General features: G+C 36.8%; 1 long non-coding RNA gene across 1 annotated transcript; it reads left to right on the top strand.

The window, feature by feature from the left end:
- Window positions 1–35555: 35555 nt before the first annotated feature.
- Window positions 35556–48171, top strand: LOC134739554 (uncharacterized). Its single transcript, XR_010126326.1, has 3 exons — window positions 35556–35676; window positions 46140–46458; window positions 48027–48171. It is a non-coding gene; the product is annotated as an uncharacterized LOC134739554 (long non-coding RNA).
- The last annotated feature ends 23918 nt before the right edge of the window (window positions 48172–72089 follow it).

Here is a 72089-nt window from a genome sequence, read left to right as displayed (position 1 = left end):
CAAGTGTCTACTCTCAATGTTTTGTGCTTGCCACACCCCATAGTCTATACACATACGTACCTACAAAGAGGATTGTTCACCTGTGGGCTTGTTTAACATATATTTATTTTATAATGTATCATATATATCTTTTCATAATTTTTTAAAAATTATCTCTTCACTATAATTACTGCATGTGTTTGCATTCTGGGGTGTTAAGCAATTTAATTTAATTAGCAAATCATTTATCAATGCATATTTACTGTGACTATGATTGTTTATATTTTAACTAATGTTGTGATGACATTCTTGTGTATATTTTGTTGCAATACATTTCCCAAAGGACAATTTTTCAGCCTTAGGTTTTTCACATTTCATATCTCTGAGACTGTGCTCCATAAAGCTATATGGATTTGGATCCCCATTAGAGACGTGTCTACACTCATTTCTGATAAATGCACACAGGTATCTCCAGGACTTATGCCCTGCCCAGAATACACTGGCTTTCCATAAATACTGTTGAATGAATAAATGTATCTTTAACATTACCATGGTGTTTTTTAACCTCTGTCAACATGAGAAGCAAAACCTACCTCCTTGTTTTAATTTACATTTGTTTAATAGCCTGTGAGGCCCAACATCTTTTCATAAATGCCTGGCTAATTTGTGTATTTATTTTTCGTCTTGTGAACTGCCTACTCATTTTCTTTTGATGTTATTGATGTGTAGGATTCTCCTTGTTGACTTGTAAGAATAATTTAGAAACTAGTGAGTAAATCTTTGTTTTGTGTGTCAATTTTTTTTCAATTATTTGCTTGTCTTTTATTGTTTGGTTGCTTTTACCTTAGGTAAAAAGGTAAGTGTTATGTCTTTCTCCAGGTTTAATTTATTTATTTTTTTGGAGGAGGGATATTCTGGGTCTTTACTACATAACCCACCTCTACTCCAAAAGCATAATTTTTCACTATTTTTATAAACATTATTATATGTCCCAAACATGATTTTTGTCCTCATTTTTTTAGAACACAGAACAACATACAGTTTTAGAACATAAAGCATAAAATTTATGAGTGTATTAGTCTGTTCTCATGCTGCTTATAAAGACATACCCAAGACTGGGTAATTTATAAAGAAAAGAGGTTTAATGGACTCACAGTTCCACATGGCTGGGGAGGCCTCACAATCATGGCAGAAGGAGAATGAGGAGCAAAGTCACATCTTACATGGCTGCAGGTAATAGAGATTGTGTAGGGGAACTGCCCTTTATAAAACCATCAGATCTCCTGAGACTTATTCACTATCATGAGAACAGCAGGGAAAAGACCTGCCCCATGATTCAATTACCTCCCACTGGGTCCCTTCCACAACATGTGGGGATTATGGGAGCTACAATTCAAGATGAAGTTTTGGGGGGGACACAGCCAAACTATATCAAAGGGTCTTCATTAGAATTTTTTTCCACATGAGGACGAGAAGATTTCTATTTTTTTAATTTAAATACTAGTCAGCTGAGTGAGCATCATTTACTGAAAATCTAACTTTTCCCCAGAGTTTAAAGGACATCTCTGTTAAATATGAGATTTGCATATAAAACTGGATAAAGCTTAAACTCTGAATTCTCTTCTTCTCATCCCCCCATCTATTGCTAGGCCTGTAACATACCCTACCATTTGAATTATTTACCTTTCAAGTGTATTTTATGTTTTATTAATTTATATGGTCCTCTTTATGCTTCCTTTCATAATTCCCACTCCCATTTTCGTATATTTATTTTCTGGATAGGCTTTAGAATAATTGCTGTTGTGTTCTAAAATATTGGTGGAACTTTATTAAGATGCTATTGAATATATGAATTAGATTGGGAAGACTTGTTATCTTAATGAAATAGAATCTTCCCATCTAAGAAGCAGGTATGATTTTCAATATTTCATCATATGTTTATATATACAACATGGCTCTTAAATTTCATTTCAGGAAAGTATAGAAATATGGGCTGACTTGCTATCAATTTTTTTTTTTTTGAGATGGAGTTTCATTCTTATTGCCCAAGCTGGAGTGCAATGGTGTGACCTTGGCTCACTGCAACCTTGGCCTCCCAGGTTCAAGTGATTCTCCTGCTTCAGCCTTCTGAGTAGCTAGGATTACAGGCATGCGCCACCACAGCTGACTAATTTTGTATTTTTAGTAGAGACAGGGTTTCTCCATGTTGGTCAGGCTGGTCTCGAACTCCCAACTTCAGGTGATCCACCCGCCTCGGCCTCCCAAAATGCTGGGATTATAGCCATGAGCCACCGCGCCCAGCCCGAGAGTTGCTATCTTAATGAAATATAACCTTCCCATCTAAGAAGCAGGTATGATTTTCAGTATTTCATCATATGTTTGTATATACAATGTGACTTTTAAATTTCATTTCAATAAAGTGTAGAAATATTAAAAATGATATATAAATATTATGCTTTCAATCAATAGCAATTGAAGGTCATTCAGCTCTCCAGGCATTCTGCTCAGTAAACAGCCTCTATGTACCTTCTGAAACATTGCATTGCAATGTTGAATGAAGGGCTCAGATAATTTCAACATTTGTCTCCAAAATATTTCTTTTTAAATCTGTCATGCATGGATTTATGGAATGAATCACTCACTGCCTTTGCTGGTCCTGAGGGTCTGGAGCCCTCACCACGTCTTGGGGAGAACGGAGTTTCACCTCCCCACTGCCTGCTGTCATGGGGGAGCTGCTCCTCATTTAGTGGAAAACAGGTCTTTCCCACCTCCAGGGCTGCCTTTGCCTTCACCATTCCTTTATTCTTTTATTTCTTGGCTTGGTCATTGTGTAAGCTTTGATTATATCATTGTTCAGTATTTAAATTTAATAGGAAAGTTTTCTAGTATCTTTAGCCTGGCCTCAGACATAGCCTCAACTTTCTGATTCTCCGGTGGAACCGCAGTTTTATGAGCCAGGTACTCCCACTGTCTCCCATTCACAGCGGAAGGCTTGAGGCTGAGTGGAACGAATACGGTCATACCACTTAAGAAGTGGAGCCAGGAAGCAAGCCCCATCAGCAGGACCCAGGAGTCAATATGTTCTGCATTGCTGAAGTTGAGAGAAAGATTGTGCCCATCTCTGAAACAGAGATAAAATAATGCTACAGTTGGATCAGAAAATAAAAATGAAAAAAATAAAAGCTTTGAGGAAAAACTTTGATGGAAGAAACTATTTCCATGACCCTTTTCCTCTCTGTCTCCAATGGCATCACCTTGGTGAAGAGACATCGAGATGCTACGGCTGAGAATGCAGAGTGAAGAGCCCTTGGAGGCCCTACCAGCTGCTACCAGCCTCCTGTGTTCCCTGCCTGGGTCCATGGCTGGCCTGCCCTGGCATCCATGTGGATTCTGGACTGAGTTCCAGCTGGTGAGATGCAAGGGGAAGCTGCACCTGCTGCACCCAGACCTGGCTCATACAATCTCACATAGGCGACCTCCAGGGGCTTTCCTTCTGTGGACGGACAGCCCAACAAGCTTGGAGCCCATAAGCTGAGGGTGAAGAGTCTCTGAATTGCTGCTTGGAGAACAGCCTGCTGCCAGCTAGGATCACCTGGTTTGGATTTTATCTGAGAGAGAAATAAACTGCTTTTATTGTGTTGGACTCATTGGGCATTTTGGGCTGATCAGCTAATATTACTAACTCTTTTAGTTATATGTCCTCCCTTTTAAAAGGTCTATGAAAGGTGATGTAAAAATACATTCATGTTGCGTGTTAAAGTATGTTTCAAATAATTGAGAAACTCTAAGTAGGATAAGAATAAAGTTAGGAAATGAGGATGGAGCCAGGAATGAAGCTGTTCTGAAATGGGGGGAACATGAAGCCCCAATCTCTGGCTTAGGGGACAAGTTTGAATCCAAACTAGAAACAGAGGACAGGAGAAGGGAAATAGAATCAATGGCAGAAGAAAAACACAAGGAGAAATAATATCAGTGATGGCATTGCATCTGTCATATGGACTGAAGCATTTATTTACTGTGAGAAACCCATTAGGAATCTATTTTCATCCTTTAATGTAGATATAGACATCGATATAGCTGACATCAATACAGATCAAACATAGACAGTGACCTAGTTATAGACACAGACCTAGACTTAGACATAGGTTTAGATAGGGCTTAGAAATGCCTTTATCTCCCACTCTCCTCTCAGCCTCCACCGGTGTGTGAAATTGTCCCATCAGAGTCTCTTTTTGAGTCATCCATGGATGACTACTCATTAGCTAACTCTTTCTTCCTCTAACATTTTCTTCCCTTTTCTCTGTGCCTCTTCCCTTGCCCCAACTTAGTCCTGAGCATCTGTGGCCTCCTGCTCACTGTGCATGCCTGCAGCTCTGACTCCTGTCCCGCAAAGGTTCTTGTTCTTCAAATCTTATTCTGGATCACTCCTGTTTTTCTCAAGGATTCTTGTGGCTTTATCTCCTTTTCCTTAATGATGCACTCCAAACCTCTGTCTCTCCCTGAGATGCCGCCTCATTTACCTAACAGGCTGGTGACTGTCCCCACTGGTGCCTGACCTGGGAACCTGACACATCCTACATTTGGAACCAAGGCTGTGCCCTCCTCGACAGTCCTCCACTTGGGGTCTCACTGCATTGCCATTGTTTCAGGGCTGCTTCCCAAGCCAGAGAAGTAGCAGCCATCCTGGGTTGATTCCTTCCTCTCCCCACAGATTCCATCAGTCCACAGTGCTTCTGACTTTGCTGTCTGCATGTTTCTTAGATTTCCCATTTCTTGCAATCACCACCATGGAAGCCACTTGCAAAGTACTGGCCTGGTCACCATCGCCTCTCACCAGCTTACAGCAAGTGTCCCCTATCCAGCCCACCTTCCTCCAGTCTTGCTCCAGTTCAGTAACTTATTCTAGCATCTTTAGTAAGTCACGTGCTGGGGCTGATGTGTCTCTACATGGCTCCTCCTTCTTGCCTTCCTCTCCTTTGCTAGCATTACTGACATAGCCTGCATGTCCCTTTGTGCCAGGAACCGTTTAAGGTGATTTTCTGCTATTATCCCATTTAATCCTCGACATAGTTATCTGAGGAAGGTAACCTAGTCACCCTCCTAGGACAGCGAGGGAACCAAGAGTGTGTAGTGCCTTCCCCTTGCATGCATAAGGTCACCTGCCTATTGTTCTCTGCTGGTGGCATTATTTCCTCCGGTTTCACAGGGTGAATCCCAACCCATCTTTCATCCCTAATTATGGACACCATCTGCTCAATAAAGGCATATGGTGCTCCTCCATCTGCCCAGAGAGTTGCTGAGCCCCTGTACATCAACAGCCTTTAGCTGCCTCTACATCATGATTGGGAGGAAGCTCCCTGAGGACCGGGCCATATCTGACCTTTCCTCAGTTACATCTTCCACACTGAGCATAACATGGTCACATAGGTGGCACTTATTAAATACTTCCCGAAAACATGAGTAAACTTGACATCAAAAAGGTATCACTCACTGCAAGGAAAATATAGTTTATGACATTTTACAAATGTATGAAAATTTAAATGTATTTTTTGTTCAGGAATAGTCACTATGGTGCATGTAATATATTTAAGCGAGAGTATGTGGCTCAGTGAGTTAATGCAAGTGAGAAATATGTACTCACATGAAACACCTCATATATGAAGTTTTTTTTTTTTTTGACAGAGGTTTGCTCTGTCACTCACTGCAACCTCCACCTCCTGAGTTCAAGCAGTTCTCCTGCCTCAGCCTCCCAAGTAGCTGGGACTATAGGCATCCCTCATCAGGTCCAGCTAGTATTCTTTTTTTTTTTTTTTTTTTTTTTTTTTTTGTATTTTTAGTAGAGATAGGACTCTGTCATGTTGACCAAGCTGTTCTTGAACTCTTGACTTCAGGTGATCTGCCTGCCTTAGCCTCCCAAAGTGCTGGGATTATGAGTGTAAGCCACCATGCTCAGCCCTCATATATGAAGCTCTGAGTGCAATGTATAGGCATTCAGACTTTACAGGCTGCCACTGTCATTATAGATTAACGTGGCACCCTACTGTTAATCTCTACATTTGTAATTTTAAATTCTTAAGGATCATCTTGTCTTACCTTCATTCTAGTTAGTTTTTTTAAAATAAAAACAAACTAATGAATAAAAAACAAACAAATAAAAAACAGGCTAGACAAGTTAAATGATCTGCTTTAGCCCGAATACTGGCATAGAAGTAACCAGAAATGCTCTTACTCTTAATACATACATACATATGTCTATATACGTATGTTTCTTATTATCCATATAAACACATTTTGATTTTGGACATAAAACAAAGGACTACATGAACGAATATATTTGTATTATTATATAAGCAATATGAACTTACTGAAGAATATTTAAAAATATTGAACAGTTTAACAAAATAATACTCATAATTCTATTACCTAGCAGTAACTCCTGTAAATATTTTAGGATATTTCATGTTTGTTCTTTTATTTTCAATATGTTTTCATATTTGATATTTTTACAACTTGAGTACAAAATTTTCACTTAATATTATAATTATTATTTCCCAGTTTATTAAATATTATTTTTAAAATACTTTTATGTTTATGTACTCTTCTATCACGTGGTTATTTTCATTAACAAATTATCTATAATTTCAGATGTACATCTGCACTAACATGGGTTATTTTTGCTGTTATATTTAATATAATTTCCTCAGGATCAATTTATATAATGTAAGCACTATGTCAAATTCCCAAATGTTTTGAGTTTCTTTGTGTGAGTTGATTTCTCAAATGATTGTACCGGTTTACAAAAGCAGAGTTTAAGAGGATTCCTCCCATATCGTAAATAAATAGTGGTTTCATGATATGTTCTAAAAATTTATTTTGGCAAAGTTTAAAGTCGTTTAACTAGGTCATATTCTACATCTTAGATGTTGTTCTGTTGGGTTTCATTTAACCAGTCTTAACAAATGATACGGAATATTTCCTGAAGAACTTATAATCCAATAAATGACTTTTTGATGGCTCATGGAGAAAACTGGCTTTGAGACCACACTTCTCCCCACTTCTTCAATGTAAAAGAAAAACATGTTCTTATTAACACAATTTTGGACACTCAAGCACATTCTATGGTTCTGTATTGGTGATGAAAACTGGCTTTGAACAACTACCAACCTCTTTTATGCTGCCTATTTTTGGAGATGTCCAAGTTTAAGATTAAGGATTCTAGAAATTTGTTTCATATATTCTCTTTCTCTTTCTCTCAAGGTTAGGGTACCCAGTGTCTTCCAAACTAAAGTATTGTAATATTACCCTGCCACCTAGGGGTATTGCCAAAGAAATTTATGCATGCATATAGATGTTTAGTGTATTGGTCAAAATGTGAAAATTATGTTATTAAAGTATGTAAATAACACTCACAATTATGTTTTTGTATTTTGTTTTCTCTTTCATAATAGTCTTTGTTCTAGAAACCAAATGAGAATGGTGTGATGGAAACTAGTCAGAATTCCCCCTTTCAGAAATAATAGGATTTTAAAAGACAAACATGATAAAACTGAGCATTAACTTGTGGTGGGCCCACTGGTGGTTCACGGTTTTTCATGCTCACGAGGCCTCCTGCGTATTATTTCTCATTTATGACAATTTGAAGCACCCAGGGGACAAATTTCTGTTTAGAACACGGTCACTTGGTCGCCGCTTCAGGTGGACAGTGAGTCCAGATCATAGGATAAATATATGGTCTCACTGATCAAATTATTTATACCATTACACGTGATGACAAATTGTCCCCAAAATTGTTGACCTGTGATGTCAGTCTTTAGGTCTAACAACCTTGTCTCGTTCCCTAAAAATAAGCTTCTCCTGATGAAATGTACTAAAGCGAGGAATCTAGGTATTCAACCCCAGTGGGAATATCAACATACTTTGTGGATATGGGACTTTTGCCTTGAGAGATGTAAGCATGAAGATGAATTTAGAGAAATAGTGAGCACACACTTAGAACAGATGCCAGCATTGTTGGAGAAGCACACTTTGCTATCATTTAAAGTTACTGGAGCAGGCAAGCTAAGTTTTGTTTTGAAAATGCATCCCCTATGAGTCAGTACAATTTCTCCTTGTCCTGGAATTTGAAGCACTGAAAGAAAGACATGGCAGAGAGGCTCTTGCGGCCATCTATCTCTGACACACACGCCATCTCAATTTTGCGCTGCTGATCCAGGAAAAAACGAAACCCTGCAACCTCGCAAGACAAATTAATCAATCCAATACTCAATATTTTGACAAAATTAGCATGACTAAGAGAAAGAGAGGGCGTGCTGCATCAGGATTGACCCTCCTGATCCTATTCCCACAGTTAGTTGGCCCAGTGAATGTTAAGTTGTTCTCTGGCCTTGAAAAGATGTAATTACTCTCTGTAAGAATATTAACAGAAGACGAATCTTTCCCTTCCAAACATTAGAAAAATCCAGCCCACATCTATTTTCTTATATTTCCTCTATTCAAGGCAGCGAGAAGAAATTGAAAGATGTAACTAGTCAGGGTTTTGCTTAGCTTGGGGCTTTTCTTCATCCTGACAGGCCTTTGTTCCCTGCACAGAGAGCACTCTAATTACACCCTCTCCAGTCAGGGCTCCAGGTGGAGGGGCGATGCAAATGCCAGGTGCTTTTTCTCTTCTCATTACGATCTGTCTCTTTCTGAGCACATCACTTTCAGGAAGGGTGGGGGCTCTTTCTTTTGAGTTAAAAACACCCTTTCGTCATCTCCATTTTATTCTTACCAGTTTTGCTCCAAATCTCATTCCTGTTAAGACGGCTGAATACAATGCCATTTTTGATTGTTTGCTGTATATGCTAATATTTGAATTCGGGACTTTGCAATAAGGGTATTGAGTTGCCTGTGTCACCCCTCATGCTGACTGCAGCTTCACATACAGATCCTGGGAGGCTGTCTGGGAACACGGCTCCCAATATGACCGCACTGGGCCAGCATAATGACACCATTCAAAATGCAATCTAGGCACTCCAGGACTCTCAAACCAATATGAAAGAGCCTCCAATTAGCTGAGCCCTTCTCCATTTGGACTTTTTATAGGAGTTTGATTTGTGCTTTTTAATTAGCAGGTTATTCTAATAACCTTTTAAAGCAAAGTTATCCAATAACCAGACTAGCTTTTTTAATAAGCCCAGTTGTTGAACTAGTTAGGAAAAAAATATGAAAAGGAGCTGTATAATATTTTGGTGTAATATAAATCTCTTTACAAGTCCTTTTCAATTTTGCATTTTCTACTGTAAGTTTTGGCAGTGACATTAGTTCAGAGGACTCCTCTTCTTTGAGGAGAATCAAATTTTCAACATCTGATGGAATGACACAAATAGAAATTCTTTGAGGTTTTATTTAACTTCTTATGCAGTTTTAAAATTTAACACAAAAGAGGAATTAACATAAGTTAAATGATTTGTAATAAAATCTCTACTTGTTAAATAAAAATTCTGAATAGAAAGTTATGACTAATTTTTATAGAGGTACAATATTCAAATTATATAAAATAAATGGAAATTATTAACTGCACTGTAACTTGATATTTGCTCATACAAAAAAAGTTTCTTGCTCTTTGCATTTATTTCGATAATAGATAATGGACTACAAATTTTATAAACAGCATTTAAGTTATTTTTGAAAATTAGGGACCTATATATATTTTAATATATGTATAGGCATTCAATTGAATTTTTGAGTAAACATTATGTCATAAATTGTCAATTTTTAAAATTATGTCCTCTTATGTATACTATGTATTATTTTAATATGCTCAGTTCCCTTAATAATACATTGTATTGAAAACACTGACATTAATTAAGTTGCTGTTGACTTTACAATGTTTACTTCCTTGATTTATGTTTTAAAAATTAAATTATTGTTTTCTATTAGGAATCACTTTTATAAAATATCTTTAAATGATGAAATCAAGTAATTGTTATATTATAAATATAAATTATGTGTTATGTTATAATTCTCGTATGTCATTGAATAGGTGATCATTTCTGAAATCAAGCATTTTCATTAACAGGCAACTATATTCCAACTTGAACTGTCCTAATTAATTAGCCCCAATGTGCTATACTGAGATTACATTATTACAAGTAAAATGAATAAAGGGAAAAATTAGATCCCATAATTTTTAAAATAGCTATTAGTGATTGTGTTTCTTATGGTGAGTATAGCTTGGGATTACCTTTACAATTGCTAAATTCAATTGATAAAATTATATGTTTTATGTAAAATAACTCACCTAAATCAAAGATTCCAAGCTAAATGGGTGGCAAGATGATAATGTTTCTAGTAGTATGATCTTTTGAATGTTTGTCTGCGTTCCAAAATCACACTCAATTCTATAAAATGCATAAAAAATAGAAAATGGTGACTATGTTCTTGTCAATTTAACCTTTCTTGGGAATCACTGGAAACTTCTGTGTGTGCTGCAAGGAGTCTGTGGGAGAAGTCACTCCTGCCTGAGCGCTGGCTCCCCTGAGATTGGCTGAGCCTGGAGGAGAGAAGTCCAAGCGCAGGAAGCACATGTGCCCATGAGAACTTGGAGACTCAGCCCATGTCTGATCAGCCTCACCAGACACCTTCACCTCCAGAAGCTCCTGTGCTGCCTGAATGGTTCGCAATGATGCTGAGGGATTTTCTAAACAAATACCCTTCTTACTCCGTTTGCTGTAATCTAACATTAGGTGCATCAGATTTTTCTCTGCTAAAATCTGTAAAGGAAAAACAATTGGAGGCATTTTAGCCATGTTTTTTCAAAGTAACGTATTTCTGAAGTCAATGATTTATTTGCTATGGTTTACAAATCAGATGGACTGCCACTGGGAGAGTTCTACTGTCTTAGTCAGTGCACATGTTGAAAAAAAGTATCCAGAAAAAAAATAGAAAGAAAACGTGGTGAAGTAGTGCACTTTTGAACCATTTATATCTTAACATTTTGTGATTTTTTTTCCTGGAAGCCAAATTATTAACAATTTAGAGTAAGAGTTAATGAAAGTAAGCAGCATATTTGTCACTTAATTCTGCTGTTGCAAGAGGTGAATAATTATGCACACTGTCAGTTATTCCAAAGAAGAAGGAAGAGGAGTAGGGGGGAGAGGAAGAGGAAGAGGAGGAAGAAGAGGAGGAGGAGGAGGAGGAGGAGGAGGAGGAGGAGGAGGAGGAAGAGAACAATAACCCCCACCATTACAGCAAAAGAAACTGAGAAGGAAGGAAAGAAGGAAGAATAGAAGAAAAATAAAAAGGAGGAAAAGTTTCTTCTACCAAATAAATCAATGGTCAAGCACTGAAGTTGTTTAAATTTTTAATTAAAAAAAAGTAAAGATGACAGAGGAATTTCTTGTATACTAGATCTCCCTAGGTAGAGCAAAATGAGGATTAATTCACTTCTCAAAACCAACCTTTACAGTGCGGGGAAACTCGGACAGAGATATTGAGTAACTTGCTCAGTGTCACGCAGCTTTCATGTTGTGGAACTGGAGTTGGAACCAGACATTCTAGCTCTCCTAGCCAAATCTCAACCCCTGATACCTGAAGTATGCCCTGGCTCTTCAGTGTGGCTGGCAGCAGATCAACTCCCTATGGTTACACTGAGTGCTCTCATATGTAATGGGGGATTATAATACCACGGTTGTTGCAAGAATTAAATGATGCAATTGTTTAATGTCACATGCTTTCTACTGTTTGTGAGTTAGAGGCAGGATGTGTGCGTGTGTGTGTGGTGTGTGTTGCTCATGTGTCTCTAATCCTAGAATTACCATATAGTCTTCATTGTAGTAGAAGCTCAATAAATAGAAATAATTTAAACACTGTGTTTAAAGTGTTCTTGGAGAATAACTTCAATCATTTAAAAATCTCATTATTATCTTTATTAAAATTGTTATTTGTACATTCATTGTACCCTATTTCTGTTATGAGACCATAAGATTATTTAGTTAAGAGATGGTAATTTACCAATTTTTATACTCTCTTGTTCAATGTGTCTTACACAGTGTGCACGAAATAAATATTGGCCAAATGCAATTAAGTCGCCTTTTACTGCAGGGCATTGTAATTCTTTGTTCATTTTGGAAGTGTTGAATTAGAGAGAGGACTTGTTTTGCAGACAATATTAATGAGGTATCTGTAACGAAGAGGGAAATTTACCCTCAAGCTGTCTTTTTCCCAAGTGTCGTATACACTGGAAAGGAAACAGCTGAACCATACCTGGCTTTCTCTGAGGACTCCCTAGTCCAGCGATGCCTTGTGAAAATAGGCAGTGCAATGTGAAATAGACTGTATTTCAGGAAGAAGAGACAAACATTGGAGGACATTTCATAACTGCAATGCAGATGAGAAATCAGAAACAAACACAGATGGAAAACATTTATTAATAACAGTTTCAAGATCAGCGACCGACCTCCTCCTGAAATAGTAGTGCAGAGAGCAGGTGTAAAATGTCTTACTTTCACTCCACATTTTTGTTAGATTAAAATCTTTAATGTTTGCTTTCACCGTGGCTCCTCTTAAAGACATGAACACAAGGAAATAGCATGTTTTGTGATGTCAAAGGCTGCTATTAACTAGATAAAGCCAGTTGCAGACCTTATGAGTCCAGTCTTGTCTCTTGGCAAGCCTTCTACCTCAGCAGGAGAAAATCTGAACTCTTCTCACCTCTCTTTGATTTCCAAGTCAAGCAGGGTTTACGTGTAAGCCCTCTGGCATCAAGCTGAAGCGCAGGGGCCTGTATCTGTAGTGAGGGTTAAAACAAGGCAGGTCTTTACATTGATTGGACTGCTGGAATGAGTGTGTGTGCGCCTGTGTATGTGTGTTCCTGTGTGTGACCTCACAAAGCCCTGCCTAGTGTTCCCGTGTTGGGACATCCCATGTTCATTACCCACATAGACCCACATGGAGTAGGTGCACTTCATTATACAAATGATGTTGATGTCAGCAAACTCAAAATCACAAAGAGAAGCAAGAATGATAAAGGGGCTGAAAGGATTGATTTATGAGAAAGAATAAAAAGAAGCATAGATAATAGTGAATCACATTTTGTCTGGCTTACGTAATGCTTTTGGAGAATTCTAAATAGGAGCTCAGAGAAAAAAAATACCTGGAAAACAATAAAAGGGCTGAATCTCAATGAGAAAGAAAACTTAGGAGAACACGAAAAGAGATACCCAAAAAGTCGGTTAGATTAAGTGGGGAAACCTCCCCTTTGATGCTGTGATTTCTGAAGGAACACAGGTATTGCTAGAGGACCTGGTAGAAGACTCATAACAGGGTATTATTTTAGGTAAAAGTGAATGAACCCCATACATTTACATTGCAAAAGGCCTACTGGAAAATAAGTAAGTGATGGATGTAAATCCTAGCACATGCTAGAATCTGAATTATCTAAGGAGTTGGAAGCTTCACACGTTAAATCTGATAGGTGAGCTCTCAGCAGACAGTGTGCTGGGATCTGAGTGAATCGCTGTGGCCTGTGAGGGGCCATCAGTATCATTTCCCTTTCTATACACTTGGCTCCACACTTGATTATAGAGGATAACTATCTGACAGTCCGACCCCTGGGAATAAAGTAAATATCAACTGGGGCTTGATATTTGCTGACATCAGGAAACAAAGGAAAAACCCATTTACCTATTGACGTGAAATGCCAAGTGAACACAACTGCTTCCATTCAATGAAAGTTGATGACGCTTTGCAGTAATTTCTCATAATTTTTCCCTAAAGAGCTTTGCCTTTGCCCTATTTTTCAGACTCCTTCCTGTGAGCTGAGTCAGGTGCAAACTTGTTTTTCCTGGCTAGGTACCCACTGCAACTAATGGTGACATGGCCGGTGACCAATCTCCAAACAACAAATAGGAAAGTGTATGTACACTGTGACTGTAGCCATGCTGGGGAATCGATTTGTAACTAAATACCTTAGACATGATGATAACTACATTAGATTTTACGTGTTTTAGACTTAAAATGTTTGATTAGCAGTGTGCAAAAATGTGTGTGTGTCCCTTGAGGAGAAGGTCATCACATTACTTCAAAGACAGGAGATTACAGACAGGATTAAAGAGGTTATATTATGAGTCAGAGACAGTAGACTGTAGACTGGTGTAATTTTGGGGAATTTGGGATATTTTGACATATTCATTGTAATTAAACCCACCACGTATTGCAAAGTCTGGAAGTGAGATAAAGACGAGAAAAAGTGTATTTTATCGCTAACATAAAAACCATCACTAAACTTCCTTCCCAGCAGATTTCCCAGGTAATAATTACACTTTTGATTTAGAAGAAGTATAATTAATTTGAGATCCTGCAATTTGTATCAAATGTCCCCTTAATACAATAAACATATATTTCTTAAAATAACCCATTTCACAGCACTCACTTTAATCAGAAACCACATACCAATTTCCTATGTTGCAATGCTTTTCAGAAACCGGTTTCATAGGACATTTTCTTCCTCATGCTGGGGCACTCCCCAAGGGAAGACTAGTACCTGGTGAAATGCTCCTGTTCCCATCCTTCTTGGAAGTGGTTACAGGACGATTTCCCTGCAATTGACTTACTGGGGCAATGGTGATTTTTAAACATTGTCTTTTCCTAGTTAACACCATCAAAGTGACTAAACTCTTTGGTCTGACTTTACATTTACTTCACTGTGAGTTCAGCACTGTTTCCTTGGAGGTCAGGGGAATCAGGAGCCCCCCTCTCCTGGCCTCTGCTGATATTTTCAGGGTTTCTCTCCTCGTCTGGCTCCTCCCTGCCTCCCTGCCTCCTACTTAGCCTCTGTCTACCCCTCATTACCCATTCCCGCCGCAGGCTTTCCTCCCCACTCTGTTACCCTCATGTTAAGCAGATACATCACCCTTTAGTGAGGATGAGGGCAGTCCTAAATTGGTGAACTGGGAAGATTATCCAAATGTTCTTTTTCATTCACAGACTACAAGGGATATCAACTTTATTTTTTCTGTACCAAACAGAGGAATAGTTATGACCCTAAATACAGTGGTTAAAAAAAACAATAATTGTGTATATTGAAGAACCACTTTTTCCAAACATGACTCTGAAAAATGACAAAGTAGTTGAAGATCATCATTTTTCAGGAGATTCTCAGTTTGTTGATAGCAGACCTGAACATTTTAAACCAAGTGGGTGATGAAAGAAAGCGAAGGAATGCTGTATGAATAATCTAATGATGCTATAAGAGAAGGAATATTTGTTCTTAAGGAAAGGTTAGTGAAAGAGCGCCTTGCCCACAAATTATACATCAGGGAGGCAGACTTAACTTCCACCCATGCTCGCGGGCTCATCTATCAGACAAATTTTGACAGACAACACAATTACACAATGTCTCATTATTTACAGCCACATCGCCTCAGCACAAGACAGCAAGAGTGAAACTCCCACAAGTTTTTCTTCCGTCTTGCTGAGAAGGAAAATGCCAGCCGCCTCGGCGTTTTGTTTCTATCACTTTGTTTAATTGCTCAGCAACAGGGCAGAGACTGTAGGTACGTTGCCCAGGAGGTATGGTTTAGCACCATAGCATGACATGCCCATGATATCAAGGGTGTCCGCCTTGCACGTACCTTTGGAAACGATGCCATGTGTCTAATGAGTGTGGACACCACGCCGGATCCTATTGCATATCGGGTTTACACCTGAACTCATACAACTGGGGGAAGCAGGAGTCCTCTAAAACCAGTGCTCCCTGCAGAGAAAGGCTCAACGCCCCTGCAAGCTCTGACACAGGCCGAGACAAGGGGCCCTAAACAAAGGCGTGCTCCCTCAGCCTCAGCTGGAGACAAGGTGCCCGGAGCCGCCTCGCCTCCCGGGGAGAGGCCTGGAGCAGCAGGTGGCAGCATTGTCACAGACCTGAGGCCAGCCTGGGCTGCGGGGACACCGTCCGTCCGGCAGGAAGTTTTGCATGAGGAGGGTACTTCGACCTTTTGTGGATTTATTGTTACCTCCTTGAGGCCTTGAGGGCTCCATTGTTCGCCTGCCACTAAATCCAGTCATTAGAGTCGCCCAGCGCTCGGGGTCGACTTGTCTGAATTACTGGCCTCGGTCACTGTTTTGACTGCGCGACATAACCTGCATTCTTTCTCCTGGATTCTGCCAGACTGAGGTCTTGGGACCACAGAGAAGCCGTGAACGTCTGTCTCTCGGAGCTTTAAAAAAAAAAAATAACGCAAACAACAACGGCAAAGTGCAGTGGAAGAGAGAGAAGGAAGTGGAGAGAAGAAATAGTGGGAAATCCAATGTAATGTCCTCTTTTCCTCTTTAACGTTGAGAGTAAGATAACTCCATGTAGGTCGGAAACAGATTTTTCTCTGCTTCATCTTCCTTTCTCTACTCTCTTTATTAAGTAGTGATTGAGACGGAAGGCATTTGGTTCCTACTTTTCATCTGACTCTGGGTCAGGTTCAGCCCACAGAAGCCGGGACGTGGAAGGCACGGCTGAGTTTCCCTTCACACCATTAAGGAAAATAATAGCCCTGATCTAACCAGTTCTACTGATTTCAAGGGAAACCGGGTCTTTTTCCTCCTTCCAGCTTACCAAGCCACCAGCACGAGACAGAAGGAGAACTCATTTTAGATAAAACCGGAGCGTGAGCCTGTGCCAGGCTAAACTCACACGTGCAGGGAGGGACTAAGGTGGTCTCTCCTCTTGGCGGCAGGCAGCGCGCTGGCTTTACCTGCAAGCGTGACCCAATTAGGCTTTGATATTGAATTGCACTGGTGACATAAAATGCAATTTTTTCTGTCTTATTGTTTTTGCTCCCTGTACTAATGCACGCACAGGACGTTTCCAGTCCCGATTCAACATTTTCCTGTGTCTACAACACCATCATGCACACATTCTAACTGTCTATCTGTCTGTCTGTCTCTCTCTCTGCATGTGCACACACACACACACAGAGACACACATGCTTTCTTGCCCTCTCTGTCTGAGTAAATTAGTAGTGACTTCTTATATCTGTTTAATAGTTCACTAGAAAACCTCCTTCCATTAGAGGTACATCCAGCTGCCACAATGGAGGCCAAAAACTGACACCACTGAATTGCAGAGGCAGGTTATGTTTAAAATGATGCCAGATTGAAGGACCAGGATTCATTAAATCGGGCAGAGTTTCTCATTAAATATGTGGATTGACAGTCAGAAGTAACTGTCATTTGTGGCTTTTTGTAGTCCCCCTACTCGATAATTTTTTTTGCACTAGTGATATTATCTTTAGAATAAAATAATAAAATTGTGACTATCCGGAGACTGGTAGATGCCTGCTTTGTATAAAAACAGCAGTTTGCTCCTTCTGCCTTCCTAGTTTCTCTGTGAGAAGAAGGACTGGAAGAACAGTTAAGCCCAATCAGGAGGCTAGTCACTAATATGCCCACTTTAAGTCAAAATAATAGATAAAATAGACCCCCTGCTACCTGTAATATGTCTGGATATTAATTATAAAGAAATTCACAGCAAGGGCTTTTCATTCTATTAGCATGTAATTCATGCGTATATTTCACTTTAACTACAGCCAATAAATGCCTTTATGGAAAATTCCTCTTAATATGACTATGGAAGAAGAGTCAAAAAATTAACATCTTTTTATGCTCAGAAAAGTGACTTGATGAAGGAAAAAGACACACTCATTACAAAAATACCATTTTTCCTCAAAGATCTGAGGCCCCTAGGTGACACTGTTTTGCATCTTAACATAAAATATGTAATTCAGAACCTTCTGGTGTTAACAGATAGCGCCAGAGTACTCTGCCCTGGGCAGTTTGCAAAGATGCAAGATAGTCATGCCTTGAGGTATGTAAAGAAAATATTTCTTCCATAAATACGGAATCCTGATTGCCAATGATCAGATATTATGGAAAGCACTGTCAATATAAAATGTCATCTATAGGCAAAGATGCTTTCCTGAATTAAAAAAATTATGTATATGCATCTTTGTGTGTATACACATGCACACACACGCACACACACACATATATATTTACATATTCAAAAATGTATGTGAATGATGAAAAAAGCTGTAGGAAATACTCTTTTAAAAATAAATGCAGCCTTCCAAAGAACAACCTGAAGGATCTACTTGTTACTTGGAGATTTTTTACCAAGCAAAGGCATCCATGAATCTGTGCCCTGTTTTGGTTCACCTTTCTATTTATTCACTTCCTTAAATGTATCCTCTAATAATCATTAAGTGTCATGAGAGGCACACTCCTCTCTGGGCAAAGCTTTCTTCCTTTTATACGCCTACTTTCTGGAAGGAACAGTTCAATTTACAATAAACTGATTTTTCGCTCACAGTCTCTTTTCTTCATTCTGTCAGAAGCTTGGATTTCTCTCTTAAGGTAGATTCTCGAAGGCCCCTTGAGCTACTAAGAATGTGAAAGCACTTTCTCTGGCAAGCTTTTTCTCATTCGTTTTTCTCATTCTTTCAGTGAGAATTCATTTCAGAGGGCTGCTTTGTAGCCTTTGTGTATAAATATAGATAGACGTAGATAGGGAAGGAGTAGATACAGATCCAGATATAGATATGCCTGTGCTTAGAGGCTCTCGGTGTCACCTTCCCTCTGATTTGCATGCCTCCCTCTCTTCCCCTAGGGCAGGTAGAGATGTTCTGGTGCTTTTTGTGTATCACTGACTTCCCTTGTCAAGCACTTTAAAAAATAAATGATTAGAAATTTATAGAAAAAAATCACCTTTGTCCTTGGATCGTAAAGTATTACTTGAACATTCTGTCTGAGCATAGCATAAACCGTAGTAACATGTGCAATTTTAAATCAACTGTATCTTCATGATCTTGACATTCGTAATCCTGCAAGTCAAGATCGCAAACAATATCCTCTTTAAGTTACTTAAAAAGTTTTGAATTCTTACTGCGTAAAAGAACCCAGAATACCTAAAACTATGTAAGCCAAGTAAACTTTGTGAAAAAGAATAATTATTTAAAAGAATGTGACCGAATGCCTGAACAATTCTGCAGCTTAATTCAAAAGGATATGGAAAATTGAAGATGCCCACAGAATTTATCATGGCTTTTTGTCCATAATGGATGTTTTTGGGGGAATATAGTCCACATGCAAAAGCCAAGCTGTGAATTAAATATGTTCAGTAAACATTGCCATTTTTCAATTTATGTGATTCAATAATATATGAGATTTATATGTATGATAATACTGCCATTTTTAATTAATGAGAAAAATACATTGTTTATTAAATACAATTGAGAAAACTGGATAGACATCTAAAAAGATACAGATTAAATAGCTCAGATTTTGCAGTGCATTCTCTGACTACAATGAATTAAATTAGAAATCAATATCAGATACCTGAATAGTGCCACAAAATTTGGAAAATAAGCAACATACTTTTAAATAATCTCTGTGTCAAAAAGGCCATCCCAAGGGAAATTGGAAAATCTTTAAAAATAAAGTACATTGAAAGCATGTCATAAAAAATGTATAGGATGTAGATAAAGTAGTACTTTGAGGAAAATGTATAGCATTAAAGACTTAAGTCAAAAATAACAAAGGTCTCAAGTCAGTTGCTAGAACTTTCACATCAAAAAATTAGGCAGAAAAAGAAAATTACAACTAATTAAGCATAAAGAAAAAATAATAAATAGAGCAGCAGAAATCAATAGAATTGAAAACAAAATAAAGCAGAAAACATTCAATGGAATCAAAGCAGATTACTTTTGACAGGTCAATGAAATTCATTAACTTTTAACCAGACTTATCAGGAAAAAAAGACAAATTGTTAATATTAAAATTGTGAGAAGTGACATCACTAGAGATTCTGCAGATATAAAAATGGTAATAAGAAAATATTTGTAAAGATAAGCAAAAGAAGTGATAGCATAAATTTTGTGAATGGTACAAACTAACAAAGCTCATTCAAGAAGAAATAAATTCCCAGAATAGTATAATTCTATTAAAGAAATTAAACTTATTTTAAAATATTCTCACAAATAAAACTTTGGACCCACATATCTTTACTGGAAATTCTATTAAACATTTCATGGAGACATAATATCAATTCTATAGAACCTCTTCCAGAAAATACAAGACAGAGAAAATTTCTCAAGTTATTTTATGAGTCCAATATTACACTTGTATTAAAACTAAATGAAAGTATTACAAGAAAAGAAAAATATAGACTAACAACCCTCATAAACATGGTCACAAAAATATTTAACATAATAAAAGCAAATAAAATCAAGCAATAGATAAAAATGATAATGTCATAATTGAGTATGAGTCATATTTTCAACATTTGTAAATCAAGCAATGTAATTTTCTATGTCAAGATGTTAGAGGAAAAAACCTATATAATCACTTCCATGGAGGTAGAGAAAAATGGACAAAATCCAACAGTCATTCCTGATAAAAACTCAGGAAACTAGCTGAAAAAGAACACTAACTTGACCTCACAAGGGTCACCTCCAAAAAAAAAAAAAAAAACCCACAGTTAATACCATATTAATGGTGAAAGACTGCATATTAATGCAGAAAGAGCCCTAAGATTGAGAATGAAGCAAAGATGTTCTCTCCCACCACTCCTATTCAATATCTGAATTAATTTTCTATTGCTACTGCAAAAAAATTACCACAAACTTAGTGGCTTGAAACAACCTATATTTATTATTTTATATGTCTGTGGGTCGGAAGCTTGACATACTTCTTACTGAGCTGCACTCGAAGTGTCACCAGGCTGTGTTTCTCACTGAAAGTTACAGAGGATAATGCATTTGTTGCTCATTCCATTACTTGGCAGAATTCAGGTCAGGAGCCAGCTCCCGTTTTCTCACTGGCTGTGCACGGTGGGCCATTCCCACACTCAGGGGTCCTGATCCTTCTTTCTCCATGCTCAAAGCTATCCATGGTAGGCCAACTCCCCCTCACCCGCTGGATCTCTTCTCTTTGTTCGTCCTTCTCACTTGTGTCATCCTACCTGAAAGGACTCTTCATTTTTAAGAACTCGTGATTAAATTAGGTCCATGTTGGTAATTCAGGATAATCTTATTGTCTCAAGGATAATCCTATTGTCCATATTCCTATACACTCCAGTAAAGTCACTTTTACCACTCACATATTTACAAGTTCTGGGGATGAGGGTGTGAGCATCTTTTTCATTCTGCGGGTTGGGAGCATCACTCTGCTTATCATAGTGAAGGAACTCTAGTACAATGAAACTAGAAAAGAAAAACCATGAGAAATATAGAATATTGAAAGAAAGAAAGAAGATTGTCTGTACATAGACTATATGGTTATTGGTGTCAGATGTTCAAAGCATGCACAAAAAAGCACTCCCTGATATAATACATGAGTTCAACAATATTGCTGCATCAAAAGTCAATATACAAAAATTAATTGTATTTTTGTACATTAGCAATCCACAATTAGATAGTAATTTAAAACATATACAGCTTGTAATAATACCAAAAAAACTTGAAATATTTATGTCTAGATCTAAGAAAATTTGTTTAAGATTTGTATGATGAAAATTATAAACTTTGGACAGAAAAGTCAAAGAAAGACTAAATTAAAAACAGAGTGTTTATGAATTGGAAATCTGAATTTTGTTAAGATGTCAATTTCCCCAAATTACAAATTTGAAACAATTCTAACCAAATCCCTGCAGACATTTTTGTTGAAAGCAATAGCCAATTGAAAATTTTATATGGAGATCCAATATATCCATAACTGAAGTCTCCAAAATTACAAGATAAAACAATGAAACAAAAGCAAATTTTCCTTTCTGGAAGAAGGGACTTCCCAGACTTTACAAAATCTGAAGTCTTTCCCTTATTCTGCCACAGAGAAAGAGATGACCTCCTGTATATCTGCCCTCTAAAAAAACATTTTTTGTGAAATGAGATTTAAAATTATGTTTTCAAAGTGCACCTTTTGAGGCCAGGAAAAATTCACCTAAAAATTGAGATCTATCTTGACAAAATTATTGTGTTTCACACACAAAAACTAAGAAATTTTTTTTCTGAATGCTTACATAAACTACCAGATAAGAAATTTCAGCCAATCAAGAAATGATTATGGAAATTACACCTTCAAAAATCATCGGTCAACCTAGAATGTATGAAGCAAAGACTGCAATCACTAATCAGGGAGGCTGAACAGAATGAGATGTTTCACAAGGAGGCTACTAGCAAAGATTGCAAGAAAAGAGAAAATGATATAATGTTATGCATAGTATACACCTCAAGAATATCATAAAGATATTTAACACAATAATGACAATGCTGAAACAGGTAACATTATTGACTAAAATTGATGCTGATAGAGGACAATGAAGAGAAAAGAAAATGGTAACTTTATCACTGCTTTAAGAGGGGGACTATTAAAAACTGCCTAAGTAATGAAAGGATGAAAGGTACTATATAAGGTTACAATTATAAATAATCACTACAACAACAACAGAAATACAAGCTTTCTTAAATGTCAGAAAACTATGCACAAAAAATGCACTAAGAAAACTGAACACAAATTAAAGATTTTTAAAACTTCTATGAACATAGAACATACATAAAATAATATGGCAAAGCTGAGACCAAACCTATTTCTCATTTCAAGAAATGTAAATAAGCACATTTTAAAATTCAGTTGCAAAGTAAATTGCAAATTTGGGTTATTCAGTGGGACATTACTAAAACAATGTGATTCTATAAAGATGAGAAAACTAATGAATAGGCAAAGCTAGGCCAGCAAAGAGAAACAAAGCAGGGAACACAATCTTCCTATCAGACAAAACAAGCAGTAATTTAGCTATAACCAGTAAACAAGACCAAAATTAAACAAAGGAAATTATAATATAAAAATGAACTGTTGACCAATAAGATGTAGCAGCTCTGAACTCTACACATGAAATAGCATAGTAACTATATTCATGAAGCAGAAGCTTCAGGGACTGCAAGAAGAAATAGAAGCAACTTGAGTTGTGATCACTTCGATTCATATATCTACATCCATGACAGATCAAGTTTTAAGTAAGAATGTATAAAAGTCCCAATCATATAATTAATAAAGGAAATTGGCTTTGTGTAGAACAATTGCTATGTCCTGAAAATAGAGGAGATATCTGGTTTATGTGATCATGGAATGGTCACTAAAATTACCCATCTAGTAGGACACAAGTTAAACACGAGAATTTGCAATACTTCTTGTGTTTCACTATTGAGTATAATCCTGGCTTTGGAATAGAGGTAGACACATTTTATCAGTTAGAAAATGGTCACCTGTTCTCGATTTATTTTTTCTAACATCATGAATGGTTGTTGAATGTTTCCAAATGCCTGTCTGCACCTATGGAAATGAGTATAAATTTTTTTCTTTAAACATTTTAATATTATGAATTAGATCAATAGAGTTCCTAAAGATAAACTGTCCTGATATCTGAAATAAGCTCTATTTGATTATTAAACGATTATTTTTACAGTGCTTTTTAACTATGTTTACTCATTTTTCATTTAGGATATTGCACTCACATTTATCCAGTGAGATTGCTGATACATTTGTGTGTGAAATCATTTATTTGATGATCATCATTCTCTTTATCACCAACATCATTTAACAATAGCTAATGCAATTATAATAAAACAGAGATATATAACTTAGAAAAGATAACTCTATTACTATACGATAATAGAGCTTCTTGAAGAAAATAAGAGAATCAACTGAACACTGTTGCAAACAATATTACAATTCAAAAGTTGTGCAATGTAGAAAATTAATTAACAAGCATAAATAGCTCTGATGCAGTTAAATTCCTGGTGTAAAATAACAAACACCAAATATAAGATGATTTGGAATAAATTGAAGAGAAAATAAGCCACATTTACTTGCTGTAGACTTTCAAAAGTTATTGAAGGGCACAAAAATGAACTGAATATATGAAAAGAAGTACCAAGTTCTTGAATAAGAATACTCAAAACTAAAGCTATAAGAAATGCCTGTAATTCATTTAACAAATTTCACATAATGCCAATAAAAAGATATCAACAGATATTTTAGGAGAAATAAGACCAGTTGATCCCAAGGCTCACGTTGAAGATAAGATTCAGGAATACTCTAAAAGGAAAAACAATGAAAGGTGAAACACATGACAAAATTATCATTATTAAAATAGTGTGATATTGACACATGAAGAGATAGAACAAAAAAATACACTGAAATGCACCGGGACTTTGGAGGACAATTAATATGACAATTAAAATAAGAGGGTAAAGATGATCTTTTCAATAAGTGGTGATGGGGCAGCTGGGTTGAGTTATGGAAATATTAATCTTGGACTCAGTCTTCACACCACACCCCAGGAAAAATCTGGTTCCAATATTTAATTATAAAAGCTAAGTCATCAAAGAACTGGAAGACGCAGCCAAATTCCTTTATAACCTTGGAGAAAGGAAAGCCTGCCTGACTAAAACCGAGAGACCATAAAAGAAAATGGTGCTAAATTTGACTGCAAAAGCTACAATCTGTGCAAACCTACAACAACAACAAAATAATAATAGTAATAAATAACATCGAGATAAAGGTCATACTAGAAAGACTATTTGCAATAGAGAGAAGAGCACTTAGCTTGTGCTTGTGCTAAAGTGGGTGGGATGGGGGTGAGGGATAAAAGACTACAAATTGGATACAGTGTATATTGCTCAGGTGATTGCTACACCAAATCTCAGAAATCACCACTAAAGAACTTATTCATGTAACCAAACACCACTTGTTCCCCCCAAAACCTATGGAAATAAAAAATAAAAATAAAACATTATAAGTAAAATAGAAAACAATTCAAAAGCCTATAAATTTTTACTCAGAAATTCCACTTTTTGGAATTTTTCCTAGACACAACTTTGCATGACTATAAAACTATGTGTGTTAGTAGTTATTTACCACAGCATTTTTTTCTAATAGCAAAATTGAACCAATCTAATCCAAAGATTCATATGTTAATTAAATTCCTGTTTACATAAATCAATACCTGCCTAAAACAGAATTTTAAAAAAAGCAGAGAACAAAAATAAATGCAAGAACATCCATGTTTATGAATTGGAAGACAATATTGAAATGTCCATATCACCCAAAGCAATTTAGAGATTCAATGCAATCTCTATTAAAATCCCAGTGACCTTTTTTTTTCAGAAAATAAAAATCCTACAATTCATACGGAATCCCAAGCAACTCTGAATAGCCAAAATAATATTGAAAAAGAGGAACAAATCTAGAGGCCATACACTTCCTGATTTTAAAGTATATTACACAACTATAGTAATCAAAGCAGTGTGGTCCTATTTGGAAGACAGACTGAATAGAAAAGAATAAATAGCCCAGAAGTCAACTGTCCTGTGTAATGTTAAATAATTTTTCATAAGGGTGCCAAGACCACATGATGTAGAAAAGATAGTGTTGAGAAAACTGGATATCCACATGCAGAACAATGAAGTTATATACGTCAAGCATGCACAAAAAATGAACTCAAAATGAATTAAAGAAATAAATATAAGACCTAAAACTACAAAACTCCTAGAAAAAATATAGAGAGAAATCTTCATGATACTGTATTTGGCAATGTTTTCTTGGATGTAACACCAAAAGTACAGGCAAAAAAGTAAAAATAGACAAATAGGACTATAACAAACCTAAAAACTTTGGCGACCAAAGTGAACAAAAAATAGATCGAAAAGACAACCTACCTAAAGAGGAAATATATTTGCAAAACACGTATTTGATAAGGGATAAAAAACAGAATAAAAAACAAACATACAACTCAACAACAAATAAACCAATAACCTGATTGGAAAATGTATAAAGGAGTGAATAGAGATTTCTCCAAAGTTAGACACCATTCCAGCAAGCACATGATAAGGTGCTCAACAGTGCCCATCACTCGGGCAATGCAAATCAGAACCACGAGGAGAGAACATCTCACACAAATCAGGGAGGCCACTACCAAGATAAATAATCCAAAATCCCCAGAAAATAACAAGTGTGGGCAAAGATTAGGTGAAGTTGGAACCCCTGTCCACTGTTTGTGGGAGGGTAAAATGGTGCAGCCTCTATGGAAAACAGTACAAAGATTCCTCAATAAATAAAATGAAAAATTTCCACATATAAAAAGCAATTGAAAGCAGGGACTTGCAGAGATATTTGCATATTCATGTTGATTGCAGCATTATTCACAATATTCAGGAAGTGGAAGCAACCTGCATGTCCATTGATGCATAAATAAAGTGTGGTATATGTAAACAACGGAATATTACCCAGCTTTTAAGATGAATGGAACCCTGTTACATGTTACAACATAGATAAACCTTGAAGACAATATTTTAAGTGAAATAAACCGGTCCCATGAGGACAAGTCCTGGATAATCCCACTTATGTCAGTTATCTAAAATAGTTAAACTCGCAGAAGCAGAAAGTAAAATGTTGGTTGCCAGTGGCTAGAAGAGGAGAATATTGGGAGTTGTTTAATGAGTATAGAATTCTAGGTTTGCAAGGTGAAAGAAAGTGCTAGAAATCTGTTGCACAATGTGAATATATTTAGCACTACTAAACTCTACATTTAAAAACGGCTAATACAGAAAGCTTTTTACATGCTTTCATAGAATACCTTTTTTGTTTTGTTTTGTTTTGTTTTGTTTTTTGAGACAGAGTCTCACTCTGTCACCCAGGCTGGAGTACAGTGGCATAAGCTCAGGTCACTGCAACCTCCGCCTCCTGGATTCAAGAGATTCTCCTGCCTCAGCCTCCTGAGTAGCTGGGATTACAGACCTGCGCCACCACACCCAGCTAATTTTTGTCTTTTTAGTAGAGACGTGGTTTTGCCATATTGACCAGGCTGGTCTTGAATGCCTGACCTAAGGTGATACACCTACCTCAGCCTCCCAAAGTGCTGGGATTAGAGGCATAAGCCACTGCACCTGGCCACATGGAAATATCTTAATGATTTATTTTTAAATAAAAAAGGAAGCTTAAGAATAGAGTGCATAGTATTTCTCCCTTTTAAATAAAAATGAGACATTAAGAACATTTCTTTGTGATTGCTGGAGTATGCAGAGAGACACTTCGAAGGTTTACTCAAGAAACTGAACTCACTGTTGACCTGGGAGAAGCACGGGGTGTACAAATGGGAACTTCACAGACAGTAGAAGTGTGTAAGGGGAAGGAATTGCCCCGGCTCGGTGTTCATTTACTTCATTTTTAAATCATAAAAACGTAATTTGTTTTCAAATCTTAAGAATGTAATTCATTTTGTAAATTAAAAAATTTTAATGAGATTTTCTTCTTTTATGCCAGAGGATCAGTAGATCAGAGGTCCTAGTTGGACAAAAGGATTGCTTAGTAACATAGAAGGTGTTGAGCAAAAGTGGAATGTTTGTATTTAAAATTTAGATGAGGTTTAGTTATCAATGGTGACATAATCCAGAAATTTGACCACGGGAGGCAGTGAGGACTAGAGGAAGTGACCGTGGGCAGTGATGAGACACAAGCCCGAGAGCCTGATGTTGGCCTTGTCTTCCACGTGGCTGTTTACATCTTGCAGTGATTGGTGGTGAGAACAGGAAGAAGCCAACTGAGGCTGACACCCTCGGAGAGTGATGAGCAAGCCCAGGAGGCCTGCCTGTGTCCGCAGTTGGGGCACAGCATGGTGAAATTAGAAGCACTCATCAGCAAAGCTGGGAGTTTTCAGGGAGACTGGAAGAGAAATAGTCCCCAAGCTGGAATAAAGAACAGAAGACCTTCTCCCCTCAGTGACACATTCCCTCATCTGCAAAATGGAACTATTAAGATGACAAAATGGGGTCAAATTATAAAGTGTTAACAATCGGGAAAGATACATAGTTGATATATTGAGATTCTCCAGAAAAACAAAGTAGATAAGAAATCCATATCTATACTGATATCTGTATCTATATCTACCTATGTGTATGTCTACATCTATATCTACATCGATTTCTATTTCTACTCCAATACAGAGAAAGAGAGAAAGAGAGGCAGGAGGAGAGAGAGGGAGGGAGAGATGGGTCAAGAGGAACTAGCTCCTGTGATTATGGAAGCCGAGAAAATCCCGGGATCCGCCTCTGCAAGCTGGAGGCCTAGGGAAGCTGGGGGTGAGATTCAGTTAGAATCCAAGGGCCGGAGATCAAGGGGAGCTGGTGGTGCAGCTCCCGGTCTGATGGAAGGAGAAGATGAGATGGGATGATCCACTTGAAGCAGTAAGGTAGAAAAAAAGGGGGACAAATTCCTCCTTCCTTTGCCTTTAGTTCTACTCAGGCTCTCAATGGATTGGATGGGGCCGGCCCACATTAGGGAGGGCAGCCTGCCTTACTGAGTCCAGGGATTCCATGCCTGTCTCATCCAGAAAAACCTCACAGGCACTTAGACATAAGCTTGAACCTGGGCACCCCTGCCCCGATTAGTAGACACAGAACATTAGCTATCCCTGTAAGCGTTTCCTGTGGCGGAGTGAGGCCTGCCTAGGTCCACTGCATGGTGGCGTCTGAAGCACTCACTTCAGCAAAGTTGGGGGTTTTCAGAGAGACTGGAAGATAAATAGTCCCCAAATGGTAATAAAGAGCAGAAGACTTTTCCCCTCAGTGACATGTTCCCTCATCTGCAAAATGATAAAAACAGCCACCTCTGATAGGGCTCCAAGACAAACAGTGTCCTCCGGAATTGACAAATGCCAATCAGAGCAAGAGATACAGGGAAGCGCGGAGAAGTTGAACATACACAAGATTCTTGGCCCCGTAGAAGCTTTGAGAGGTAGGAAAGGGCAGTGGCTGCTGGAGCTGGGCAAAGATGAGCATCCCGTTAATGGCAGAGTCAGCCTGGACCTGGCCCCCTGCTGCCTGGGGGTCCACAGGAGTGGGAGGCCTGATGGGGTGGTGCTAAGGGTCTCTGGACAGTAATGATAGCATGACAATAATCACGATGGCTCTTGACGTGTGTCAGCCCTGCTGCCGGTGCTTGTCAGGTCTTGTTGGACAACTGTGGTGGGGGTGACTGATGGAAGGGCTGGGGAGGAGAGGGCTGCTGCTACGTGGTAGCTTAGTCCTGACAAGGTGGGTCACATGGGGTCCTCTGTGGGTATCGAGTGGGCCATTGCCAATCTAACAGACGATTGACCTTAATACACTTAATGGAACGAATGAGACCATAAAAGAGGATTTCTTTTCTTGTCACTGTGGAAGTGATAGAGTTTGTATAGTTCTTTATTTTTTCCCCTGTGGGGATAGATGCATGCTCTTCCTAGCGAAATAGCAACTCGTTTCACAGAATAAGTGCTGGAGCCCTCTGTCTTCCACATGGGTGTATTTTAATGAAGAATAAGGAAACATAACTCCAAATATTACAAACGAATGATTTATATATTAGGAAAGGATTTCTATTGCCTTTTCTAATGCAAGCTACATCTGTGATAAAAGCTGTGTATAATTATTTTGCACTATTGCAGACCTTGCAAGACTCATAAATTATTTTCTCAGTGTTTCTTTATCTGCTGAAATACTGTTTCTTCTTTTAAAGGAAAACCAGACTACTCTTTTCTATGCTCGTTCATATAGGATCCGGAAAATCACCATAACCTCACTGCCAAAAGATGCATCATAATCATAAAAGTGACAATTTAGTTGTTCACAATGCACAATTTCTAAACCTCAATAAATTATGGATTTTAATGGAACTTATATTTAACATACCCATTAGTACTTGAGGATATTATCACATTATAGCTGTTTCATTTTTATGGTAAATGAAGAAGTACATGTTTCAAGCATATTAACAAAATTAAGTAATGTTTATAAGACATTTATTTTCAAAGCACTATGAATTCCATCTTCAAATAACCTCTTCAGAACACAGTAGAGGGTAGTTTGGAGGAAGCATGGTGCAATTTATTAATCTAAGAGCATGTATCTTTGGGGAACCTGAATGGTCTGTCTGCCTTTAACAATCTTTTTTTTTTTTTTTAGAAGACAGAAAGAACTGGTTTTATCTTAGAAAAATGTCCAACCAGTATGAGGTGTTAGAACTATAAAGCTTATCTACATATCAATTTTTTAAAATACAGTATCAGCAACTCAATATTATAAGCAATTTCCTCCATTGCGTGAGTTTCCTTTACAAGTACAGCAGCTGATTTTAAGAGTCCCATAAAGTTCAATGTGCTTGCATAACATTCCATAAATTGAATTATCTTTGCATCAGTGGATAAAGCACAGATTAGCTCGGGGCAAAAGTTTGCAAAAGAATGAACCAAGTGGCCCAATGTCACACGCCACGGGCTCCAGCACCAGGGGCAGGAGCTCCCTCTCTGCAGGCCTTGAGTGTGGTGTAACAGAACATAAAGTACTGACCACGCTTTCAAAGGGTTCCAAAGATAAAATCTTTGATGCAGGAGTCTGCCATCTAATTTCAGGCTTCTCTTTGTGATGTACAATAAAGAACGTGTGTTTCTGCTCTGATGACTGTGAGCAGTTTTCCAGGTTGGGTGATAGATGGTCACCTATGCAGATGGCCAAACCGTTAGTGGAGACGACGAAAACCCAACTCAGAATGCACCTCACTACCAGACAGTGGCCTTTGTGAATATTCGCAGGACTGCATCTAACCAATATGCATCTGCCCCCGTTACGGGTGACTAAAGGGCATGTCACTTACAGTGAATGCAGAATCGTTTTCATTTTTCTCCTTCAAGAAAGGCTGGTGGTTACGGTAGTGCTTTGCCACTGAGATGATGTGCATGAAAACAAACACACACACACCTTGGGCAACAAGGAAATCACATTACTGAGGGCCGTGGAAAAGTGCACGAGACACAGCTGGAGGCTGCTCAATCAGGTGATGCTTCAAGAATAGCTCAATTAGCAGGTAATGCAGGTTCTAAGTCATATAGAGATAATAAATCATAGATGCAGCTCACATTGTAAAGCTCTCCTCAGATTTTTCTGTTCCATTTTTGGCATGGGAGTGACAAATAGAAATAATTATGTTGGTTAAAACCAAACTATCACCTAAAAAACAAATTCTGGAGAATGGCATTAACATTTCACTGATAATACTCTTTTCATAAATCGTGGCATTCCTGTTAAATTATTCATACAGTGTTCTATGAGAACATATGACAATTTTTAAAAAAATGTATTCTTCACAGCATCTTGCAATCAGCCAGAATGCCAATTCATGGGTTATTTTTCTGAATCTTGCCATCTGAATGTTCTGAATAAATTTTACTTTATTCAATAAGTTTCACTGTTGTTTCCAAGCATTTCTTTTATGATTTCTACAGCTTCACTTCTATTGTATTACGCTTCTATTTTATTTTTTCCCAGCATCTTGATTTCCCTTTATATCCGCCGTGCGCTTCACTTTACCATTTTTGCAATATATCGTTTCAGCTTTGAAAAAAGATATTTCCTATTATTTGATCTTCTCTTGATGTACTTAACTTTGTGACACTCGTATTTCTCTGAGTGACCTTTCTGATATAATTCTTTGGTGCTACATCTTGAAAGTGCCTGCTGACAGATTTAGCGGGTGCCCTTTTAATTCCCATCCTGGAACCACCCTGCCTGTCTATAATACACTTTCTGCCAGCCCTGAATTGTCTGTGTGGTGCAACAATAACTCTTACGGGTGCCACTCCCTAGTCATCTCATGCATTTTTCTTTTTGGAATTGTCAGATGACTTTTTCATAGTCATTTGCCTAAAGAAATCTCGAGTCAATGTAATAGAAACATATAGACATCATCACGTAGCCCCCGTCTCAGGAGGGAGGATTGATGTATGCCTTGCAGAGAACCAACTGACACCTGCAGATTCGGGGGCGCTGATCAGGGTCTGAGATGCCCACTCTCCTCCTTGTGTTTTTGGGCACTCCCCCTCCTCGCTCCCCAAGTTCTGGCTTGTGACTGTCCAGTGGGAAGAGTTTCTGGTTGATTCTGGACCATACCCTCATTCTACTATGATTATCCTAAACTGCGATCCATTTTTCCAAGATGATGGCAGCCCTGCCCTGCCACACCAGCCGATGCAGTACAGGAGCCTGTCTCTCCTCTATGTCGGTGGGTTAAAATGAACCAGACAGCACCAAATCCTCGGAAATGGTAGAAGCCAAGTAAGAACTGCCCCTCCTCCCCACACTTTGAACTAACATCCTCTCATTTTAATCATTTCATGCTTTAGTCTAAGCCGTGATGTTTACTTTTTTAACTCAATTAACATAGTATTTGAGAGGCTGAGGCAGGAGGATCACTTGAGCCCAGGAGTTAGAAGGTATAGTTAGCTGGGATTGTGCCACTGCACTCCTGCATGGGTAAAAGAGGAAAACCCTCTCTGTAAAAAAATAAAAAATATATAAATTAAGATAAATTGTTAAATAAGTAAGAGATTATAAAGACCCTAGTATCATTCTACAAACAGACTGTGCCATGTGCTGTGTGCTGTGTACTGGGTTATAGTGGGAAATAGAATAAAGTCTCTGCCCTTATGGAAATTGCTAGTCTAATGCAGAAGAGCAAGAACCTACAGAAAAATCCATCGTCAGTATAATGAGTGTTGCCAGTAAAAATAAATGCAAAGCCATGTGCATTGGACTTTTCTATTACCAAAGTCTGCCTGAGGTGGAGCAGGGACCTGTTTTAGGGGTCAGCACCCCCTTTCCACAAGCATAAAAATAAAGGGAAATCTTGAATTCCTTCAACAGAAATTCCAGGCTCCTAGCTGGCCCCGAGACGTAAATGAGTAAATGAATGACTTCATAAGCAAGAAGGTAACGGCCCCCTAAAACAACAGCCAAGGAAGGTAGAGCCATGAGATGTTTGGTTCCCAATAGAAACCAGAGATAACAGCTTAACATACGTCCTTGAGTTACATGGACCTCCACCAAAAAGATCTGCTGGCACGGAGACCTCAGATAAAGGGGGATTGAGGACTGAATGCTCACCACTGTTCTCTTCTAAATTTCTTCCTGAGGAGCCTGGAGGAAGTCCTACCCACGAGCCAGAGCTAACTTTCTTCTCTGCTGACCCCACGTTTTGAAGCAAAGCTTCTTTTCCTTAACCGATTGAAAATCAGGAAAGTGTTAAATCTACCTATTACCTGTAAGATTCAGCTTCAAGATATCCTGCCTTTTTAGGCCAAATCAGTGTTTGGTATTGATTTGCAATCTTGCCTCTTAAGTATTGATTTGCGATTTTGCCTGTAATTTCTACTTTCTTGAAAATTTCTCCTCACTTTACAAACCCTTGCTTGCAAGGCATGGGGTTGGTTAGGTCCTGAGCATGAGCTGCCTGCTTCTCCTTGTCCAGTATCCTAAAAATAAATACCCTCCTTTCTACTGCTGCAAACCTCAGTGTGGATGTTTGGCGTTCATGTGTTGGGTGAGCAAACCCCAGTTCAGCTGGGTAATATGACACAGGTTTCAATGAACCAAAATCAACGTGGGCTGGGTTTCTCCTCTGAGGCTCTGGAAGAGAATCTGTTTCTTGGCTTTGTCCAAAGGGCATCGCATCCCTTGCCTCGTGGCTCTTTCCTCCATCTCTAAGGCTAGAAACAGCAAACTGAGTCCTTCTCACATCGTATTGCTCTGCCTCTCTCTCCTGCCTCTCTCTTCCACTTTTTAGGGCCCTGCAATTACACTGGACCACCTGACTCACGGGGAACCCTCAGGTGATGGGAAGACATGGGAGAGCTGTAAGTAGATAGAAATACAACGAGAGTTGTATTTTTGAGATGATTGTTCAGAATTAGCGTAAACAACAGAGGTGATTGGTCGGGACTGGGACAGTGACAACAGAGAGCTGGTAGAGAATGTTTCTCAGAAGGCAAGATATGACAAGGCACATGCTGAAAATGTGGTCTTCCATATTTTGTTTCTAGTTACTCATCCAAAACTATTCATCTAGTTACTCCAGTGGTAACTGCAGCATAACTTCTGCTAGGAGGATGATAGCATTTTAATCTTGAGGGTTTGGTGTTTAGAAGTTGGTAACAAAAATGCCACCACAGATTGGGAGAAGACAATCAGAAACAAAAGCCCTTAAGAAGCAGATCAACTGATTATCCAGTTCTTCATATAAACCAAGATTATCTTTAAAAATTGCAAGAAAAATATAGTTCATTATTTTGAATGTACTATATTAGACATCTTATTCTCCATTTCTGTTTCAATCATCATTATTTTCTTCAAAAGGCAGCTCCAGCAATTGTGGTTAATGCTGGTGCAGGACAGGCTTTCACGACCATAGAAACTACTGCCACCACCAAAATTCAGTGGATGCCTGCGCAAGTTGGGGTGAAATGGCATCTTGAACCTTTCAAATGACATTCATCCCAGGTCAGTATACTGTGGTGTATTGAGTAGTTTAACTTGAGGTGTACCTTATATGTGTATTCATTAAATTATCAGCAGTGCATTCATTAAAAGGAGTGCCTTCCTGAAGTTTGAGGAAGTTTTAGTTGTTTTTATATAACAGTACAGTAAATACAGGGATGTATTCAAGTGAGTAGAAGTTTCATATATCACCATACTGCCAAGCTAAGCAATGAGAGCTATATAAATCAAATGGTATATGATTTTGCAATATTGCTCCAAATTCATTAATTATATAAAGGTCAAAATAATGAAATGAAAAAAATGGCTTTATGTTGACTAGATGAATTTAGCTTTCATTCCGTGTGCAGATGTCATCTCAAGGACATGGACTTCTCTTCCAGCCTGTTCTACATCCGTGGAAATTATGTCCTCTCCTGGGTAACTATGTCCATGATCTGTGTTTTATGAATATGGCCACGTTCATCCTCTTTTGGCCCCAAGCATGTGCTGGCTTGTTGATTGTTTTTGTTGTCTATTTCATCAGCACATGGAGCATGCAGAGTTAGTATATATTATTTAACAGAAAAACACATTATCTGGTCCAAAGGAAGGTCATATGTTATCTCTTATATGAAGGTAGACTCCTCCATTCATGATCTAAAGTTTCTTTGGAAGGAAAGGAGATTGTGATTTATAAGTAGACTTTATCATGGAAAGAAAATAGATACAATTAAACTTTTTACAATCATGAATGAAAATAAAAAGTGTGAAAAGAAATTTATACTGAAAGTCATGAACAAGTGCAAATATGAGGAATTGCAGGGGCTTTGAAAAATACAAAGATGGACAAGAGAAGTTTCTTTACACAATGGTTAGCAAATTTATAGAAATTAGCATATTTATAGAGCCTCACGAGTGTCATTAGACTACATTATGCAAGTGGTTTAAGTAGACTGTATAATAGTGTCAAGGATGGAGAACTATAATAACTTTTAAGAATGGCCACAGATGTTTTAAGCAATGGCAAAGTCAGGGAATATAATTTTTAAGATAGTGGAAGGTAATTACACTAAGTGCCAATGGCAGATGAGATTCTTTGTGTTAAGTATTGCAAGTTGGATCCCAAAGCACGTTTGATATTTTCACATGGAGATTTTCACAAGGAGAGTATGCTCTTCTTTCAGATGTATTACAGAATCATAAGTTGAAATGCAATAATAGACTTGTGTTTTCGGAGAATGCTGGGTTATGCTTAGAAAAAAGTGAGAAGGCATTGTTGTAAAAAGCCCTCTAAGAAATAATACTTATGAAACTGAAGAAGGCATCATGTGTAAGTTTCATAGTTTTAAGCTAACATTTATGTCTGATGATTCATTATGAATTAAATTTTGCATATGGTATTGATGTATAATTTTTATTTTTTGTTTTGTTTTCATTTCCTTGCACATGAAAACTCGTTTGTCCCAGCACCATTTGTTGAAAGATTATCTTTACTCTGTTGGTTTACCTTTGCACTTCTGTGAAAACTCAGTTGTCATATGTGTGGATCTGTTTTTGCTCTGTATTTTTTACCATTGATCTGTCTATGTTGATGTCAATACCACACTATCTTGATAACTATAGTTTTATAATAAATCCTGATGGATAATAATATTAGCAAGTTGTTTTCAGTTGCCTGTTTTGAGGCATTTGTTGAGATACAAAAATTATTCTAGGAAGAATCTATACCAATGTCACACCTCTCAGACAAGATATTGGTAAATTTTGTCTATGTCAATTATATGGATTTTCTTAAAGAAAAAGTATTTGACTTCCTTGATTTTCGAGATGATTTTTTTGGTGTTTATTTCATATTTGTCTGCTCTGTCCTCTATTATTTTCTTTTGTTGCTGCATATTTGTTCTTCCTTAACAAGAAAGCTGAAGTTATTGACAAGAGATTTTTTTTTGCTTTCGAATCGAGACATCTATTACTATAATCTCACCACTCCCCATGCCATGTACCACTTTAGCTGCCTCCCAGAAGTTTGAATTTGTTCATTTTTTTCTTTAGACCAAAAATCTTTCTAATTTCCTATTTTTTAATTTATTCTTTGATACATAGGTTCTTTAGAAGTGGGTTATTAGTTTCCAAATACTTAGAATTTTCTAGATGTTTCTATTAGTAACTTCTAATTGAACCACTGTAGTAAGAGAAAATGCTTTGTGTGAATATTGAGATTTTTGTTATGACACAAAATGTGCTCTGTTTTGGTAAATATTTCCTCTGCACTTGAACAAAATGTATTCTTCTGTTGAATAGGATGTTCTAGAAATGTCACTTAATGTTGGCTGACTAATATTGTTTAAATATTTTGTATCCTTACTGATTTTCTCTCTACTTGTTACACCAATCACTGAGAGGGAGCATTAATGTATTGGGCTACAATTGTTGGTTTTATGACTTCTCCCCATGGTTCTGTCAGTTTTTGTTTCATATATTTGGAAATGCCGTTATTAGTTTCAGAATGTTAAGTCCTTCTGATAAATTGATTCTTTTTCTTTCTTTCTTTCTTTTTTTTTTTTTTTTTTGAGGCAGAGTATCACTCTGTCACACAGGCTGGAGTGCAGTGGCGCAATCTCGGCTCACTGCAACCTCCGCCTCCTGGGTTCAAGCGATTCTCCTGCCTCAGCCTCCCAAGTAGCTGGGATTACAGGTGCTTGCCACCGCACCCGGCTAATTTTTGTATTTTTAGTAGAGACGGGGTTTCACCATCTTGGCAAGGCTGGTTCTGAACTCCTGACCTCGTTATCCACCCGCCTCAGACTTTCAAAGGGCTGGGATTACAGGTGTGAGCCACTGCTCCTGGCAGATAAATTGATTCTTTAATAATTGATAGTGACTTAACTTAGAGGACTAATATTATTTTCTCTAATATACATATTTATCTCATATTAGTATAGTCATTACAGTTTCTTTTCATTAGTGTTATCATGACTTTTTTAATTTTTTAAAAATCTATTTTGAGTCTTTATATTTAAATGCGTTTATTATAGATAAAATACAGTTTGCCTCTATTTTTAAAATCTGACAGTCTCTGCCTCTTAATTTGGATGTTTGCACCATTTTTATTTAATTACATTTTGAAATTAAATCTACTATCTTGCTGTTCGCTTTCTAATCTTTTCCTCTGTTCTTTTTTGCTCTTTTCTTCTTTTTTTCTTGCTTCATTTGAAATAATTAATTATTTTTAAGGATTCCTTTTTATCTTAATTTTGACTTATTACTCTAACTCATCACAGTCCCAGTTTGAGTGATATTATACCATGTTATAAAAAATGTAAAAAGCTTATAAAATAATAAAATTTTATTTGCACAACTCTCAGATCTCTTTTCTCTTTTTAATTTTTTACGTTGTCATATTGTTGTCAAATATTTCAAGTTTACTTTATATTATAAATATGATGATACATTGTTATTATTGTTATACAAACAATTAATTGGCTTTTAAAAAGATTTAAATAATAAGAAAATAAGCTACTCATGTAGTTCCCATTTTCAGTGCTCTCCATTCCACTGTGTATAATCACATTTTTCAGGTAACATCTTTCTTCTCTCTGAAAAACATGTAAGATTGGTTTTAGTGCAGATCTGTTTCTCATCAATTGCATGTATAAAAAATCTCCACGTATGTAAGAAAAATCTTTACTTCACCTCTGTTTTAGTATTTTATGTTGGAAGTTTTCCTTTTACATTGTTTTTATTGTGCTTGAACATTTTATGTTGGAAGTTTTTCTTTTGAACTATTTTCAATGAGAAAATTGTGGTCATTTCTATCTTTGTTCCTCTGTACATACTGTGTCTTTTTTCTTTGCCTGCTTATAGGATCTGTGTGTTATTGGTAGATTTGAGTAGTTTGAGTATGATGGACCAAGTATTTTTGTTTGTTTGTTTGTTTTATGTTTCTCATGTTTGGGATTTTTTGCGTTTCTTGGATCAGGTCTTTGTTGTATTAACAAATTTGAGAGTTTTCAGACATTATTTCTTCAATCAGCTTTTGCTATGGCCCCCTCCATTATCAGGGAGTCCACGTGCATGTGCATGAATCCATTCTAAGTTTTCCCAAAGATCACTGATGCTCTGTTCTTTTCTAACTCTCTTTGCTCTTTGTCTTTTATTTTGTATAGTTTATTTTGCAATGTCTTTAAGTTTACAAATATTTTCTTCTGCAATGTCTACACTAAAATTAATCTCATTCACTGAATTTTTTACTTTATATATAGAGTGTTCACTTATTGAAGTTCAATTGAGTCTCCTAAATAAGTTCTAAGTCTTTATTGAACATTCTGAACATATGCAGTACAATTTGAAAAAAAAAGTCTCTCTGCTAATTCTGACATCTGTGTAATTTTGTTTGCTTTTGATTGAATATTTTTTCTCTTTATAATGGCTCACATTTTTCTGTGTTTTAAAATGCCTGGTAATATTTTATTGCATTCTTGACATTGTAAATTATATCTTTTGGCTGCTGGATATTTTTATATTTGTATAAATATTTCAGATCTTTTTTCATGAGACACAGTTATGTTACCTGAAAACAGTCGGATCCTTCAGGTGTTGCTTTTAAAGTTTGTGAAGTGGAAGAGGAGCAGTGATTGGTTCATGACAAGCTATTCTCCTCTCCTCAGATGAGACCTTCCTGACTGTTCCCGTCCATGCTCATGGGTAATGGGTTATTCCACTCTGTCTGGTGAAAACCGATGCTATCTCAGCCTTGGGGGAGTGGCCAACACTGATACTTTTTGTTCTTTCTGATGGTTTCTTCATTTATGTGTTCTGATCAAGACTTAGCTGAACATTCTAAAAGGATCCTCTGCAGTTTTCTAGAGGACTATCTTTATACACTTCTCTCCCCATTGCCACCCTGTTCTGCAAAACTGTAACCACGATTATCCCCCTGGGTCCTCTGTTGCACCTCTTTAACTCACAGAGCAAACTGGGCTCCATCCAGTCTCCCTGTCCCTGCCTGCTGGCTTGAACTCTCTCAAGGTACTAACGTAGAACAATCACAGAACTCACCAGGGATCTTCACTGCCAGGTGTTCAGCATCTCGAGATCCAATACATTATATAGTTCATCAGTTTTTCAGTGTTTCAGCCAGAAGGTAACCCTGGTTTCCGATACTCCATCTTGTTTCAAAGTGAATTCCCTGGAATAAGAATCCTTTATGACCGAAATCTTGCCATTATAGTTGGCTATTTAAATTCAATTAGAAAGTGTCAAAATAACAGATAAATGTATTTTTATCATGTAGTCTAAGAGTGAGACATGTAAAATTCCTAGAAGTAATTGAAAATTTCAAACAGTTTTCTCTCTCCTTAGCTGAGGAGCCCTTGTACAGTGCTCCCATAGCATCAAGCCTATGACTTTACTTGTCCTAATATAATGATACCATGTCTCTTGTTTGTCATTACTATTTTGTCATATGTCTATTTATATGATTTCATTCAGCACTTACGTATTAATAGTTTCTCCTATGGGTTTTATTAACCAGGGCTTGAAAAAAACTTCCTGCCAAGTCCCACATTTTCTTCTGTTCCAAGCACAGAGAGACATTGTAAATATATGTAAAATATGTATTTTCATAGCTACTGGCTTTCATATTGACCTGTAAGTTGATTTAAAATGAAGAACTACTCTAGAAAGTCAAATTGTATGCAAACCAAGCATTTCCTGCCCATAATATTTAGCGTTTAGATTGTTTGGTTTGTGATCCATTTAATTAACATCTTTAATTAAAGAAAATAAATTAACAGTAAATGGACGGCCACGGTTGCTCAAGCCCCTGGGAGAGTTTCCTTTCACCATCGGAGTCATTGGGATTCTGTTCTGCTTCATTGCACCGCTGGCTGGAGTGGAAATTTTAATGGTGCTTTCTTATGCAAAGGGTGTGCTCTACAAGTAAAACAAATAAAAATGGGGAAATGTACGCTTTGTACCTTTGAAAGGTTGCATTCAGTGGCACATAAGGCTTGGGTTACAATAACATCTGAAATGAGCTGGGCACTGGGAAGGTTGCACGACTTGTTTCAGAGGAGAGCCAGTTGACTAAGCACTGGCGTGATTTAGTGCACCATCCATTATTTCCTGCCTGTCATTTAAACAGGCTATCTATATGCATGGTAGGACCGAGAGTGCAAAGAGGAGGTGGACGGCATGATTTATGGGTGAGGGCAAACACCTGTGGGTTAAGCAGCTCAGAAATTAGCCACAAGTAGCATATTAGTGCAGCTAATCAGGCACGGTTCAGTATTTCGTTTTCTTGATTTGCCCATAAATAAGCTTCTCTCTGGTTACCCCGAGGCCCTCAGTGATTAACTGCCTTGACCTACAGTAAAATACACAGATCAAGCAGCACAATGGGGTTTGCAGGTGTACTCTGTAATCGTGCGATTTTAAACTTGTACGTTTGTGGGCAGAAGGGCTGCGAGTTTTGAGAATCGTGTTAAGGAGGCTTATCAGAGTACTTAACGATCAATTTGCTTTTCATTCCTCTCCTCCTGTGATTGTGTTGACAACTTGTAGACTCAACTGCCCTGTGACCAGTCATTGACCATGAAATATTTTCTGCCTTAGTATCTATTGCAGAAACAGAAGCGATGCTTATCCTGCGAGGTGTATGTGTTAATGTTGCCACTTTTAGTAAAATCCAAATCATCTATGGTATGTGTTTTTTGTTTTATTTTTTATGGGTGGGAGCCGTTTGCACCGCCTGGTATGTGTTGCTGTGTATCTGAAGAATTCTGTCATATTGCTTCCCATTTATAGTGACTAAGCTGTACTATTTTATGCTAGAAATGAAAGGCAGCATAACTGGACGACAGTGGAACTAGTAGTCAAACTACCATTGACATCCTGTTAAATATCTGTTATGCATCCATTCACTAAATATTGTCTCTTTCTTTTATCTTAGAAAAAAGACAAAAGTACTAATAAAAGCAAAAACAGTCAGAATCCTGGGGCAAATGATCTCTGAGCTTTAGTGAGGGGTTGACGTTAATTATGAGAACAAGACAACAGATCTAGGTGACTTAAGTAAGTGAAATTACATAGGTAACTATAGGCACTCTCACATAGCCAGAAGTTCACCAGGAGAGCCAATGTTTCCCCATATTTTTAAGGAGTTTTCTGGATCTCCTAGTCTATCTTGTGCTGTTTGTGTGGTTCCTGAAATTCAGCCTGTGTAAAGCTCTGGTTATGTTGAGAGGGTCAGTGCTCTTATTCCAAGTCTTCCCCTGTCTGACCCCAGATCACTGTAAACTTTGAGAGGAAAAGTAACAGAGGGACCAAGCTGCTTGCAGATGCTGATTCTTAGAAGTATGTGGAATATATTATTTTTAGTTAGCAGTAGAGAGAGCAATAAAATTACCCAGTAGTTAGAACCTGTAGTCAAAATGTGGAAATAAAGAGAAAGTCAGGATTCAAAGCACTGTTGTGAAGAAACTAGCTGCAGGATTTGGTAAACAGATGACATTTTGAGTGCCAAGGGCAAGAGAAGTCAGAGGTACTACAAGATTACAAGCCTAGGGAGAGCGGAACCACTTCTGGAAATGGGGAAGTTAAGAAGCCGTTACTGAAAGATAGTAAACTATTTTAAGTGTATTTCCATTTGTAAGTTAATAAATTCAAGAGAAACCCAGCTGAGATCTGAATGCTCAACCTACTCCACTGTGAGAGTTACATTTTAAACCAAACAGGACTCTGTGGATGATATCCCTTAAGGCAAGTAGTGTCACATGAATTGCAAATACTAAACTGCTAATAGCTTTCTCAGGAGTTTGCTTCCTGTTAGGAACCCTTCAATGACTACATCCACTTATGTGTGGAAAAATCTTGCAATGGTGAGTTGAAGCCCCAGTTCAGAATATTTCTGCATAATTACCAATATGCACAGACCATAGGTACGGCCCCATTAGCTGTTTATAATATTCTTCATGGCAGTAAACAGTAACCTCTTCCCCCAATAGCCCTTTGCTGAGCAGAGTACAAAGGGTCCTCTCATTGTTCTTATTCCACCCCCCGCCCACCAGAGGTTCTGTCAATGCTGGAGCCAGGGAGCCCTTTAGAGTTCAGTCCTCTGCCTCTCTCAGGGATATTTTATTCAGGCCAAGAGTTCAGATATCAAGGCCTCATGACAGAAACAGGTGGTAGAGTTGAGCAACCTGTATTCATCTCCCTGAAGTGCTCATAATAACATAATTTTTTAGATTCCATTGTTCTGCCTGTAAGTATCTAAATGAGGTCATATCGGCTGGGCACAGTGGCTCATGCCTGTAATCCCAGCACTTTGGGAGGACGAGGTGGGTGGATCACTTGAGGTCGAGAGTTCAAGACCAGCCTGGCCAACATAGTGAAACCCCATCTCTATTAAAAATCCAAAAATTAGCCAGGCGTGGTGGCAGGCGCCTGTAATCCCAGCTACTTGGGAGGCTGAAGCAGGAGAATTGCTTGAACCAGGTGGCAGAGCTGCAGCGAACCAGGATCTCACCACCACACTACAGACTGGGCAAAAGAGCGAGACTCTGTCTCTAAATAAATAAATAAATGAGGTCATATCAGTAATTTATTGTCCATGGGTCTTGAGTGGAAGTGAGGGGTCACATCTAGGTCAATACATCTAAAAGTGGCTGTGCCTTATCCATTCTTTATCCTCCATATCCTCTGTCCCAGTCCTCTAGTCTGGAAGCAAAGGACTCCAACATGTGAAGTTCCCGTTTGTTGATAGCCTGAGTCCCTGAGTCACCCCTTGGAAGAGATCTGTTTATGTGAACCACCAGATCCATGCCACAATAGCAAAACTTTTAGTTCTGTAAGCCACTGGGGTGGTGGGCTTGTTATTGAAACATACCTGGTCTACCCTGACTGATAACAACCAGTTTTTATCTAACAGTAGGCCATGTCTCTATCTGCGTATAGAGTAGTACCACTGGGATTTAAATGCATGAATGCATGGAGAACACTATAAAAGTGCATCATGAGTACCCAAGAAATATTAGTGGTTACAATTATTACATGCAGATTTTAGTTTCTCTATATGTTTATCAAGAACAGCTTAGATAAGAAAGTATTCCTCATTTCTCTAGTGAACACCATGTGTTCCTCCCAATATGACTTTTTCAACATGAATTTTTAAAGTGCAAAATATCACAGATGATTGCTCTTTGGTCTTTCTGTTCTCTTCTCATGATGATTACTCTGGGATGAGCAACTTAATAAACCTGTTTCAGTTGTGTAATATTTTATATTCCCTGATTTGGGAGAACATTCTTTTCCCATCAAAGCCACTAAAAACATTTACTCCACCAGGAATACTAACTGAAATTTATATGAAACACAGAGAAAAAGAAGCCTCAGGTATGTTGTAAACTTCTTATATCCGGAAGATCAACTTTAGCTTCCAGTAGTTTCAATTAATTCCTAATTACTTTTGTGTCATCTTTATATGAGAGGAGACACACTAGGAGTGAGGAATAATAATGTTTAGCACTGTTTCTTTCATAGAGTTGAAAGAAGGTTGTGTTTATTATGAACACTACAGTAATGAGAATGATCATTAGTAATTCTTTACATCTGTGTTTTTCTACCTCTGAGGAACTTTGAGATAATAAATTCTCCACTTATATAAAAAAATCAAGGAGAAGATTTTACTTTTTCCCCATGGACATCCCATATTTAAAATATTTCACAGGATATTATGATTTCACTGAGAAAACTCTCTCTGGTAAGTACTGACCATTTCCTGACTTTGAAAGGAGTCTATAGGACATACTAGAATTCTGATTACATTATAAGATTCGGTAATCTTTCAGATCATAGTACAGCTACTAAATCTAAAGAAATGAAGGCAGGGACTTACCAAAGCCAATGCCAGGCTGCTCTGAGGCCAGATCACTCCCTGAGAACAAGCACTTCAAAAGGGGGCGGGCACAGGAGCAAAGCAAGTCTTAATTTTAGAGTGCCTCCCCGAATCCTTTTTGTCCAGGAAGCTCAAATCAAATTCTACCTTTGCGTTAAGGTAGAAAGAGGGAGGTCACTCTCGGCACTTGTGTTAGAAACTCCTTGAAGTGACAGAGGCTGTGACAAGAACGGGTTTGCTTCTGATGGGCCTGTAACGTAACAGGATGTTCTATTTCAGGCTGATGTGAGAAGATCAATATGGACCTTAATGATTCCTTTGTCATAACTTGTCCTAGTTTAATCCTGGAGATGTGGCTGAGTGCTCTTGTAGAGACAGCAATTGTGTTGTTGTCAGTCAGAGAATATCACAGCTGCCCTTGAACATTTAGCTTTAAAGAAAAGCTGTTTCTTTGCCTTTGGTGGTATTTTAAAATAAATTTCATAGTGATTACTATATTGCACATGCTTTCTCCATGTGGGAGTGTTTGCCACTAACAAATATTCTTCACACTTGCTTGATTCATGTTTCCTCTCAAAAATAACCAAATGTTTCATTTATTTCACTTTCCACTTTGAGAGTTCTTTATTGTTAGTTGTAAAAAATTTTATTTACATTACTGTAGTGATAAATAGCTTTATCTCCAAACTCCAAAACACTTTTTTTCTCTATCATATAGTCATTTGTCGAGTCATTCATGTATTAAGTGATAATTTTCCCTAATATTTTCTTTGGCACCAGAGACGAATCATTATGAATATAGAATAAGATCTTTCCATAATGGGTAAGCAAAAAAAAAAAAAAATTTTCAGAAACAGGATTCTTATATATTTGATTCTGTTTAAGCCTTCATTTTCTTTTTTTGCTAAGCCCAAATGACCCTTTCTGAGCTTTCTGCTTGCAATGTACTCATTAGAATCTATTAGGCCAAGAATTGTTTCTATTTTGATGGCTACTGTATCACATTTCCAGCTTTGACCATCAAACAGTTGGGAGGCCATAAGTCAGCCACTTGTTTAAAGTTGTGGCTATCCTGAAACAAAGAGGCTCTGGACTAGAAATCACAACTCCGTAGTTCAAGAAACAGAAGCTTAGAAACACGATCTGCCTTGCTAGGACCGGAAAGTGTCAACTGGAAAGGTGTGCTAAGAAATCAGCTCTTCAGCCACCAGAGAGGTCAGCAATGGAATGTTAAGGTAGGAGAGAAAGCATAGGTTTTCCAGTGAGCTGGGTGTGAGTTCAGGTCCTAGCTAACGACTCTGCACATAAGCACATTTAGTCTCAGTCCTGATAATTCATCTGGTAACAGAACTGACCTAGAAAGGTTTACAGGAGGATTCACTAAAGAAATACCTAAAAGACATTTGACATAGTACTTGAAATATGTCATTGCTCAAAAACAAATTCTTTCAGCTAAACTTTCACCCCTTTCTTTCTTATTAAAATCCACTGATGTCATAGATCTGTCTGCTAGTCACAGAAGGTAATTGGGGTGGGGAGAGATCTTGTTCTTGAGAGTCTTCTTAATTTTGCGATTCTAGTTTTCTTTTTTTTTCTTTCTTTCTTTTCCTTTTGCTTTTCTTTTCATTTTATTTATTTATTTTTTTTGAGACAGAGTTTTGCTCTTGTTGCCCAGGCTGGAGTGCAGTGGTGCGATCTCGGCTCACCTCAACTTCCACCTCCCGGGTTCAAGTGACTCTCCTGCCTCAGCCTTCCCGAGTAGCTGGGATTACAGGCATGCACCACCACGTGTGGCTAATTAATTTCACTATTCAACATGTCTTGAAATATTAGAAAACATCTTATAATGCAATTTGTTTCTTGCAAATGGCATTTATTCTTGACCCTCTTTATGGCAGATGTCCCCTCCAACGGCTCCCAGTGATCTCCACCTCGTGTCTTCATCCTCTGGCGTCATCACGTCCATTTAAATGTGTGATCATCTTACTGAGTCTCTTCTTAGGAACAGACGTGACAGAAGTGATGGGATGTCCCTCCCCAAATCAGAAAAGACTATGGTTTCCATCTTAAGTCGTCTCCGGAGCTGTGTCTTGGCTCAGCTGTTGCACACTGTGAGAACACGCAGACAGCCAGTGGTAGGGGTGGATGTGGATGATCAGTCCCAGTAGGGCCCGGAGAAGCCTGCAGTCCCAAATGATGGCTTGACTACAACTTCATGTAAGGCTCTGAGCAGGAAACCCAAATAAGCTATAGCAGTTTCTAGACACACAGAAACTGTGTGATAAGAAATATTTGTTGTTTCAGGGCCTCTACATTTTGCGGTAATTTTCACACGGTAATGGATACCCTACAATATACGATTCTACAACAAGCTAGAAACCTATAGATTGGAGAACCATTTTTCTCTTTGGGTGTTGGAGAGTCATTTTATTTTTCATTTTAGAATAAAGACAAATCTTAATATATATCATGCTGAAATAACAAGATTAAAAAATCTACTCTTAAGAGATGAAGTCTTAGTAGGCTAATAAGATAAAACAAACAGTTTAAGCTGTAAACCTAGTTTGACAAAACAGATATTAGGTATCTTGGTTTATAAAATGCTAACTAGGCTAATATCATTAGGATATTTTAATGTGTCATCATTGCATTTAATTATATAATCTTTTATTTATTTATTTGACAGATATTGATCAAACATCACACAGTAGCCATAAATATAATTAGAACCCAGAATCTGCCTTCAAAAAGATTAGAGTGTGCTCTTTTACTTTTCTGTTTTAAATCTATTTTGAAGGATCACAAAAACCCTCAAAATTTTGATAGAAAACTTTAGTTAAGGATTAGCACCTCAAATTTTGAATAGCTATCTCTATTAACCAATGGGAATGGCTCAGTGACAAACATCTTATTTAAAATAACACTTTTACCAGCATGGCACATGTATACATATGTAACTTACCTGCACATTGCGCACATGTACCATAAAACCTAAAGTATAATAATGATAACAATAATAATAATAATAAAAGAAAAAAAAAGTCAAAAAAAAAATAAATAAATAAAAAATAACACTTTTATTTTAGCCAAAGAGATGTTTATATCTCAAGCAAAGGCGACTCAAAATGACTACATGAAATCAAGGACTGGTTGGAAAAAAAAGAAAAAGATTTTATTGTGAGAACCCTGAACTGATATCTGATGATGCTTGGAACAGCTCTTGAGATGTCAAAGATGATAATACAGTAACCACATTTGGGAAGTATTTCTAGTCTTACACTTAGCCTTTTGGCAGGAATTTATTAAGACAGAATAAGCCTGTGACTTTTCAATTCCGAGTACAATTTGTTTCTCTAATACATCCGCAGGAGTAATGTGTGATGGAATTTTTCCCTCCCCAACCCCTCCAGTGTGGATGATGATATGCTATAATAGGCACTCACAGGCCATATCTCAGCAATATAAAGCACAACACATGTACATCTGTGGCCCAGTGTCAGGGCCTTAAATGTACATCAGAAATGCATTAAATCTTCTGATTGCTATTCTGTTTGTACAGCTTGTTGGTTCAGATTTCTTCCTGTAATGTACTCTGCTGATTACCTTGAATTATTGGTATATCCTTGGTAGAACAAGCACACCTTGTTCAGAAATACAATCATACAGATGTGGCTTGAGCCCTTTCGGCATTAAGAAGGAAAAAAAAAAGCAAATATTTCTTGGGAGTTAAAACAGATAACCATGTGCTTACTTAAAACCACATCTCAAAAGCATTTTTCTTGCAGGTAATCTTCTCATCAGCATAGCCTTACCAGGATGCTCACTAGGTGCTCCATGTTTGATTCACTGCAGGAGGATGCACAAATATGCAAATCTCCCTGCTAAAAGGAAAGGAAGAAGGAAAATAGTTTCTGGATTGGTCTGTGCTCCACGAAGGAAGAATGCCCCTTGGTCTCTTTGTGCACGATGCGAAGGCTGTGCAAATACGTCTTAGCATTCAGAACATTCAGAATCATAGTATTTGAGAATTTTATTATGATGTGTTACCCCTAAAGTTAATACTATTTCCCAATTTTTAAAATGTTTCCTATAGCTGTGATTTATAAGTAATATTAGTAATAATACCAAAATATAATATTTCAAAGCCTATTTGGATGTTGTTGTCTCAGTATATGAGCTTGAAAAACTGTGAGTCTTGTCATCTTTTCCTAACTGGTCACTGCTACATAAAATAAGAAAATAAATTAAGCAGGTATTATACTTCCTATAGTACTATCACAAACCTCAGACACTTCAGTTCAGCTGTGTGAAAAAAAATGGCCTAATTGTTAATATTTATGCCTCTATTCCTTCATTGCTAGTCTATTTTATTTAAGTCTATACACTAATTATAGTATGTTAGTTCCATTTCTTATTTGTAATTGGAGCAGACCATTTAGGCTGCTGTAATGAAATACCTTAGACTGGGTAATTTCTAAACAGAAGAATTGCATTTCTTCAGTTCTGGAGGCTGGGAAGTCCAAGATCAAGGCACCGGTAGATTCAGTGTCTGGGGAGGGCCGCTCTTTGCTTCAAAAATGGTGCCTTTTCTCTGTGTCTTCACATGGTGAAAAGGACAGAGGAGCTCTCTGGGGCCTCTTTTATAAGAATGCTAATCTCATTCACCTTCCAAAATCTCCAGCTGTTGATACTGTTTTATTGGGGATTAGGTTTCAATGTAAAAATTTGGAGGGAACAAACAGATTTTTCTCTAATGGAAATAAACTCTTATACAATCAAATTGTTAAAAATATAGAATTTTAAAGGGAAAAAGAGGAGAAGGAAGAAGATGTTATATTAATAGCATAAACTATTAGAAATTTCAAGGTGTTTGGGGTCTCAAAATCTGAATCTTTAGATTTTCTGTTCTCAGCTACATCAATTTAGACAAAACAGCCAATGTTTTATAGCTTCTGATTTACCATCTTTAAAAATGATGGAATAACTTCCCTCCTATTCTTACAATGTATTAAACTATACCAAAGTGCTTGGAAAAACTTAAGAGTCTGTTTACATGTAGACACTTAGTAATCTGGTTAATATCACCATAGTGAAGAATGAATGAAAGCAAAATCAAGGTAGCAATGTAAAGTATGTAAGAAAATAAATAAGCATATATCTCATTTCTTGCCCTATTGCTTATTGTTTAAATAAAAATACAAGCAGTGTGAAAATGTTTAAAAGGCAGCTGTCTTCCAAAAGCTGATAATGAGCTAGCCTGTTACAGCAGCTGACATTTCCTAGTACGCACAAAGAAGAGTACATGTCATGAAAAATTAGATGTGTGCAGTATTTTAATGTTAAAGAATTTGCAAGCAATAGACCTCAACGCTGTTACTAACATCAAACATGGAGACACTTAAAAGGAGTTGTGTTGAAAATGAAATTTTATTTTCATAGTTTCCCTTAGACATTTCACTTTTTTCTTTTGCTGACTTCTCTAATTGTCGCCTATGAAAATTTGTTTTATTCAAAATGTAGACATTTTGAGAGCAGTATCATTACCAACAACAATATTTCTGTATTTATAAGTTCTTGCAATTTGCAAATATTGATTTTTGGGAATGAGTGCATGGTGAGCCTATCGCCTCTGCAGGTGTAAATATTCTGGCAAGTCTCTTTCTTTAATGCCTCTTTCATGTGTCTGTTTGTGTAGCCACTGAGTTTCCAGAAATAGGTGCAAGGTACCTTCTGCTTTCACGAAATTCGTAGGATAATGACAAACCCCTATTTTCTAGGATCCACAGTGTTCAGTAGTGTGTGTGTACACATATTGGTGAGCTCTTGTGTAATGCATTTTAAATATGTAATTACAATAATTGTCTAGACTGAATCAGTGTGGCCTTGGGTTTGTGCCTTGATGTGTAACTTCTCTCTCTCTCTCTCTTTAACACCATCTTTCTGAAAAGGGTCTTGATCATCCCTCGCTTCCTCCAGTTTGGGTTCTAGCCATGTCCATTATGTGTGTCAATCAGGTCCAGCCTCATTGCACCCTTCCCTTTAAATTCCTAAAGGAATTGTTTTAACCTGGGTGTGTAATACAAGTGTGACTCCTCAATACATTTCAAGGAAGGAGATTAATAGGTAAGAATAAGAAGGAGGGTTTAAACTTGTTCATTTTGACTCTCAAAGACCATCCAAGGCCCAGTACGTTTTATATTCCTGTAGGAACTGAGACGTTGCAGTCATCAGATTAAGAACTGAAGAATTTCTCTACTTCTCAGTCTTACTTAGGTTCTTAATCTCCTAATATGCAGCCTTAGAAAGGTTAATGCAATGATCAGAAATCAGTGAGAGTGAGAAATATATTCTCACTTTCTATTTACTGAGCACTTCGTGCTCGATGCTAACAGTTTTAAGTACATCATCTCACTGAATCTACACAAATAAATAATTTCATGGAATAATTATGGAGGAAGGACAGGCTGCCTGCCATGATTACATCTTTTTATTGTTGAGAAGAGAGCAGGGAAAAAGTGGGATTATTCATGGCTATCTACACATACACAACATCTATGCCAGGGGAACAAGGGAGATTTAGAAAAATGAGCTACTACCTTTCAAGATGGGGTTAGGAATAGGAAGGTAAATTCTATAATTTTCCAACTGGGATCTTCCTGTGGGGCCTAAATATCTAGACACTGGCCTGGAAAATGCTAATATAGACATAGAGAAATATGTGTGTATGCCTATGTCCGTATTTATATCTCTCTATTAATGTATAGATATTAGCACCTACATTTATATAGAATCTGTATCTATGTCCTTGTCTATGCCTGTCTATCAATATCAATATTGACAACAGCATCTATATTTATCTATCTTGACATTAACATCAACATCTATATTAATATCCACATCTATATTTTCAACTATATCTAATCAATATCTCTGTTTATACCTATATTGATATAGCTAATGATGTCTATATCCATATCTGTATCTATATCCAATTAAGGGTATAGTGAGTCCATATATCAATATTGACATCAATATCTTTACGACTAGATGGGTCAGAAAGCACCCAGTTCATGATAGGCAGTTCAGGTCACATGAGGACTTGATGCCCCGTAGTCAAAAGTTCAGTTTCCACCAAAGCTCACTAACAGGCCAAGACCTGTCTCTCAAAAGGAGAATAGTTATCTGCAGAAGATAGCAGGGCCTTGCTCCAAAATCCTAGAGGCATCCACTGTGATTCACCTATGGGATCCTGCCAAAGGCTGCAAACAGCATCTCTATCTGCCACTGACACCTCAAGCACCATTGGATCTGCTAGGTCATATGACCCAAGTGGTAGAGCAGCTTGCACAGCAGCCTGGACCTGTTGCAGAGCCTTTTCCTGTTCTGGACCCCACTCGAAACCAGCAGCATTTTGAGTCACTCAATGAATTGGCTAGAGAAACACACCAAATCATGAATGTATTGCCTCCAAAATTTAAATAGGACTACTAGGCATTGTGCGTCTTTCTTGGTTGTAGGAGGGGCCAAATGCAGTAACTTATCCTTCACCTTAGAAGAAATATCTCGACTGGCCCCACATCATTCGACCCCCGGAAATTTTACTGAGGTAGAAGGACCGTGAATTTTAGTCAGACTTATTTTCCATACTCTGGCATTCAGATGTCTCACCAATAAGTCCAGTGTGTTTGCTATTTCTTGCTCATTGGATCCAATCAGCATAATGCCATCAATGTAGTGGACCAGTGTGATATTTTGCAGAAGCAAACAGTGATCAAGTTCCCTCCAAATAATATTATGACACAAAGCCCGAGAGTTGATATACCCCTGAGGTAGGACAGTAAATGTATATTGCTGGCCTTGCCAGCTGAAGGCAAATTTCTTCTGGTGGGCCTAAAGGACAGGAATGGAGAAAAAGGCATTTGCCAAGTCAATGGCTGCATACCAGGTCCCAGAAGATGTGTTAATTTTCTCAAGAAATAAACCACATCTGGTACAGCAGCTGCAACTGAAGTCACCACTTGGTTAAGCTTACAGTAATCCGCTGTCATTCTCCAAGATCCATCTGTCTTCTGCACAGGCCAAATGGAAGAGTTGAACAGGGGATGTGGTGGGAGTAACCACCCCTGTGTCTTTCAAGTCTTTGATGGTGGTACTAATCTCCTCAATCCCTCCAGGGATGAATATTGTTTTTGATTTACTATTTTTCTAGGTAGAGACAGCTCTAATGGCTTCCATTTGGCCTATCCTATCATAATAACCCTCACCCTACCAGTCAGGGAGCCAATGTGGGGGTTCTGCCAGCTGCTAAGTATGTCTATGCCAATTATGCATCTGGGCACTGGAGAAATGACCACAGGATGAGTCCAGGAACCCATTGGATCCACAGTAAGTCAAACCTGAGCTAAAACTCCATTAATTACCTGACCTCCGTAAGCCACTACTTTAACTGGAGGACCACAATGATGCTTTGGGTCCCCTGGAATCAACTTCAGCTCATAGCTAGTGTCCCGTAGTCCTCAAAATGTCTGATCATTTCCCTTTTTCCAATACACAGTTACCCTGGTAAAAGGCTGGAAGTCTCCTTAGGGAAGGACGGGAGAAAGATTAACAGCATAAATTGTCGGTAGCATAGTGGTGTCCTTCCTCAAGAAGACACAGCCTCCCCTTCATTAATGGGGTTCTGGGTCTGTAAACTGGCTCAAGTTTGGAAATTGATTGAAGGGCTTTGATTCTATATTTTTATAATTCAAATTAGTCTTTTTTCCATTCGACCTAGATGTTTTCTGCTTATATAAATTAAGTAGGAATGCAGTAGGCTTCCTATCAATTTCTCTTCTAGGAAGACAGTGATTAATTAGCCAGTGCCAGAGCTCTACATGAGTCAGACTATTCTGATTGCCACTTTGCCTCTGTGCTCCATTATGGTAGCTATTTCCACCTTGCTTTTGACGGTTGAGGGTTGGCCACATGGCCCCTGCCACCTCGGGATCCAATAACTTCCATGGTATTTAAATTTTGTAGTTGAGTGGCTGCAGTTCCCACTATTAGCTCAGAGATACAAAGAGCAATTACAGGGCTCTTCAAAGATGCAGGTGCTGCCTTCACACATCTATTTCACAAGGCGTTGGTCAAGGGTACGTATATCTTCTGGGCCCTCCAAGCTGGGATGAGTAGGTCTAAAGTGACTAATCCACCCTACCATCCCGATCTCCCTAAGCCTTCGGATCCCTTCCTCTACATTAAACCAAAGGAGATCAGGCATTTTCACCTCACTCACAGTGGGCCATCTTTTAATCCATATTTCAGCTAACCAAGCAAATAAATGATTAGAACTTTTTTAAGTCATTGAGCTGCAACATTAAATGCAGAGTCCCTACTTAGTGGACCTAGGTCAATAAATTCTTCCTGATCCAACTCTATGTTTCTTTCACCACTATCCCACATCCTTAATATCTATTCCCATGCTGTTCTCCAGATTTCTGCTTATATAAACTAGAAAACTCAAGCAGTTATTTTTGCATGTAGTGCACCTCGTGGGTCAAACTCTCAACCTCACCTCTAGGGGCCCGCCAGGACTTTAGTCTAGTTATAGATCTAGAAGGAAACAGGGGTGTTGGGGGTGGCTCCTGAGCAGAATCAACATTATCTTGCCTGGCAACTGCCTCAGGGGAGGCCATCATTGTTGCCTCAGGCAACACAGGGTTTCTCTCCTCAGACAAAAGTGGAAAGGCTGATGGCAGCATAGGTTGGGGAGGGGATGTTGCCACTACTGGGGATGGGGAAGCTATTTCTTCTGGCAAAAAAGATTCATCAGAGTTTACAAACTCAGTGTCCCCAGTTTCATCAGGGTCCTCCCACACATCACCATCCAAATTGCACGGTCCCATTCTTTTCCAATCAATGGCCTCACTTTAACAGTAGACGCTTGTTGACACCGTGCATGCACCTTTCGTTGCAGGTCAGCCACTGGCATGATAAAAGCTTATGACTGTTTTTCCACAATTTCAGCTCTTTCTCTACAGGAGATAAGCCTCTCACTCAGGGCAATCTTAGCAGATTTGAGGCTCAGTGTCTGCTTCTGGAGTTGGGAAATAGAATCCCTGAGTTTATCATTTTCTTTCATTACTTTGTCCACTAATGTAGGAGCAACCAACCAGCTTCATTATGTTCCCTGGTTCTTCACATATGGTCAAGGGTATTATATAGAGAGTCACTAAACTACTTGCCTCTTATAAGCGATGAATCAAGAGTGTCAAATGCATTTGTTTTGCATAACTCTCTAAACACTTAATGCCAAAGACTATTAGTGTTCCCCATACAATTAGAAGTAGAGCCCTTAGCATTTTTGGGTCTAATCATATTAAGCAGCCAACTCCAGAAACCCCAAAATCAAGGAAAGAACTCCACCCTTAATATTTTCTTCCTCTAGAACCACTCCTCATACCAAAATCTGTATTATTCAGGGTTCTCTAGAGGAACAGAACTAATAGGATATATATGTACGTATGTATATATATCACATATATATACATGATATATATGTGATATTTTTATGGGAGTTTATTAAGTATTGACTCACATGATCACAAGGTCCCACAATAGACCATCTGCAGGCTGAGGAGCAAGGAGATCCAGTCCGAGTTCCAAAACTGAAGACCTTAGAGTCTGATATTCAAGGGCAGGAAGCATCCAGCACGGGAGAAAGATGTAGGTTGGGAGGCTAGGCCAGTCTCTTTTCATATCTTTCTGCCTGCTTATATTTTAGACACGTTGGCAGCTGATTAGACTGTGCCCACTCAGATTAAGGGTGAGTCTGCCTTTCCCAGCCCACTGACTCAAATATTAATCTCCTTTGGCAACACCCTCACAGACACACCCAGGATCAATACTTTATTTCCTTCAGCCCAATCAAATTGAAACTCAGTATTAACTGTCATACCTAGTGTTGGAGGTGGATCCTGTGGGAGGCCAGTGGACCAGGGAGGAGAGTTCTCATGAATGGTTTAGCACCATCCCCTTGGTTCTGTTCTTGTGATAGTGAGTGAGTGAGTTCTCATGAGACCTGGTTGTTTAAAAGTGCGTGGCACCTGCCCCCTCAGTCTCTTACTCCTGCTTCGGCCTTGTGATGTGCCTGCTTCCCCCTGACCTTCTGCCATGATTGTAAGTTTCCTGAGGCTTCCACAAAAGCAGAAGCTTCCATGATTCCTGTACAGCCTGTGGAACTGTGAGCCAATTAAACCTCTTTTCTTTGTAAATTACCCAGCCTCAGGTAGTTCTTTATAGTGGTGCAAGAGCAAACTAATACAGCACCTTGTTGTGTTTTTAACTGGCATTGCCATAATGACTAATGATATTGAGTATTTTTTTATGTGTTTAATTCCTAGTCGCATATCTTCTTTGGTGAAATGTTAAAATCATTTACCCATTTTCAATTGGGTTGCCAATTATTTTAATGTTGACTTTTGAGAGTTCTTTACATGTTATAGGTAGACATTCTTTAGTAGATATATAATTTGCAAATATTATCTTCAAGTATGTGTCATGTTTTTTCATCCTTTTAGGAGCAGACACTTTAAAATTTTATGAAGCACAATCTACCAATGTGCTTTTTTATAGATTATGTTTTTGGTGTTGTACTTACAACACCAAGAAATTCTTGCCAAACCAAAGATCATATACCTTCTGTCCTGTGATTTCTTCTGAACATTTTGGAGTTTTAAATTTTTACATTTATGCTTATGATCAATTTAGAGTTAGTTTTGTTATTGGTGCAAGGTGTGGATTGAACTTCTTTCTGTGTGTGAGAGAGCAGATGGATAGTTAATCATTCTAGCATGTATTGAAAATGCTTTTCTTCCTCCATTGAATTACTTTGGCCCCTCAATTAACATATATATTTTAGAACTTTTTATGAATTTTCTATTCTGTTTCATTGATCTTCTTACCTAGTAACTTTAAGTCAATATCACATTTTGAATGTTGTGCCTTTATAATAAATTTTGAATTTAGGCAGTCCTATGATTCAATTTTTTTCACTGTCACTCTGACTAAGCCTTTGACATTTTCATAGAAATTTTAGAATCAGTGTAGTGATCTCTACAGAAAATAATGCAAGGATTTTATTGAATATATAGATCTACTTGAGGAAAATTTACAACTTAGCAATATAGTGTGTCTCAATTTTTCTAAGTCTTCTATAATTCCTGCCAAACATGCTTTGTAGTTTTTGGTGTATAGATCTTGCACATATATCCATAAACAAGTCATATATAATGATTATATTGTATGTGGTATTGCTAATTAAATTTATGATTATTAATTGCTAGTATAAAAATGAAATTATTGTATATTTACACTGCATTCTGCAACTCTGCTGAACTCAATTAGTTTTAGTAGTTTTTTTGGTAGATTTCATAGATTTTTATATGAATTAGCATAGTGTCTGTAAATAAAACCATGATATGTCTAGGTTTGAATATCTTTGATTTCATCCTAATGGAGTTTGTTGAGAATCTTATATGTATAGATAAAAGCCATCGAATTTTCTGTCAGATTTCAAAGTTTTAAGACATGGTATGTTCAAACATTCTCTCTATCCTTATCTCTCTCATCTGTTTCTGGCATGCTCATTTATATTTGACTATGTTTAGTGGCTATATTTGACTATGTTTAGTGGTGTCCCACAGGATGCTGAATTGTGTAGCCACTGAAATCTCTGCTTGGTTAGCTTAGTTGTCAGCCAATGATTAGTCAGAAGTTCCCCTTAATGCCATGAGCTAGTAAGTCTTCCATGCTCTGCCATGGACTCCATGTGTGTAGGCTGGGGCACACCCTCATCTCACAGGTATTTTACAACTCTGACTTAGCCCTCAATTATTGCTGTTACAGGGTGTAAAAGTCAACTGAAGATGACTGGGCTGTCTCAGGTCTTTCATACAGCTTTGGGCATTTGTACAGCTTTGCACGTGTATATGGTCTTCTAGGGCCCAAAAAATATGTTGGAACTTTTCAAAGACCCTATTAAAATCACATGACCCAATTTGATCTTACTGGTTGGGCAGTCTCAGGTAGCTGCAGTGTTAAAAACAATGACAGTTAATTGTTTCTGGAAATGCTTTGGGATATGACTTTTTTCTTGGAACTCAGAGCCAGGTGACACATAAACATCCTGCAAATACAGTTTTTCAGGAATTTGCAAAACAGGTTAAGTTCTGAAAATTTTCTGAATTTGGCGGTTTTTGAAGAGCTCTAGTCTTCCCCCACTCACTAGTGTGAGGTTATTTTATTTTTTATTTTTTATTTTTTTACTTATTTGGGATTTGTCACCCTGGCTAGAGTGCAATGGCATGATCAAGACTCACTGCAACCTCTGCCTCCTAGGTTCAAGTGAGTCTCCTGCCTCAGCCTCCTGAGTAGCTGAGATTACAGGCATGTACCACTACATCCGGCTAGTTTTTGTGTTTTTTGTTTTAGTAGAGATGGGGTTTCACCATGTTGGCCAGTTAGGGATATCACAGAGTTAGGGAGTAGATGGGAATACATTGAGTTAAGACATCACGAACCCTATTTTGTTAGTCATTAGTTGTTCCTAAGTGAATGTTCTTTGGATAGTTGTGTTAATTTCTAGAGTTCTGAAAAAGTCGATTTGACAATTCTGTCAGTATTTTCATTGCCTTTATAAAATAGTTTTACGAATTTTCTTATTGCATCTTTTTATTAGTTCTGTTCTTTTTGTTCTTTAATAGAATCTGTTTCTATGTTTTAGAATAATGGGTACAATAAAATCTGTCTGCAATAAAAATAATGATGAAAATTTTCATTTGTTCTAATTTTTCCAGAATTGGTTTTCCTTTGCCTTAGTTTTCCCTAATAGAGCATATATCAAGAAAAATTAAATACTGAGAAATATTCTAGGAATTTTTTGCTTGTTGTCTCAAACTGTATTGGTTTTACTTTTCTAAATGGTCCTGAGTATTAACATAGTAACACTCATTAAAAGTGAGATTAAGCCACTAAATTGTTTTTATACTCATTGATAAAATCTTATGATAACACAATCTTAAGTAGGTATGCTATTTTAGGCATACTCTCATGTTTACAGGAGTTTTTGCCTTACTGTCAAAACATGATACCTTTAGGATAAACTAATTAGTAGATTCAAAAGCATTCTGAGATCTGAGTTTTGTTATTGTATTAGAAAATATTACATTGTTCTGCCATGGTAATAATTACTGATGGTTAAATTATTACATCCCCACACTCTCACTGATCTTAACAATATTTATTAACAATTTATATATTGTTATTATTTATAACAATTTGTAAATGGACTGTTTCTCTTACTTTACATTATTACTTATCTTTTTAATTAAGTCTAATTAACTTTTCATCAAATATATGTATGTTCCTTAATCCTACAGAGAAAATATCTGTTTTTTTACTATTTTTTACCCACACTTTCAAATTCCAGGAATCTAACATATACCTATATATATTAAAATACAGGCATTTAAAAAAAAATTGACATGCATTCATCAGATAACAACGTAATTGGATAGCATCCCCAAGTGTATGCTAATCATTAAAAATATCTTAGTTTGTGTGTGTGTGTCTTAAATCTGAATTTAAAATATGCTTTATTGCCCCAAACTCTCCTCCTTCTTCTTTCCTCCCTCTACATCCCTCTATTTCTTTCTTCTTCCTTTCTTTCATCTTTGTCTTTTTGGTAAAAAAAAAATGAGATGCACTCTCCATGGGCGGAATCCTCTTTCACATTCTATTTACCTGTTGATTAATTTGCATTACTAGGACTGCAAAGATATGATGAACGTTGCTGTCTTGCAGTTCTGAACCTCTGCTCGAGATAACGGTAGGAGCCTCTGCTGATACTTTATTCAATAGGGTCTGTTTATAACTTCAGCAGAGGCTGTGTTTTCATTTTAAGATGGCTGAAATCTAATTTATTTGGAAGAATTAGGATACACTTTCCCCTTAGAACTGTCAGGCCATACATGGAATAAAATGGAGCTTGACAGCAGTTTCTAGGGTACCAGGATGAGGCATAAAAGCAGCTCTGGCAAGTCGACTGCACTGCCTCCATTTTCAAAGAGTGTTTCAGAAGTTTATCAATTTGTTTCTAGTTAGGTGGTACATAGATGTCAGTATGTTCCTTTGAGCAGTCTTCAGGGCTAGAATGCTGCTTTTTTACGAATAATATAAGACAATAAAACTCATCTCTAAAAGAGGACTTGGGGGCCCCTGTTAGGAGGCAGATGGTGAAACCAGCTTTGAAAGGACTTTCAGATACCTGATAGGTTCATCGTTATAGCAACCAATGGTAAAGTTTAACGATAATTAAACAAAGAGCAGTTTTCTGTCATTGGCAATTTTCTTTCAGTTGACTGGGAAAAGCACACATTCTTACCTGGGGTAATACGTTATAAAAAGAAAAACACTTAGAAATGTGAAATGATCAGTACTTTCCAAAATGTTTTTCTGAAGGATGAAAAGACAAGAAATGTGGCAAGTTGTATTGGGAAAATACTTGAGTGTCACTGAAGGAGAAATCTTTGGTTTGTTTTCTTTATTTTTGCTTTGTTTTATTTGTCTGTTTTTAACTTGGGTAAGATAACAGACATAACAGACAACAGTATAGCTCCTTTAGTTACAATACACATTGCATTATGCTTTTTTTAGCTCACTCGTAAATCTAGGATAAGACTGAAATTGTAGAAATATCGTCAAAATGAAAAAGAAAAAAATGCGAAACAGAGGAGAGGTATAAGGAATAAACATATACAGCCATTGCAAGATTAAAAATATATGCTTAAGAAATATTTTAACAGCAATATCCCTTACTTTTCTGAAAAAATATACATTTGTTTGTGTTTAATGACTCGACGAAATGTTTGTTTTTCTTTTAAATTTCTATGTTCCATAGGGATTAGTCATGTATCACCCAACATAGTATCCCTACGTCTTAGCTTAGCACATTGCAAATAGCAGATGTTCAGGGCACTCAACATCCGTGTGTGCAGACATATGTACATTAGAACAATTGCTTTGATGCAGACATTAAATGAGTAGGATGTTATAAAATGCGTTTTTTAAAGCATGTCAATTTCTCCATTCTGTCATGAATAAGTCCTTCATGATTCCTGAAGAATTGTTCCTGACCGCATCAGCATATCTAGCCATGTATAAACAGTGCAATGCTGGTGTTTTATTCCTACTAAAGGGACACGTGTACTTGAATACACTGAAAGAGATGGGTTGATTGTCCATGACTAAGGGCCTTAGCAGGAGAATATCCAGGAGTGCAGCAAGGTCTGGACTGTTCAGCACACTTGGCTCAGAATTCCGGGTTCCATGGGAAAACACTGGTTTTGCAGCTCATGTTGGAAAGCTTTTACAAAACCAGGTTCCCTGGCAGGCTGGCTTCACTGAGGGGAACAAGGGCAGAACTCAGAAATGTGAAGCTAAGATAGTTGGGATTCTGGCATCCAAGAAAGGTCCCAGTGAGCAGCAGCCAGGTATCTCATGTTTTTGCATATTTTCACTTAATTCTATTGAGGACAATTTTCAGTATCTTCAGGTCAGTTAACTCCATTTGAAGTATGTAAAAGGATTGACTATTTCCAAAATAATCAGCTATATTGAGGTATACATTTTGTACCCATTTTAAGTGTACAGCTCAATGAGTTTTGAAAATTGTGTAGGTCCATGCAACATCCACTACAAAGAGTGAAATTCCTATCACCACCAAATAGTTATTTGAGTCCCCATTGGAATCAATCTGTAGTCCTACCTTTGGACCTAGAACATCAATGATTCGGTTTCTGTCCTCAAAAATTAGTTTCCCTGTTTAAAATTTTACATTAATGGAAATAAACAGTATGTATTTTATTGTTCCTTGTTCATTTTTTCCCAAGAAAAAGTTTTGAAAAATCATGTCATTGCACTTATCTGTACTACATTCTTTTTTGTTGCTGAAGAGTATCCTATGTCATGAATACACCACATTTCGTTCATTGATTTACCTCTTCATGGACATTGAAGTTGTTTAAATTTTGGGGCCATTACAGTTTTTCTTTAGGTAGTTTGTATTTCACTGAGTAATCTTGAGAAACTTTCCAAGAGCATGTTTACCATATGTGAGTTATCTTTGCTGAGATGTCTGTTCAAAAATCTCTCCATTTTCAACTGCATTGTTTATCCCTTTGTTCTTGTGGTATGAAAGTTATTTATGAATACTGAAAAAATAATTTTACCTAATCTATGTGTTGTGAAGATTTCCCAATGTGTAAAATTTTCTTTCTCTTAATGGTGTCTTTGGAAGAGCAGATTTTTAAAATTTTGGATAAAGTTCAGTTTATCGTTTTTTTTTTTATGTTTTGTATTCTGTGACATTTTTAGAAAGTCTATCACTTCTTCAAAACCTTAAAGATTTTCTCTCCCCCCACCACAAAAAAAGAAATCTTTCTGTTCTAGCTTTTATGCTTAGTTACATTTTGCATTTGGTTGATTCCTTCCTGCTTATTTTAGAGTAGTTTACAAGGTAAGGTTCAATGTTCATCATTTTCCTGATAAATCAGATATTCAAGAACCATTTGCTGAAAAGACTATGTTTTACTTGCTGAGTTACTTTGACAACTTTGTTGAAAATCAACTGGATGTACACAGGTGTGTTTATTTCTATATGTTCAATTTGATTCCATTGAACTATATGTTTATCTCATCAATATCGTGTCTTAATTTCTGTAGCTTCAAGAAGAATTTGGAAAGCAGAGAGGTTAGTATTGACAATTTATTCTTCCTTTAACAAAATTATTTTAGTTCTTTATCATCATTTGCATTTCCACATAAATTTTAAAATTATATTGTCAATTTGTTCATAAACTTTGCAAGGACTTTGATTGTGAATGTATTGAATTAGAGATTTGTTTTGTTTTGTTTTGTTTTTGAAATGGAGTTTTGCTCTTGTCATCCAGGCTGGAGTGCAATGGTACGATCTCAGCTCACTGCAACCTCTGCCACCTGGGTACAAGCGATTCTCCTGCCTCAGCCCCCTGAGTAGCTGGGATTACAGGTGCTTGCCACCATGCCCAGCTAATTTTTGTATTTTCAGTAGACACAGTGTTTCACCATGTTGGCCAGACTAATCTCAAACTGCTGACCTCAGATGATCCACCTGCCTTGGCCTCCCAAAATGCTGGGATTATAGACAGAGATCATTTTTTAATTGAAATTTTAATAATATTGAATTGTCTAATCCAGGAACTTTCTATATCTCCATTTATCAAGGTCTTCTTTAAACATTTGACAATATTCTGCAGATTTTAGTGTACATGTTTTACACATATTTGCTTAATTTAATGTTCTAAGTACTTGAAGTTTTCAATGTTGTGGTAAATGTTTCTTTTTTACGAATAATATAACTTCATTACAAGTATGCAGAAATATAGGAATTAATTTTTTGAATTTTTATACTACAACCTTGAAATTTTTACTTATAGACGAATTTTAGTGAGTATTACCTTTTTTGTAGATTCTTTATGATTTTTATATATTCTGTTATGGTCTATGAATAAAGATAGTTTATTTTTTCCTGTTTGAACTGTGTTTCTTTTAGTTCTTTTTCTTGGTTTAATGTTCTAGCTTGAACCTCTTTTAAAAGCTGAAAACAAAAAGATAAAAGCATGTTTTTTTTAATTTTAATTTCAATGTCACGAAGAAAAAACTCATTGTTCTTCATTCAGTATGATGTTAGCTGTAGGTTTTTCAGCACATGTTGTTAATCATGTTAAGAGAGTTCCCTTCTTTTCCTAATTTACTGAGTGTTAAAATTATGAACAGACTCTGACTTTGTCAAACTATTTTATATATGTATTGAGATAATCATGTGGTTTCCTTTTTGTATTTCATCAAAATGGCTAATGGTTAATGTTTATTTTTAAATGATAAACAACCTTGTATTCTGCAACAAACCACATTTGATTATGATGTATTGTCTTTCTTATATATTTCTTAATCCAATGTGCTAAAACATGATTAGAATTCTTTTCAGATATAATCATGAGGTATACTGGTTTCTAGCTTTTTCTTTTTCTTGTCATTTTCTGTCTGAATTTGGTTTATTTAGGTAATTCTAACTTCATCAATTCAGTTAGGAAGTGTTCTCTTTCTCTCTCTTTTTTTTAAAGGTTGTGAGAAAAAAATGAAATTGTTTTCCTGTAAGAAGAAATTCTATCATGTATCATTGACAATACCTAGGTGCTGTAAGGATTTTGTTTCATTTTGATTTGGTTTTGTGAAAATATTTTAATTACCTAACAAGTACAAGGGTATTCATAATCTTTATTTCTTCTTGGGTCTGTTTCAGTAATTTGTTTCTTAGAATAAGTTTGTCTATTATGCTTAATTTAACGAAATTGTAGCAGAATTCATATTGTAGGATTGTTATTCTTTTAATATGTTTAAGATATTCAGTGATATGCCTACTTTCAATTCAGGTATTGGTAACTTTACTCGTCTCTTTTTATGTTGATCTGTCTAGCTTTGCAGTTACCAGTTTTGTTGAACTCTTCAAAGTAACTGGCTTTATTGGCATTAATTTTCTCTGCTGTTTTTCTCTTTTCTATTTTGTTAATTCTTTTTCTGATTATTAATATTTCCTTACTCCTACTTATTTTGAGATTCAATTTGTTCCCCCCCTCTACATTCTCAAGACAGAAGCTTAGATCATTGATTTTAAACTTTTTAAAAATAAAATATTTCAGGTTGTAAATTATCCTGTGGAAATTGATTTATCAACAACAAGTTTTAAAATGCTGTTTTTCTCATGATTCAGTTAAAATATTTTTAATCTTGCTTGAGATTTTAAAAAGTGTTTTAACTAATTTCCAAATATTTGGAAGGATTTTATAGACATATTATTGTTATTGATTTTAATTCAATTCTGTTGTGATAATATTTTCTATATGATTTTAATTCTTTTAAATTTTTAATTCTTTTATGTTCTTTTATGTTTACTGAAACTTATTGTGGCATATTATAAGATCTTTCTTGATAAATTTTTAATGTGTGTCTGAAAGGAATGACAATTCTGCTGTCATTGCAGAGCATTCTACATTTTTAAATAAATTTGACTTGGTTAATAGTGACTAATTTTCTTTCTATATACTGTCACTTGCTGTAAGAAATGTGATGAAATATTCAATTAAAATTGTGAGTTTTTCCATTTTCTTTCAGTTCTGTGTACTCTTCCTGAATACATTTGATATTCTATATGTAGGTGCATAATCAGTTAATGTTGTTGTGCATTCTTAACTAATTTATCCTTTTATCATTGTAAAATGTCCCCTCATCTCTGATAAAATTATTTATCCTGAAGTTGGTTTTAATTAATATTACTATAACCATTCCAAATTTCTTATCAATAGTGTTTGTAGTGTATATCTTTTCCCATAGTTTTAAATTATCTGTCTCTGAATGTTAAATATGTTTCTTGTAGGCAGCATATTGTTAGATTCTACTTTTTATCCATTGTGACAATCTCAGTCTTTTAATTGCAGAGTTTGATCACTCACACTTACTTGCCAATATTGGTGAGTTTGTCTTGTGTCTTAATATTTGATTACTAAAATATTATAATATTTTATTATCCTTTGTCTCTGCTTCTTTCACATTAAATGTATTATTAAATAATTTTACTGTATTATTATCTTACCAATTACATCTCTTTTTGTAGTTGATTTAAGGTTTCTAATGTGTATTCTAATATCTCACTTTCTACCTTCAAATTGTATTCCACCAATTCACACAAAATATAAACTTACATTATGTACTTTCATTTTCTCTCTCCCATTATTTGATATTTCTGCAAGTATTATATATTTTATTTCTGCATATATTATATTTCTGCATATATTATAAGCCTTTAAACCTTGTTCTTATTTTTGTTTTAAATTATCAAGTAGCTCATAATTTCACAATTAAAAAAACATTAAAAAATTTGCACATATACTTCCCTTTTCTCTCACTCTTCATTTCTTTTTGTAGTCCAAGTTGCCATCCAACATCCTTTAATTCAGCACCCAAAAACTATTTTAACCTTTTCTGTGTTGAAGCTCTGCAGGAAAATATTATTTCAAGTTTTTTGTCTGAAAATTCTATTTTTTTTAAAAAAAGCATTTTTCTAGATATACAAATTTACTTATTTTATTACTTTAAAAATATTATTTTTTATCTTGTGGATTGCATATTTTCTGATTATAAACCTACGGTCCTTTGTAATTCTGTTTGCTTATATAAAATATCTATTTCTTCTCTGTCTCTCTTATGATTTTCTTCTTATTACTCATTTTTGATAACTTGATTATTATATATTTTGGTGGTGTTTTCCCTTTGTTTATCTCAGTGCTGCTTTTTGAGTTTTTTCAATATACAAGTTTTTAATCAAATTTGAAAAGCATAGTGAAAATTTAGGCATTTTTCATTCACACTATTTTTTGTTTCTTCAGCGAATCTGGTTCTATGTATGTTAGAATTCTTGGTAGCATGTCACATTTCATTATGGCTGCTTATGTAATTTTTTCTTGTCTCTTTTCTTTCAGTACGTCAATTTGGTTTGTTTATATTTAATTCAAGAAATAATTATATGGCAGTATTTATTAACTTAGATATTATTGTAAGTATCTATTTCAGATGCTGATAATTTTAACTTTATAATTTGCATTTGGTTCTCTTTTTTTGTAATTTTCATTCCAATTTTCATTATGTATTCCTTTTGCTTTAAGTCACAGAGCATTTTAATAGCTGTTTTAAGATGATCATCTGATAATTCCATTACATCTGTTATTTTCAATTATTTCTCTAATGACTTTTAAAAAGACTTTTTAAATTCCATGTTACAATATTTTGTTTCTTTGCCTGTCTAGTAATTTTTGACTAGACGTTTGACAGTGTCCTCATTAGGAAGTTGAATATTTCTATTGTGTTGCTTTCCTAAAAGAAGTATTGAATTTTGTTTTGTCAGGTTATTAAGTAAACTACAGATTATCTTTAGGCTTCCTTTTAAGTCTCTAGGTTAGACTTTATTTGTTGCTTTGTTGAACTCTACTATTAAGCCATATATTTGTTTCCTATTATTGTTGTAGCAAATTTCCACAAACGTAGAGGCTTAAAACATTGTAAATTTATTATTATTTTACAATCTAGTCAATCAGAAGTCTGAAATAAGTTTCACTGAGCTAAAATGAAAGTGTCAACAGAGCTGTACTTTCTTTAGGGTATAATCTGTTTCTTTTATTTCCCAACTTTTAGAGGTGTTTCAATTCCTTGGCATGGGCTCCCTTTTATCTTCAAACCCAGTAAAGGCAAGTCACATGTTTCTTACACTGCATCATTTGGAGACTGACTGTCCTGTTTTTCTCTCTCTCTTACAATGGTCCTTGTGGTCACATTGGGTCCACCCAGATAATCAAGGTTAATATCTGTATCCCAAGGTCATCTGATTATCTAACTTAATTTTATCTGCAAACTTAATTTCCCCTTGCCTGTGTAACAACATATTTACAGGTTTTGGATATTAGAATAATACAAAGCATAATCTTTCCCTCCCATCTACTAAATGCCACGTGTTTTAGCAAGTTCTTTCTTCTCTAGATCTTCAGAATTCAAATGTTTTCCAACTCATTACACGTTTTTGGAATAGTTCTACTTATAGAAACTCAGGAGTTTTTTGTTTACCTTTACTTAGTTTTACCTTACTCACATAGAGCAACAGACTTAAAGGGATTATGTGTAGTGAATTCTCCATATCTCTCTCCTCTTTGTTATTCTGCTGTAAAAATTCCAATTGTAACTAGCACCCTGAACTCTTTCCTCTACCCCCTCTATTCAGAAAGATTACTATGTTCTGTTTGAGTACATCTTCTCTGCACTGTATTTTGAATATTGTCTCTGACAAAAATGAAGAGTGATTTTTGGTCACTCCAAAATGTGATTTGGCAGATTTGTGATCTGCCCGCCTTGGCCTCCCAAAGTGCTGGGATTACAGGTGTGAGCCACCGTGCCCAGCTGCTAGTTGCTTTTTTAATGTACACTCACATGTATACACAGACCTTGTCACTTCATGTACTTCATATGTAGATAATCATGGTAAACCCATGAAACTAATAACTTAATATTTTTCAGCATGGTGTGGGAAACAAATATGTGTGTGTGTGTGAAGTTGAAGTACACACAATTGCATGCAAGTGACATCATGATCTTTAAATAAGATAATACATTAAGAAATATATAAAAATGCGACTTCCACATAACAGGTCTTTAGAAGAGATAATATAAAGTTTGAATGACATTTATCTCTCAATTAATCAATTGTGAGATGTACCCAATTTCTGAAACACTCTTCTGTGATTAATCAAAATTAAAAAAAAACAACAGCTTATATCTCATAATTTAAGAACAACATAAAGTAATGAAGAGACACTAAAGGCTTTTGATTAAGATGAAAGAGAGAGAGAGAGTGAGACATTAGAGATAAATGTTTCTCAGACTGAATAATTTATATTTATCTGTCTTCCAGTTCACTCACTCTTTCCCTTTCCATCTCTTTTTTCTGTTATGCTTATCCATTGAATATTTTTATTTTTCTTATTTTATCTATGATGGTTAATTTTATGTCAACTTATTTGGGCCATGGATTGCTCAATAAAAGACTATTGCTGGATGTGTCTGTGAGGGTGTTTCTAGATAATATTTACATTTGAATCCATGAACTGAGTAATCCAGTGGAAGAAGGAGTAATTTTCACCTTTTGTTTCTGCCTTAGTGTTTGCACTAAAATATCTCATCTCATTTTCTCTACCCTCAAACTAGGATCTACTTCACTGGCTTCCCTAGTTTTCAGATCTCTGGACCCAGACTGAATTACACCATCAAGTCCCCAGCTTTTCTGAATTCCCAGCTTAACAACAGCAGCCCATGGAACTTCTCAGTCTCCATAATTGTGTGTGTCAGTTCCTCCCAATTTTTCTCTTCTCTCACATACACATTCTATTGATTACTTTTTTCTGGAGAATGTGTACTCATGCTATATCTTTTGGTTTTACAATTGTCTTATTTGTCTATACAGATAGAGGATTCTCTGCTGAGATGTTTATCATTTCATTCATTATGAAGACGTTTCAATGGCATTAGTTATAATCACTGCTTTAAAGTGTTGTCCACTCATTTTGTCCTTCAGGCTATCATAGGGTTGGTCTCAGTTAATTTTCTCTTCTCTTGAGAATGAGTCACATTTTTTTGGTTTCTTCATGTCTAGTATTTTGCCCTGTATCCCAGAAATTGTAAATATAATGCTGTGAAGACCACGCATTATGTTTTTATTCTTTTAAGAGTATTATAATTTTCTGTAGCAGGCAATTTACTTTATTTAGCTCAATTTTAAACTCTGTTTCTTAGGTGTCAGCACAAAACTAATTTGAGTTGTTTCATCCTTAGCTGAGCTGTTTGCAATCCTCATCTGCATGGTTCAGAATAGAGCCAGAGATTTTGACAGTTTATACCTAGAATGTCCCTCTCCAGTTTTCTTGTTTCCAGAATATCTTACTACCCAATACATAAGTCTGCCTTGAATTCTGTCTTTTGGTTTTTCAATGCAGGAATAGTACAAATTTTCAAGGATTGTGTCCACAAAACTTGGCATGGAGTACAGCTTTCCTTGAAACTAAAATCTATAAAATAGTAAAGTTATTCTTAACCATTCGTCTTTCAATTATTGATGCTGCTTTATATTTTGCCTGCTTTGTCATTTTGGTTTGTTTTGCTTTGTTTTTAGTTTGTCTAGAGAGTATAGTTATTATCTGTAGGAGGGTCTATCTGATAGAAACTTACTTGGCTATAACAGATTCTCTTCGATTTGAGCTCTTAAAATACATCAGAAAATATAGAAGACTGAGGAACAAATACACCTAAGACATGGGATTTCCCATCAAGGAAATTAGAAGCTGAAGAGAATATAATATTTGTGCACAAACACGTAATACCCAGTAAATACATAAAGTGAGATGCAACAGACATACAAGGAGCCATAAAATTTAAAAGCAAGAAGGCTCATTCCTCACAATTGTTGAGAGCCTACTCTTTGTGTGGTAAAACACAAGTTGTCGGGGGCTAAAAATTTGGGGAGACAACCTTTGACCTCAAAATCTCCACAGTCATGTGGGGTATTCTGGGAGTTTGCTGACAACTTTTGGCACCCCTTGGCTTGTAGAAACATCACGCTGGTGTCTGACTTCATGTTCACTGTGTTATCTTTCTCTCTCTCTATCTCTGTGTGTGTGTGTGTATGTGTGTCCATGTTTCCCCTATTAATAAAGACACTAGTCATATTGGATTAGGGCCCACCCTAAGTCCTTCACCTTAATTAATTACATCTTCAACAACCCTGTCTTCAATTAAGGTCACATTTGGAGTTTTTGGGATTAAGATCTCAACATATAAATTTAACCTATAATAGCATGTATTTTATTTAAATTTAACCTATAACATTTTCACTCTAAAGATCAAGGTTGAGCTGATTACTAAGGATAGATATGCATTTTCTAAGGAGATAATTTTCTACTTTGGTTCTTTGGGGAGTTGGGGAGGGGAGAGGGCCAGAGACGGAGAATAGCAGATGAGAAGCCTCTGAGAAAATAAGGGTTCAGGGTGAAGCAAAGTGATAAAAACAGGTTCTAAAAATATTTTTATTTTTTGAAGTTTTAAAATTTGTTTTATTTAAACTAGAAATTAATAACAAGAGCTACTTTGGAAACTATTAATGTAAAAATACACAAAAATTAAGCAATATGCTCCTGAATGACAAGCAGGTCAGTGAAAAAATTAAAAAAGAAATTGAAAATTTTATTGAAATGAAATTTGTTTTATCCAATACAAAACATTACTTAGTCCTCAGATACAATGTATAAGCTTTCAAACTGCAGAAAGTAAGTCATCTGCAATCCACCTTTCTAGCATCTGGTTGTCTGAAGCATTCACCTCCATAGCATCTGGTTGTCTGAAGCACCCACCTCCCTAGCGTCTGCTTGTCTGAAGCACCCACCTCCCTAGCGTCTGCTTGTCTGAAGCACCCACCTCCCTAGCGTCTGCGTCTGAAGCACCCACCTCCCTAGCGTCTGCTTGTCTGAAGCACCCACCTCCCTAGCGTCTGCTTGTCTGAAGCACCCACCTCCCTAGCGTCTGCTTGTCTGAAGCACCCACCTCCCTAGCGTCTGGTTGTCTGAAGCATCCACCTTGCTAGTGTCTGGTTGTCTGAAGCATGGGTTTGCAGGGTGTGGTTCTTTTCTGTTCTTTTTATATTATGCTTTAGCAAAAATGTAGGCATCTTCCACTTTCTTTTTTATTTACTATAAAAATATTAAATTAGAGCTTTGTTTAAAAGGAGACTGATTCTTCCAAGGTCTGCTAGAAGTGGCTGGCTGTCCTTTTTCAGGCCTTCTGCAGTTCATCCAGTGGAGAGTGAGGCTGGTAACACATGAAGTGATTCTGTCTGAAAGGGCATGGGGAGAAAATATCAGGCCATGGATGGTTTTTTATGACTGTGCCTTAGTAGGAAAATGAAAAAGATGTTATTATTGACCTCACTATTGAGTGTTTCATAGGAACAATTTGAAATATTGGCACCGACAAAACAACACTACTTGAAATGAGTATCTTCACTATACTCTTCAGACTTCTTTGATTTATAAACATCAATAAACTCAACATTAAGTAAACCAAACCTATGACCCTGGGCACAGACAATCTTGCTTAGTAAATGTTGAATGTTGCACATTGCATTCATTGGGATATTTGGGAAGAAATGGGGATGGAGAATCGATATTCTTTGAATGAAACAAAGATATTGCAGGAAACAAAAACATGGCAAGGGTAATGAATAGTTTATTTTGTATCTATTAATTTTATTTCTGGCTTTATTTTTTAGGTTTATACTGTTAAGTTTGGTGAGAGAATGCAATACATTATTTAATCACTAATTAACTAGTAGTCATCTTCACCACTAATATGAATTTTCTTCATTGGAGCTGGGGAATCCTCTTAAATATTGAGAAATCAGTTTTTTAAAAATATATGTATAGTTTTATATATAAACTTATCTATAAAGTTTTCAAATGCATATAAATATATGTTTGAAGATTTCAATAAAATACAATTACATGAATTATACTAGATGCACGGCTTCAAGTTTCTGAGTTAGAGATGTCACAGACTGGAATGGAGCCCTGTGAGCACATCCGTCCTGCTTGACACTCATGCACAGACATTGCTGCTGGCAGTGCCCAGGCAGCCTATTCTGGGTCTCAGCCACCCAGTTTCTGCTGAGTCTAAAATTTGTTATTTTATGATATCTTATTTTTTTTCAAGTTTTAATAACTATACATTGTCTAATAGGTTCACATATGACTACCACAAAGTGTGCACAAACCCCCACCCTGCCCCTGCAGTCACTGGAACTTGTCTCCTTGCTCCAGCTGGCCCCCACATCCTGTCTGTCTCCAGCTGGCAGTGGGATCACAACCCACGGAGCACCATTCTTGTCTCCATCTGTAGTGATCTAGGATTCATCACTTGACTTCAGTTTCTCTTACTATAACCAAGGACTGCTGATGCGATCTTGTGCATATTTAACGATGCCACTTTTTTCTTCTATCCTCTTAGCCTCTGCCTTACTCTTTTTTTTTTTTTTTTTTTTTTTTTTTGAGACGGAGTCTCGCTCTGTGGCCCAGGCTGGAGTGCAGTGGCACTCTTTCGGCTCACTGCAAGCTTTGCCTCCCGGGTTC

The sequence above is a fragment of the Pongo pygmaeus genome, chromosome 4, assembly GCF_028885625.2.
Source record: "Pongo pygmaeus isolate AG05252 chromosome 4, NHGRI_mPonPyg2-v2.0_pri, whole genome shotgun sequence".
NCBI lineage: Eukaryota > Metazoa > Chordata > Mammalia > Primates > Hominidae > Pongo > Pongo pygmaeus.
This window is presented reverse-complemented; position numbering and strand designations above follow the sequence as displayed.